The 70,430-nt window shown below is 52.8% G+C and overlaps 1 protein-coding gene and 2 long non-coding RNA genes across 10 annotated transcripts; all 3 read right to left on the reverse strand.

Annotated features, from left to right (window-relative positions):
* Positions 1 to 5,197: 5,197 nt before the first annotated feature.
* MAEA (macrophage erythroblast attacher, E3 ubiquitin ligase) lies at positions 5,198 to 36,391 on the reverse strand. Of its 4 annotated transcripts, none has more exons than XM_004265189.4 (10): positions 36,253 to 36,390; positions 20,702 to 20,884; positions 18,639 to 18,842; positions 14,542 to 14,664; positions 13,699 to 13,812; positions 11,118 to 11,194; positions 10,067 to 10,175; positions 6,789 to 6,922; positions 6,296 to 6,491; positions 5,198 to 6,069 (listed from the first exon to the last, which is right to left on the reverse strand). In XM_004265189.4, exons 1-10 carry the CDS (start codon positions 36,319 to 36,321, stop codon positions 5,974 to 5,976), a joined length of 1,305 nt encoding a protein of 434 aa, XP_004265237.1. In that variant the 5' UTR covers positions 36,322 to 36,390; the 3' UTR covers positions 5,198 to 5,973. The 4 variants fall into 4 exon arrangements, with proteins under 4 accessions (XP_004265237.1, XP_033275529.1, XP_033275528.1 ...); XM_033419638.2 differs by lacking the exon at positions 36,253 to 36,390 and adding an exon at positions 35,311 to 35,972; XM_033419637.2 differs by lacking the exon at positions 13,699 to 13,812.
* Positions 36,392 to 47,785: 11,394 nt separating this feature from the next.
* Positions 47,786 to 49,765, reverse strand: LOC125964301 (uncharacterized). Its single transcript, XR_007477195.1, has 3 exons — positions 49,347 to 49,765; positions 48,735 to 48,785; positions 47,786 to 47,969 (listed from the first exon to the last, which is right to left on the reverse strand). It is a non-coding gene; the product is annotated as an uncharacterized LOC125964301 (long non-coding RNA).
* A 4,655-nt stretch (positions 49,766 to 54,420) lies between these two features.
* Positions 54,421 to 61,662, reverse strand: LOC117199583 (uncharacterized). Of its 5 annotated transcripts, none has more exons than XR_007477015.1 (4): positions 59,032 to 61,662; positions 56,312 to 56,460; positions 54,778 to 56,002; positions 54,421 to 54,747 (listed from the first exon to the last, which is right to left on the reverse strand). It is a non-coding gene; the product is annotated as an uncharacterized LOC117199583 (long non-coding RNA). The 5 variants fall into 5 exon arrangements; XR_007477014.1 differs by having other exon boundaries at positions 54,778 to 55,719; positions 55,889 to 56,460; XR_007477012.1 differs by having other exon boundaries at positions 54,778 to 56,460; positions 59,615 to 61,662.
* Between the last annotated feature and the right edge of the window lie 8,768 nt (positions 61,663 to 70,430).

Consider the following 70,430-nt stretch of genomic DNA (forward strand, 5'->3'; position numbering starts at 1 on the left):
GAAAACAGAGATCTTTGTCTTGTACCACGATGCCAGGCACACAGTAGGTGTTCCACACTCGTTGAATGTTGAATCAGTAAATAAAATTAGCCAAGCTGAATTGTGGTGAGAACTAAAAAGATACTGTAAAACAACCAAAGGGGATTTTTTAGGATGCTAAACCCCAAGCAGCATGAACGTGAAGAAGACCACTCAAGGCACGTCATAATCAAATAGTGGAAAACCAGTGACAAAGACGCACCTTAAAAGCAGTCTGAGAGAAAAGGCGTGTTGCAAAGATAAGAGAGCCGCAGATTTCTCGCCTGAAACAACACAAGCTCCAAGACAATGGAATAGAACCCTTGCAGCAGTAAAAAAAAAAAGACACTGTTAACCTTGAATTGTATGTACAGTGAAATGTCCCCCCAAAACTAAACTAAGGTGAAATAAAATCATTTTCAGACAAATAGAAGCTGAGGGAATTCATCACCAGCAGATCTGTGGTGGAAGAAATGTTACAGGAAGGTCTTCAGAATTAAATCAGAATTTAATGACAAAAATATCTGGAAAATCTCCACGTATTTGGAAATTAGCCAACAGACACCGAAATAGTCCGTGGGTCACAGAAAAAATCACAAGGGAAACTAAAATGTTTTGAACTGCATGAAAATGAAAACAACATTAAAACGTATGGGATGTTTATGTTAGAAATGAAAGGCCCCAAATCAGTCATCTAATCTTCCCCTCAAGAAGCTGGAAAAAGAACACTTAAACCCAGAATCAGTGGAAGGAAGAAAACGAAAAGAGCAGAAATCAGTTACACAGAAAACAGTCAAACAACAGGGAAAATAATCCAAAAGGTGCTTCTTTGTAATAATCTATAAAATTGATAGAAAACTGACTCTAGCGAGACTGATCAAGGAAAAAATAAGGAGAAGCCAATGACCAACAACGGGCATGAGAGGGTACATCACTACATGTCCTACAGACATTACAAAATAATAGAGTACGTTATAGATCATGTGCTTAGCAAAGGCCTAGCAGAACAGATCCAGGATACATTAAGAATATAACATACCAACTGGGATTTATCTCAGGAATGCAAGGTGTGTTTAACCACTCAAAATCGAAAAATGTATTTCTCCATGACAACAGAATAAAGAAGAAATATCATATGGTAATTTCCTTAGACAAACTAAAGAACATTTGACAAAATTCAACATCAGGTTATGGTAATAATTTTCAGGAGATCTCAACCAGATAAAGAACACCCAGGAAAACCTACAGCAAGCATCACCCTTAACAGTGAAAGAGAATGCTTTCCACCCGAGATTGGAAACAAGGCAACGATGTCCACCCTCCTGTTTAGCCCTGAGCTGGCGGCTCTGGCTGGTACAAGAAGGGAAGAAAAAGAGAAGCAAGGCATGCGATTAGGAAGAAAGAAGTAAACTGTCTTTATTTACATATGATACAGTTGTGTACATAGAAAATTCCTTAAATTTACCAAAAAGCTACTAAGATTAATGAGGGAGTTTAGCAAGGTCACAGGATACAAGGTCAATATACAAAATCACTCTATGTCTGTCTGTTACCATATTGGGAATGTTGGAAAAGTAAATTTAAAGATTAAGTTTACAATAGCGTTAAAGATCATGAGATAGGGCTTCCCTGGTGGCGCAGTGGTTGAGAGTCCACCTGCCGATGCAGGGGACACGGGTTCGTGCCCCGGTCCGGGAAGATCCCACATGCCACGGAGCGGCTGCGCCTGTGAGCCATGGCTGCTGAGCCTGCGCGTCCGGAGCCTCTGCTCCACAACAGGAGAGGCCACAACAGTGAGAGGCCCACGTACCACAAAAAAAATAAAATAGAAAGATCATGAGATAATTAGGGTTAAAGTAACAAAATATGTGCAAGGTATGTACACTGAAAACTATAAAATGTAAATGAGAGAAATGAAGGTAGATCTGAATAAACATGTGGAGAGACAGCCTGTGTTCACGGGTTAGAAGACTCAGGACTGCCGATTTTCAAGTCCCTGTTACAGACTGAATCGGCACCCCCTCCCCCAAACTCATATCTCCGTGTGACTGTTTGGAGGCAATTAAGGTTAAGTGAGGTCACAAGGGCGGGGCCCTGATGCAGCAGGACTGGTGCCCTCCTGGGAGGACACAGGGAGAACGCGCCGGATGGGGTCTCGCTAGGACCCAACTACCAGCACCGTAGTCCTGGACCTCTGGCCTCCAGGACCGCCCAGCTTGAGCAGACTAAGACTGTCCTCAAATCGATCTTGAGATTCTACGCAATTCCAGTTTAAATCCCAGCGGACTGTTTTTTTTTCCCGGTAGAATTTTAAGAGCTGATTTTAAAATTTACATGTGGGTGCAAGGGATGTAGAGCAGCTGACACAATCTTGAAAACCTAGAAAATAAGTAGAACAAAAGGGACTCGCACTCCCTGGTTTCAAGAATTCCACTGAAGTTCCTGTGACTGAGGTGGAGTGTGGTGTGAGGACATCCAGAAGGGGACCCAGACAGAGAGTCAGGGGATGGTTTTCCCAACAAAGGAGCCGCCATCATTCAATGGGGAGAAAGTCTTCTGATGTCGGGACAACAAGGTAAACACACTGGGGAGAAATGATCCTCAACCTCTCCCTCAGACCACACACACGGGTTAATTTGTGATGTATCACAGACCTAAACATAAAAGCTAACACTAAACCTTCTAGAAGATATAAGAGAATATCATTCTGATGTTGAGATAGGCAAATATTTCGCAGAATACGAAAAGGCATTCACCATAAAAGAAGAAATTGATAAATTGAACTTCACTAAAATTGAAACCTCGGCTGATCAAATGACAGTGTCGATAAAGTGTATATACATATTTCTGACAAAGGGTCGGTAGCCAGACTATGTAATGAATCCCTACTAACGAAGATAACCGGTAATCCAACGATGAAGGGGCAGAAGGCTTGACAGAGTTATGACTAACCTATCAGCGGGTAGTGAGGCAGACCCAGCCCAGGAAACGCAGAGCACAAACACACATAGCAAAGAATGAGGTGGGGCGAGCGGAGGGGTGTGGACCGTGTGGCCACTCCAGGAAGTCCTCGGTGGCTGCGACGATAAACCCGTGACGACACCAGGACACAGGGACTCTACTTCCAGGTTTTTACCCAGGAGAGAAGAAGGAATGTCCAGAGACGGGGGTGCCAACGTCCCGGGAAACGCCTGTGTGTCCATGGCCGGGTGGACAACCAGGCCGGGTGTGCATAGGGAAGCAGCGGCCCACAGAGACCACGGGAGTTTCTGGGTGAGACAAGTCAGGGACCAAGAGCTCAGTCCGTGATTTGATTTTAGTGAAGGCGAAACTCACCTGAGTTATGAAAACTGGCGTGATGGCTGTGTGCAGGGCAGGCAGACAGTCTGGAGGGGCCGGGAGCGCTGGCCACCCGGGCCCGCTGGCTAATGTGTGTGAACATTTATTTAGCAAAACTCATCCAGCTGTTGACTTATGATCTGTGTTTCCACACATACCATTTTCACAACTAAACAAGCCCACAGGGAGCGGGTGCTCACAGCCGACAGCACGTGCAGTCCATGTGGAACGCCGGGCACCGGCGGCAGTGTGAGCGGGGGGGCCCATGCCGGCCAACCGTCTATCTAGCAAAGGTAACACAAGACCGGCACTCCTCCCACAAAACACGTGTGTGTGTTCAGCAAAAGCCACGCACAAGAGCGCTCCGGGCAGGTTTATCTGGAAACAACCAAGTGTCCACCAGTGTGTGGACGGGAAGTCACCCTCCACACGTCCAGTGGGACGCTGCACACGGTGGAAAGGATGAGCTGCCCCTGCCCGTGGGCGAGCCACCCAGGGAGCCGACGGTAGGGTTCTGCTTTCACCAAGTCTGAGAACCGTTGAGCCACTCTCACCAAGAACCACCGCTGCTGGAACACTGGCCTGGGAAGGACCCGGGGGCAGCCCTGAGGGCCCGCTGGCCCTCGGGCCACACGCACGAGCACGCGTGCAGAAATTCATCCTTGTGCGTGTGCTCAGTTAAGACCTACTTCTACAGAAAGGAAAGGGCAGGAAGGCAGGCAGAGAGGATGGGGATGGGGCCAGCAGAGACCCCGCTGCTCCCTCCCTCGGTGCAGGTGGCGGCAAGGAGCCCATCGCTCCGCGGACAGCTCTGCCCCGCACCCCTGCGGAGCCGGGAGCCCACGTGTGCGCTGGGGCCTGACTGGTGGCAGATGGGCACGGGGAGACCCACTCGGACGGCGCTGCCATCCTCGGCCCCCACTAAGCAGAGCACACAGCGACGACCTGGAGACCGTGGTCTCTGGGATGTGGACCCCGGGCACAGGGGTCGGCGTGGGCGCCTGGCAGAGGAGCAGAGAGCTGGGACCAAGGCCGGGAGCCACAGCGGCCAGCACCCAGCAAGCAGCCCGGCGGGTCAAGGGTCGGGGAAGCACAGCAGTTAGGTCAGGAAGGAGGCGAAGGAGCCCAGAAGGCTCGGCCAACATGGCAGGAACAGGCGTGAGGGAGTGGTTAGCAGGGGCCGCAGAACCCAGCGCCGGTCCCAGCAGGAAACGTCTGCAGGAACGACGGGGACAGAGATTCGCAGCACAGAGCACGCCGGGGGCCAGGTGCTGGGGACCTGGTGGAGCTGGTGGCCCTGCCCTGACCAAGCCGGAGTGGCCTCCAGCTGCTTCTGAGCCCCATTTGGCCACCGTGACAGAAGCTGTGTGAACTAAGAAGAGGAACTCGCCAAAGGGAACTGGGCAGCTTCTGGACTGCAGGGGGCCGAAGCAGCGGGCAGGGGAGGGCCCTCCACCGAGGCACGACCTGCTAGGCAGAGGGGCTCATGCGGTCGCCCGCATCCTAACCCTGAGCCCCCTTGCCGCACCATCCCTGCCGAAGTTCAGCGGGGAGATCTGAGCAGCGGCCCCTCCTCCCAGCCTGGCACCTTCTCAGCAGGAGACACGCTCTGCTTCAGGTGCCTCAAATGACCCCAGAGGGACCCCCAGTTACCAGGTGCTGCCCGGGGGGGCAGCGGTGAGGCTGAAGGGGCCCTGGGGCAGGACTCTGGGACGCAGCTCACGTGGGAGCAGCTCTCCGCCAACCCAGGCCCCACCCCGGACCAGCGGCCAGGTGGCAGACACCACCGGCGGGGTGGGATGTGCACGCGGAACAAGAAGTAGAAACCCTTTCATTCCCGTGTCTTACATTTACATTTTATTAGCTAATCAACATCAACATGCAAAAATAAGCGCTGAATACAAACCTCTACGATATGGTTTCGTGTAAACTACGATGGTTCATCTGATTTGGAAAGTCATCGGTGCTTACTTCAACTGAACTATTATTGGCTTCTGCAATGAATAGTGTTTAGAGCTAAAGTTACGGAGCCGTCGGCAAGGCCTCTGCAGACCCCGGTCCAGTGGATTTCCACGGATACATTCTCAGGCGGGAGATAAGGCGGCACGAGTGACATGACACCCAGCCTACACACATCCTAACAGCCCCGTGGGCGCGGCTGCAGGCAGGCGGCGGTCCTGGAGGCCGGCCCCTCCCGCGGTGCTGGCGTTTTGGCAGCAGCTCTACAGAGAAGTGACAGGGTCCCTCGTGGCACCGAGTGGCCGCAGGGCAGTCTGGCATGGCCACCAACGCTCCCGGGCCACGGCCGAGGACTAGCCTGTCCCCCGGGGTTCCTCGTTAGCAAAAGGGAGGGAACTGGAACACGGGGAAGGGATCAGTTCCTATGGTGAAAGGTTCTAGCCTCCCTCCGCGTGGTCAGTCTTTAAAGAAGTTTCTCTGAAAGGGGAAAGCGCTTCAGAAGCGTCGAAGAGCTGACTTGTTACAAAATCAAGTGCGAGCTTGTTAAATCTTACTTCTCTTCCCAAGAGTGTTTGTCGTTGCTCACTGATCTTTGGTCGCAAGAAACAGAAAGGCAGGCAGGCAGGGGCCCGCAGCCGCCCGGGTGCGGCGACCCGCCTACATGATGTACACCTTCTCGGCCTGGGAGAAGTGGAAGACCTCTTTGGTTCTCGGGCAGACGACTTTATCATCCTGCCGGATAGACAGCAGGGACTGAAAAGAAAGACCAAGCGCATTAAGACGGGCCAATATGGTTTAAATCAACGTTTCTATGAGAAACCCACAGAACCAAGGCTCGGGAAATAAGTCACTGCATTTCGGAGAAGTTACTTCCGGCAGGTACCCGTGCCCTAGGCCTTCAGGGCCCAGCCCTGCTCGCCCCGCCCGCTCTCCCTACAGGCCTCGCCCCTCCCTCCCGCAGCCCAGGCCCCGCCCTCACGTTGTAGCCGTAGACGTAGCCGTTGGGCAGCATCATGGGCGGGTTGTTCTCGTTCATGACGTCCCCCGAGATCTTGCAGACCAGACGCGAGTTGGCGCAGTGCGCCATGGGCAGGGGTTGCGCCAGCTTGTTCAGGGAGCGGCTGCACACTGGGCAGTCGGGGCTCCGCGAGCTGCCGTCCTCCTTGTAGCACTGCCTGCGCGCGGGTTAAGGAGGGCGGGGGCCGGCCGAGGTTCTAGGGGGTCCCCCGGGCACCACGGGGGAGGCTGTTCCGAATGGCTCGATCCGTGGAGTTTGGGCAGGTTTCCACTGGGCACCCCCTCCCCCAGTCTCAACACCGTGGGGCTGCAGCCCAGTTAAGGCACGGGCCTGAAGCCGGGGGATGCAGCGCCCGTTTCAAGGTGGAGAACGAGGGCGCTAAGAAGCGGGGTCTTGGGCCCCAGCCCCACACTAAGAGGGGCACACGGGGAGCCACTCCCAGCGCAAAGGATACGGTGTCTTTATGGCCGAGAGGCCGGCCTGCAGGGTGAGGGTGAACACGGAGTTGTTCCCCAGCTGGTGCAGCCGGTAGTTGTCGTACCGGAACTGCTGGATCAGCATCCGCCACCGGGCCGGGTCCAGCAGGTCCTGGAAGAAGCGGGGCAGAGTTGGGGTGACAACAGCAAACAAACGCGACTCTTCATCCCTGCAGATGAAAGGTGACGGGAGGAAGAGTCACCCCACTAACACGCAGGCGGCCCGCGGCGAGCCCGCTGCTGACTCGCTTTCTGGGACACCGACTCGCTGGGCGGGGACTCGGCTGCCCTAGAGCACGTGTCCTGCGGCCTCGAGGCAAGTCAAGGACTTGGGGCTGCAAGGCCAGCTCAGCACGGAGCGAGCAAGAGCCTCTTGCTAAGAGCATTAAGGTCTGAAAGGAGAAGCCTTATTCCTGGAAACCACTTACTAGAAGAGAAGATTAAATCACGTCCATGCCTAAAACCACCCAGGTTTAGACTCAAGAAGAGAGCGCAGGGAGGGAGGGGGAGACACACACACAAAAGCACAGCCAGAGGTTCTGTGTGAGCTCCTCAAGAGTCCTGGCGTACGGTACACATCACACTCCAACGTTCAAGAAACGCTTTTAATATTTCTTCTATCCAAGTCCACGGAGAATGAGGTCCACACCCGGGGCTGGCACTGCCCAGTGCCGACTCCGAGGCCCTGCGCAGCCTCTGCTACAGCCGCCTCTCAAAACAAAACACTTCGGCCCGTTCCCGCCGTGAGCCGTCGGGACACGCCTGTGACTTCCCACCACGAGGGACGAGGGTTTCGCTCCCTTAACCAGGCTGCTCCAGCACGTTTCAGGAGTATCTGCCCCCCTGCTCCTGCTTCCAGGACACTCCACTGTCCCAGCTCTGTTTCTGCGTTTCCCGCACCCTAGATCCCCCGCTTGCTCTGGGCCGAAGTTCTCCTGTGTCATCTTGGTCTTCTCTTTTGTGCTGCTCAATCTGTCTGACCAATCTTCATGGGTGGGAGGCTGTGTGGAGAGCTCTGCCCCGGGGAGGGGTGGCCTGCCCTGGCGGCTGTGGCTCCCGCCCTGGCCCGGAGCCCATTCTGAGGCTCGGCCCCTCCTGGCCACAAAGCCATGATGGCAGCACTCGCCTGGCTCTTTACAGCCCCTGCAAGGCCACATCGGGGAGGGAAGGGACACGCTCCGTGCCCTCCTGAGCTGGCCATCTCGCCCCCAAGGGCAGGCAGGCCTTTCCTGCACTTCTAACAACTCTCCAGAGCAGGAAGACCCAACGCTGTGAGTTGAAACCTGAGTTTAGACCTGAAGACCTCTGTGACCTGCTGACTTATATTCCCAAACACTGCAGAAGGCGTGAGTTCAGTCCGGGCGACACGCTTCCAGCCACCTCCCGAAGGCCTGCGCCACACGCTCTGGGCGGCAGGGGCCGGGTCTGCCAGGGGCCCCACAGAACTCTGCGGGCAGGCGGGGCTGCAGGGCAAACACTCAGGGCCTTGGACAGAGACCAGCTTCAAGGCCTGGAGCACAGGGCTGGTTCACCACACAAAGAAGGGGCTTTACCCTCTCCCTGCACACGCTGAAATGCTGAGGCCCAAGGCGATGGTCAGGGAGGCCCTCTGGGAGGGAATGGGGTCACGAGGGTGGAGCCTCATGAAAGGGATCAGTGCCCCTCTAAGAGCTTCCAGAGCGCTCCCGACCCTTCCGCCACGGGAGGACATAGCAGAAGGCTGCAACTCGGATGAGGGCCTCACCGGACCCCACTGGCACCTGATCTCGGACTTCTAGCCTCCAGAACCATCAGCAATACATTCTGCTGTTCACAAGCCCCCAGCTGTGGTGTGTTGTTGCAGACGCCAGAAGGGACTAAGACAGAAACCTGCTACCGGAAGTGGATGCTTTAGGAAACAAATACCTAAACACGGGGGTGTGGCTTTGGAACTGGGCAATGAGCAGCAGCTAGAAGCTTGGAGGTGATGCCACACAAAATGGACCATTAAAAGGTGGGCCCAGGAGGAGGAGGGGAGAGCGGCAGGGAGCGTCCCAGGCTCCGCAGAGAAACCTAGGAGCTGTGGACTGTCAAGGCCACTGTGATGAGGCCTCAGATGGAAGAGGATCATGTTACTGGGAACTGGGGGGAGGGCTCCTTGTTACGAGGTGTGCGGAGCCTGGCCGAACTGTGTTCGTGGACGGGGGAGCTGTGGGTGATGAGCTGTCTCTGAGCAAAGTGCTGAAGGTGCGGCTCGGCTTCTCTTGAGTGTTTATAACAAAAACCAAGAAGAGAAGAATGACTTAAAGATAGAATCGTTCGTCAAGAGGAAGCACAACTTCAGGATTTGGGAAACCCTGTTCACACTGTAAACACTGAGAAAGGCTGTTGAGGAGAGGAGACCAGTGGTGGGCGGCACCCAGGACTCAATGGGCCACCCCAGAGAAAACAGCCAGTTTGAACCTCAGGGGAAGGAGAAGGCAAGGAATGAAGGGGGGCCGTCAAACTTCTTAGGTTTTACAGGACGGGACTTGGGGTGTTTTTCCAAGAGAAGGTTCAAAGGTCATTAGGGCGGCCCCCAGGTTTCAAAAGGACCACAGCTGTGGGGGGTATGCCCCTGCCCAGACCCACATGGAACCTCAAGGTCAAGGAGAGCCACCCAAGGGGGAGGGACCGAGGACAGATGTGCCCAGTGATCCTGGCGCAGGGAAGAGAAAGCGGATCAGGAGCAAGCGAGGTCAGGAGAGACACTGGCAGAGCCGTGCAGAGGCCCCGGTCTGTCCAGCCCTGACCAGGCACTCCAGAGAGCGGCGCCCCCGGGGAGGGAAAGGGAGCGGTCAGGCACTCGGAGCTGCGCTTTGCAGCTGACGTGCTTCGGGAGGTTTTCTGATATAAGTTGTTTTTTTTTTTTGCAGTACGCGGGTCTCTCACTGCTGTGGCCTCTCCCGTTGCAGAGCACAGTCTCCGGACGCGCAGGCTCAGCGGCCATGGCTCACGGGCCCAGCCGCTCCGCGGCATGTGGGATCTTCCCGGACCGGGGCACGAACCCGCGTCCCCTGCATCGGCAGGCGGACTCTCAGCCACTGCGCCACCAGGGAAGCCCTGATATAAGTTTCTTTTACCAGCATAATGGGAACAAGACGGGAAATGTGACCCTGGGTCCCACGAACCAGGCCCAAGACGGGAAACGAACAAGTCGTGCGTGGGCCACGCTCGACTGTGGCAGTGACTACAGACCAGACCTTACGAGCGCCCGGGGCCCCCAGGCGCACCCTACCTTGTAGGGGGAGATGTGCGTGTCCGGCGGGAATGCCAGCATGCCCATGACCTGGCGGACCTCGTCCAGCTGGCTCCCTTCGGCCTGACTGAAGTGCTTTCTCGCGTGTCTGGAAAAGGACAGCGCGGCCTGTTGAAGTCTGTGCTCCCAGCGCCGGGAAGCTGAGCTCGGCTCCACGGTAGCTGCGGGATCCTGGGCCCCGCCCCCACCCAGACACGCGGAAAGCCTCGGTACTCAGGCACTCCCTCCTCTAGGGGACGGGGACGGGCTGCGAGGCACCAAGTACAGAATCCCACCTAGAGAACACCCAGAGGCAGTGCCTGAACGAAACGGTACCTGCCCGAGCCCTTCCAGGTGACCCTGGGTGCCACGAACCGGGCCCAACGACATCCATGGCACCCGGATCTGACTCGACCCGCCCCTCCTCCTGCACAGCCCCTGGGGCCCCAGAGAGGGTCCAGCCTCCCGCCTCTGCAGTGACCCCCAGAACAGCCTCACTCGCGTTCACCGATCAGACCCCGGGCACTGAGCCCTGTCTGTGCAGGTGGAAACAGCAGGAGCGGGCGGGGACCCCTGCCGCCACGCCTGCACTCCAGCCTCCTTCCCTGAGGCTCCCCGTGGAGAGCAAAACGGGCCCCGCCCACCCTCTAACCACCACATCCTGGGCTGGGAGCCCCCCAGCCCGGCGCCCCATGCCTCCAGGAGACAGAGCTCAGGGCGCCAGGCTGAAGCTGCAGCAGCGGGAGGACCGACACAGCTGCCCAGGGCTCTCTTGCCCTGGGGACACTGTGCTCCCCGCTGCCCACAGCCTGACCTGGGACGGCCATTTGCTCCAGGAACCACGACGGGAAGAGTGCGGTGGAGGCCTGGCCCTGTCGGGGGCGCCCGTGGCCTCACCCCCGCTCAGCAATGGGAGAGAAGCAGGGCAGTGCGTCCCTGGGCAGGGCCCAGCCAGCCAGAGAAGACCTGCCAGACACCCGCCCTGCCTGCCCCAAACCAGACCGGGAGGGGACCCGAAACGCCCGCCCCGAGAGTCAGGAGAAAGGCCTACCTCACAGCATCCAGCCTCTTGTTCTGCCGGATGAGCTCAATGAACTCCTGGATCCTGAGGCTGAACTCCAGGCAGCTCTGAGGGTGAAGACAAGACAACGGGCAGCTTACACGGGGTCACCGGAGCCACGTGCCAGCTTGAGGCCACGCGCACAGCGACAGCCGCTCCGAGTCGCCAGGGAGGCAGGGCTGCCACTGAAACCGCGATCTCAATCACAGTCGTGGCTTTCTGGGCCCGGCCCCTCCCAGCGCAGCCTCGGCCAAGCGTGACCCCGAGTGCGTCCCTCGGGCCAGGCCGGGGAGGGCAGGGAGGGCCGGCAGGCGGTGCCGGGGGCGAGAAGCAGCGTGGGCCGTCGGCAGCGCAGAGGGCGGTGGGTAACCGCACAGACAAGCGGCCCAGTTCCTGTAAGTCAGCGAGCGTGCGCCCTCCTCTACCTCCAGCCTCGCCGGCCGGCAGCCCTCAGCCACACGGGGCGCCTTCCACCGCCAGGCGGCTCCGGAGCCGGGCAGCGTTGAGGCCTGGGCACCCGGTAGGTGGGAGGGAGGGAGCGCTGGGCGCGGACCCTCAAGGTGGGGGCCGTGAGAACTCCGAGAGAATGCTCCAGGCAGAGGGATGAGCCAGTTCAGAGGCCCGGGGCGGGGGGGTGGGGGGCCTGGGGCACTTGGCCAGGACCAGGTGAAGGAGGCAGAGGTAGCGAGAGCCAGTCAGGGGCTGGTTCCTGGAAGGGGCAGGAGCCCCAGGATTTGCCGAGGGTGCGGGGGGGCTGGGGCTGCTGTGCCAGGAGGTGGCCATCTCCCAAAGGCGTCACCTGGGAGGCGTAAGTCGCAAAGCTCCACGGGAGACTCTGCGGGCGGCTAATGGGGCCCCAACGAGGGGGGTCGCTTGTATGGAAGCCCAAATTAACTTTGAAATCTTGGCGATATCAATCCAATTGGGGCTAAAACCCCTGCGGTTGGGGGTAGAGGGCAAGCAGGCAAAGTGATCTTTCATGACCTAAGGTGAAAAACCTGGATTATTTTACAAGAGAAGTAATTTAGATGATCACATCTTGAACATGGTTTCCATCAGAGACAGAATACCTGGAATTAACAGAACAGGACGCAAACCTCACTGTCACTGCCACAGCGCCCAGGTCGCAAGGTGGCGTGAACGGTGCTCTATGCCTGACGCTTCAACTCAGGTTTGCCAACCCCGCGACTCCCCACCCAAGCCCCGGCGTGCACACTGCATTCTGGGGAAGCGCCTGGGCCGGACCCTGGGAGGACACCCTACACAAAGCCCCCAGCCCCGCCCCAGGGACACGGGGTGAGGCCGGGCTGACTTGACCACCAGACTGTACTGCCCAGGGCATCCGAGGCACGGCAGAGATGCAGAGAGCCACTTACCTGGTGCCCACACATCCACCCCACAGGTGCTCAGGGAAGGCGGTCTCCCAGCCCGAGCCCCACTCCCTGCCCTCTGCACGGGGGACTAAACCCTGGGCAGCAGTCTGTCCTGACCCCCGACTGGGTGGGAAGGGCGCAGGCCGCCTGGGCGGTGCCGCACAAACCAGTGAAGAGGACACGTCCCCTTCAGAGGCCAGACCAGCAGGGCCGAGAGGGGGAGCATTGGGGAGAGGCCCCGTCTGCCTCCGGGGACCGGTGACTGCTTCCGCTTGGGGCCGCCGGTGGATGTGCAGCCGAGGAGCGTCACGGGTAAACGCTGGGCCACAGCTTTACACAACTGACACGTGGAAATGTGTTGCGTTATTTACGGTGGCTCTTTGCTCTCCAGGTTAACCTTCAAACAGTCCGCTGAGAGGGAAGCAGGCGGTCACACTCCACGTGGACGGCTACGATCTGGGTGACGTCATGTGCTGCTGGCTGAACACGCCCCGTGCTGTCTGACAAAGGCGTGGCGTTCTCCCACTTATGACCCCTTCTGAGTTTGCAGACACGCAGCACACACGCTGCTGCCTCTGTTAGCCTGACGTGTCCAGAGACCCAGGTCAACTCCGGAGACTTTCCTTGCTGCGCCTACCCTTGGATGTATTTCTCAACTGCGGGAAACGTGGGTCTCAGAGTTTCTTTTCTCGTCTAGAATCTCATCACTGCTCTGAGGGATCCCTGGCATCTGGCACGGGCACCCCTGACCCCCCGCCCCAGCTCCCTCCCCTCCCCGGCCTGCGAGTGTGATCTAGTGCAGGAGCTCACGTGTGCCCACACATGTACGAACTGTACAGTGCCTGCGCACTGACTTGTGTTCAGACGCTATCTTGTACTGAGCACGTTCCGGTGGCGTCAGGTTGTTCTCCAAGTGCGCTTCTGGACGACTACTTATGCTCCTTCAAGTTATATGGCGAGGTCACAGGAATGTACCATCCGTGGATTCGGCCCCTGCCAGCCCGCCCCTGGTAGCTGCAAGGCCCCCGCTTTGACCCGGCCCACGTGGTGTGCCCTGGCCAAGCAGTGGTGTTCTCTGGGAGGGAACAGGGCTTGCAGAAACCGCCTTTCGCGACCGGAGGCCTATTTTCCTTCTGCCCTGGCCCCCACCGAGCGCACGGCCGTGGGGTGGAGCAGGAGAGCGGGCGCGTGTTACATACCAACTCTGGCCTTCCTTTTATGGTCTCCATACCAAGGTCCTCACTCTCTTTAGGGGGGCCACTGGCCACTCTACTTTTCCGTCCCGTCTTCGCGTCGTGCTCGCTTTGGCGGCCCTGAGTGGCAGAGAGTGTCACCCTTGGCTGGTGACTATGTGCACACGACAAGCTCAACGGGGCGGGGTTAGAGGCACTCAGTTTAGAACACAGAAGACAAAGTTTTTCTGACAGAGGCAGGAAAGGTTAATACAATCAAGCATTTCTGCAAGCCCTAAGGCAAATGACACCTTTCAGTAAGCATGTTTAAATTCTGCAATTTACGTTTAAGTGCCTATTTTTAAAGCTGCTTGTGGGTCTCAAGAAAGGCTGTATTGGAGAATATCCCAGCCTAGAACTCTGCACCCTGGCAGGCGGGTACCCGCTCCCACCGGCTTCCCCACGTGTGTGTGGGCCGACCCGGCGCCAACCCCCCCGCAGCGGCCACGCGCAGCGCAAGCCCGGTCAACACCTCGTGCTCAGAACTTCTGGCCAAACCGTAATGCAGAGGGGGTACACTTTTCTGGGATTTTACCTAAAACCCAAACGCCACCCCCAATAAAACCCCAAAACCCATACCAAACCCAATAATCCTCCACTATGAATCAGAACCCCAGAACTCTGAACCAACAGGTGAAAGCACTTCGGCTCTACTGCAGGTGGCGAAGCTGCCTCCCCACCCTGCAAGCTCTGCCCAGGCGCGCCCTGTCCCCTCCAAGAACCCTGTCAAGTGCAGCCCCGCCCCTCCAGAAGCCCCGCCCAGGCGCAGCCCCGCCCCCAGGAGCCCCGCCCAGGCGCAGCCCCGCACACCTTCATCTTGCGCAGCCGGGACTTGTTGTCGTGGCACCAGGCCAGGCAGGTGGCTGTTTCTCGCCTCTCCAGGGACTCCTCCACCTCTTTGGCTGTCAGGAACATCTCGATGTTCACTAAGTCCTGCAGGGAAGGAAGTACTGGCTCAGAGCACGGGACCCCGGACCCGCCGAAGGCCGGCCAGACACAGACCCGGTGCCCAGCAGTCTCATCTTATAGGAGCACCCCCGCCCCCTGCCGGGGCAGCCCCTCCGCGGGCCAGGTCTGCACAGCAGACAGGCCTGCGCCCCAGTTAGATGCTGGCTCCCAGGCCCCCTGAGAGCCCAGGCCCTGCCAGAACCTGGGGCCCTGAAGGGCAGAGGTCTGCCCCCCTTCACCTCTCAGGGCAGCCGCGGAGACCCCAGCAGTTCCTACTCTCATTTTCTGTGTTTTGCTCTGCAGATTGATTTAAAGTTTAGATTTCTGAGAAGGGGCAGCAGGGTGGTTAGGGGCTGCAACTCTCTGCCCTCCGCCGTCTGCTCCCCTCTCTCCGTCCCCGAAGCCCGGCAATCTGGGAGGGCAGGCCAAGTGCAGCTGCATCTGCGGGGCAGGAGGATCCCAGCAGGGCCAGGGACCCGCAGTAACGAACCCACCAACTCAAGTGCACACCTGCTGCAGTCAAGGGGGCTCTGTGTGGTGCCGGGAAGTGCAAGGCCCCCAGCAAGAGGTTGGGTTACAGCCAGCGAGAAGGACCTCCCTGGTCGCACACGGCAAGGTGATGAATGCTCAGACATCACAAAAGGAGGGGGGTCATTAGAAGAAAACGAAAATTTCAAAAGGTAAATTTCTCTTCCATCTGGAACAGACTCGAGCAGAAAACGTTAGTGAAGGTCGTTTTCTCAGTTACCAGGTAGAACACCCAACCCAAACATCCCTGGAACCCCGTGTCTCCAGGGTCCCCGCTCAGGCCTCATGGGCTGTTGGGCACTGCAGAGCACAGGACAAGAGAGCTTTCTTGCCCACACTCTCTCGACCAAGGTCTGCCACGGCAAAGCAAGCCAGGAGCTCGCCACCGAACTGCCGTACCCAGGCACCAGGGCCATGTCAAGCTCCCTGCGGGAGCTGTGCTGCAAAAGGACACAGAGTCCTACTGGTGGATGCAGCGTTAAGGTGCAAGCTTTTAAGTAAGAGACACCTTTTTTTTTTTTTTTTGTGGTACGTGGGCCTCTCACTGCTGTGGCCTCTCCCGCTGCGGAGCACAGGCTCCGGACGCGCAGGCTCAGCGGCCATGGCTCACAGGCCCAGCCGCTCCGCGGCACGCGGGACCCTCCCAGACCGGGGCACGAACCCACGCCCCCTGCATCGGCAGGTGGACTCTCAACCACTGCGCCATCAGGGAAGCCCCAGAGACACCTATTCTATTTCAAGAGAAAGTCACTGAATGCATATAGCTATTGATGCTGCAGTGAAAACCAGGCACTTACAGCAAAATTAACAAGAAGAAATAATCGAGTACAGTTACTTGGCAACAAGGCGGCGCCCATGGACCAGCTAGCTCCTGAAGCATCTCCTGCGGAACCAAGTGGGTCAAGGGCAGAAGAGCAGCTGACCAGAGGGCCCGGGGTGTGCTCCTGTTGCGGGGTGTGTGGGGGGGAACACTGGAGATGCCCTGTCAGCTTTCCAGCTCCTGCATGGCCGCTCCAGACAGCGGGCAGGTCAGGGTGGCCACACAAGGACAGCTCTACCCACGTCCTCAGTAGGGACGGCGGCTGGGCCCGCAAGAGGCACCCCCAACCTCCCCGTCCTGACCGACGATTACAGAACGGGACCCAGTCAGACAGGGCTGGGAGTGTGGCGGGCCGAGCGCCACGGCCGCTGCTCCTCCGGGCTGCTACCTGGCGTTGCCCTCCCGAGGGGAGCTCTGACGACGAGGTACCCCGGGGCTGCCGCAACCAGGACTCACTAATCCAGTTCTCTGCTCGCCGCCCTCACTGCAGAGGTGGGCTTTCTCATGTCGCTTCCTTGGCCGTCTCTCCACTGTCTTCTTTCTCCTGAACCCTTCCCACTGGGCAAGGCCAGGCGCCCAGACGACATTCTAGTCTTTCTTCTCTCCCATTTCCCACCTTTTCCAGTTCTGCTCTAAATTCCAAGAGGTGGCCTCTCCTGCCTGCAACCCCCGGCATCCCGGGTCTTTCCAGGTCTTTCCTTTCCTGCTGACGGTCCTCTGACATCCTCGGACCCTCAGTTATGGGAGCCACAGTGAAGATGTTAAACCAGCCGGCGAGAGGCGGGCCAGAGCGAGCGCCAACCACAGTCCGCTCCCGGGAGGCGCAATGGAAGCTGCTAACACAGGGACTGCAGTGGACTCCAGCGGGCATCCCTCCCTTCTTGGCCGTCTGCGTAGCCCGCACTCCCCCTCTTCGTGGTGTCTTTTGATGAAAAGAAGTCCTTGACATTAAGGAGCCCCAGCTGCAGCCTCTTCCTGGGAGGCCTCGCCCAACCCCAAGGCCAAGAGGATGTCCTCCTGCATCTGCTTCTGAAAGAGACTTGGCTTTCTGCGCCCTGTGTGAAGCTGGGGGCTCCTGTGGAAACCCCCTTCCAGGACTGTCTCCTCGACGAGGTGCACGCCGATCTCCTGGGGCTGCGCCCTTCTGCTGAGGACCGCCAGCCCCTCCCCCGCCGCCCTCCCGTCCCTCTTGGCACTTCTGCAGACACGTCACCTTCAGCAAATCTCGTCTGACTTCGTGCTTCTCCCCTCTACAAGGTGCACGTTTGGGGGCCAGGAGGCGTGGGGAGCTCGTGCCTCACCAACCACCGCAGGTGTGCGTGGCCACGCCCTCGCAGGTGTGCGGGGGGAGGGGGGCACGGGAGTGAAGCCTGACGCCCACCGCAGGTGGACAGGCTGTGCCAGGAATGTGAAGCTAGGAGAGCCGTCGGTCAGAAGCTGGCTGTGCTGGGCAGTGGAGGGAGGGGTGAGGAGAGCAGGCACCAGGGACCACTGGGCACCGAGCTGAGACTTGTGGCCCTGCCGCCCACAGCAGGAGCCTGGGCACGCGGCACATGCAGCTCCGGGGAGCCGCCCGGGGCTGGGGTGCAAGAGTGAGGAGCCCCCCGTCCCCAGCCCCACTGCACGAGTGTGTCAGCCACATTGAAGGAAAGGCTGGAACTAGACAGGGACATGGACACAGCAGGAAGTGGGGCCAGGGCGCACAGTGAGGACCTGCGGATGCCAGTGTGGGGGCGACAGCACGATGCTGTCAGGGACCCAAGGCCACCTGCCGGGACAGGGGGCAGGGTCTCATGCTGGGGTTTCGAGCGGCTAGGGCTGAGCCCCTCGACCCAGGGTGGGAGCCACACACACACGGGTGACATTTAAGCCATGCCAGGGGATGGGACTGGCGGGGGGGGGGCAGGTAGGCCCCAGGCGGCCAGCAGTGCTCAGACTGAGAACTTAAGAGTGAGGAGGGGCGGAACCAGTGGGTCCCGAGCGTGTGGCAGAGGAGCAGGCTGAGACGGGACCCCACGTGGAGACGAGGGAGACACTGCCGTCCACACGGCTTCTGCTGCCAGAGGCTCTGGTCGACACAGGACGTGGACAGGGTCGGCTGGCCACACACTCTGGTCTGAGCAGCCCGAGCAACTGTTCCTTGCCCCCCCGCCCCCCCAGTGAAGGCTGCCCTCGGGACACCAGGGTACCACTGCCCCCAGCCACACAGCCCCAAAGGCCAGAGAAAGGTGCGGGCCGACCTGCAGAGGCCCGGCGGGGGGTGATGACAGCCCCCTTCGCCACCGGCCAGCAGCCTAGGGTATCGAGTACTTCCACACCTGCACCCCCGGGGTCACCACACACGGACAGATGGAAAACGTGCCTGACCCCAGAGAAAGGCGTCACCCCAGGGGGACAGTCACGGGACGCGCCTGGCGGCAGGAAAGCGGGCAGCGGTGCGGGGAGGGATCCCTGTCCACACTCTAGCTCCTCGGAACACGTGCAAACCATGCGGCAGGTGCGACGCACCCCTAGAGCCGTCACGGGCGGGAGGGGACCTCCCGGCTCAGGACGCACGAGTGGCCGAGTGCTGCCTCCACGAAGGGCTGGGAAGCCGCGGTCCCGCGCCCACCTCGATGCCACTCTGGCGCGCCAGCTTCACGGCCGTGTTGTAGTAGCCACAGCGCAGCAGGTGCTCCACCATCATGCGGTCCATGCGCTTCCTCTTCCACACGCTGGCCGCTGCCGGCTGGTCGCTGCTGTGCTCCTTGAGGTGCTCGATCCTGCGCTTGCATAGCTTGGCACTCTCACCCTCCGCCTGGATGGACTCCACCGCCTGTGGCACGCGAACAGAGGGGGCGCTCAGGGTGGGTGGAGACCGGGCACCCCACCCCCATCGCCGAGGACCAGGAGGCAAGGAGGTCAGAGGGGAGCTGGGGCCCAGGGCCACAGACAGCAAGAGTGTGCGGGGCTGCTGCCACCGAGCGGACGGCAGGGTCTGTCCACCTCCTCGGGGATGTTACTGCTTTACATACGCTGGGGCTATGCTGCCAGAGGCGTAGAACTTAAACTTTGTCATAGCTTCCTGGTTAATGAAACTACTTGTCATTATAACACGACTTTCTATCTTATAATACTTTCCCTTAAAGGCAATTTTGCTCAAAATTAAGACAGCCAGGTGGAAGTGCTCTACGCCTGCGCGCCACATAGCAGCCACTGTCAACCATCTGAAGTGTAGCTCGTGCAACCCCAGCAGGGAATTCTTGATTTTATTCCATTTAAATGTTAGTGGGCACAGGTGGCTGGTGGCTACGCACTGGACAGCAGGTCCAGAATTCTGGTCGGCCCTTGTTTCCCTCCAGCACATTCCACCAAGGTTTGGCTTCCAACTGGCATCAAGAAGTCAGCTGTCAGGATACGTGCTGCTCCTTGACAAGCGGATTTTCCTCTACCTGCTTTGAAGATTCTTCTGTCTCTCTTTTCTTCAGTCTCACTGTGAAAGTCCTAGTTACGTTTACTTTTATTTAACCTGTTTAGGTCTCCCCGTCATTCTCCCGCCCACCTCTCCTGGACTCTGGCCCACTGCACAGTCCCTGCTCTGTTCCCTAATCTCTCACCCTCTCATGTGCTCTCATCTCTTCATCCCTGTGCTGTATTCTAGGTAATTTCCTCAGACCCACCTTCCAGCTCACTAACTCTCTCTTCAGCTTGGTCTGATTGTTAAGTGTTAAAATGTTTGTTGTAAGCAAACATTTGAGTTTTTCATTTGCTACTTTTCACTTCTTGTATTTTTACTTGGTTCTTTTTAACTTTAAATGACATACTTTCTACTCCCTGCAGATATTTTCAAGCTATTTTTTCATTCTTTAAGCACACTAAAGTATGGTACTTGATAGTTTCTGTACCCGAAGTCTGTGCAGATCTCTTTCTATTCCTGCTGTGTGGCAGTCGTGGTGTCTTGTGTACCTGTCCTGGTTACTGTAGTTGAACCATCTGATGCTCAGATGGAAGGCATCCTCCACTCAAGAGAACTGCATTTACTCTACCTGGAGCCTGGAGGCAGCACCTGCTGGGACCACTCAGACCAGGCTGAAGGAGGGGGTGGGCGGCAGTGCTTCTCCCAGCGAGTTCACTTCTGGGCACCCTCACCTGAGGTGTAGTGCTGCTGGGTCCTGCCATCAGGCCCCCAACTCTAATGGCCCTGAGTCACTGGCCAGTGAGGCCCTTGCTGGGGGCTCTCTCTAGGCAGCAGGGGTCCCTCGCCTTCTAGCCCCCCTGACCCCCTGCTCTCCAATTCTGGTGAATAAAATGTTTTCAAATATCTTATCTCACTTTTTAGGGCTTATCAGTGGGCATACCTACCATTCCCAGAAACAAGATACCCTATGTGCTGTTCTGAGGTGAAATTGTGAAAATAATAAATCAATCTACTACCCATCCTGGCCTCCCCGACCTGGGCTCCCTGGGACATCTGGAGTCAGGATAACCTGGCCCTACAGGAACAGGAATGTGGGTCGGGAAGCCGGCCTTACAGCTGACAGACTCCAGAGCGCGGACAGCAGGGGAGGGGGGCCCCTCCACCGCAGCTCCCCCAGGAGGCGGCCCCTTCTCAGGACAACTGGGTGAAGGGTGCGCCCGTGGGGTGCGCGCAGCCTGGGGGCAGGGCGGGCAGCATGGCCCGGAAGCAGCACTGACCTTCCTCTTGAGCACACTGAGCTTCTCCACCACACCATCCAGGAGGCTGACCACAGAGTCCACGGCTGGACAGCTGCTCAGGGTCTTCTCTAGCTCAGCCACTACCATGGTGACGTGGCTTGTCTCCCGGTCAATGTTCTTCTGTGCGGCACGGAAGCGCTTGTTCAGTGTTTCGTAGGGCACCTGCAGAAGACAGAAGGCCACTAACTCCACACGGTCGGCGGGTGGGCACCACCCATCGTCCACGCAGGATGTGCGGGCCTCCTTCGTGGCACTTTTTGAGGCAAGAGGCTTCGGCTTCTCATTCTCTAAAAATGTATCTCCTCTAAAACCTGCCCGAGCCCCACAAAAGGCCCATGTGAGCGAGGGTCACCTGTGCTCCTAGACAAGGACACAAAGGCTGAGATGCACCCTGACCCACATCTAAGATGTAATGCAGCCTCCACTCTTCCCAGAAACCTCCACAAGCCAGCAGACAGAAAGATCACCAAGTTCATCTAGAATAACACAGCTAGGGAAATGAGCAAAAAGGAGAGAAGTACTGGGGGCTTTAATCCATGGACATGAAAGCCCACGATGTGCAGCAGAGATGCCGATGAGCCTGGCGGGCACCAGGCTGAGGCCGGACAGAAATCAGCAGCTCAGGTGCACCTCAGGGTTAGGAAGGTGACGGCATCAGCACCCATGGGAGATCATAGGCACACATTTAACTGATCTCAACGAGAGGACGCCCATTGCCCTGAGTTATTAAAAACCACCCATTCCGTCCAGAGCATGGGAAGATAGAAAACCCACGATGCATCACTGAGAAGTCTGGAGAACTGCTGTTCACACCTCGTCGGCCCCCAGGGTCATCACAGCACAGCAGGCAGGGTCCAGCACCGCACCCCGGGGACCCCTAGGAAACCCACCGAAGACAGGGACTCCCTGCCAGCACTCCCTGCTCACACGGCAGGTCTCCATGGGATTCTGCGACGGCTGCCGCAAACCGCCCCTGTGAGCGCTTCGTCTTCAGGCCCGCCCAGCAGGGAAGCACCCACTCCCGGGGCACTGCTGGCTCCACCGACACTTGCTAGGCACCAGCCGTGTGCCAGGTACTGTGCCTGGCAGGGAGGAGACCCAGGCCTGGCTCAGAGCCTGGGCTTCCCAGCAGCAGAGACCCTGGGGTGATGGCAGAGCCAGGCTCCAGCCACGGAAGGACCACCACAGCAGGACTCTTGGCCGGAGACCCAGCAAGGCCAGCACCGTCCTTGCCCTCAGCTAGCGCTCCCATTCGGCAGTGCATAATCATGCCTGTCCACACCTTGGGTTTCGCCAGTAGTCTGAGGGGCAGGATGCCACGAGCTGAGCCGCATCTGCCACGGGTGGCGGGGCGGGCTCGGCACCGGGTGGCCCCCGCTGGGGCGCGGGCTCGCTGGTGGCTGCCGTGGTGGCTATCAAAGCCAACCGAGCTGAGAGGCCAAGCCCAGCAGGACACGGGACACGGCCTCACACGGACGTTCGGGCCGCCTGCTGCTGCTGGGCGGCGTGGGTCCCCCTGCATGGGCCACCGGCCTGGGCTCTGTGGTCCACCCCCCACACTGGCCGCATCCTCTGGACTCAGTACTTCCTGTAAGAAAACACGGAGGGGCTCCTTCGGTGTCCGCTTGGTCAGAAGGTGACCACTGCGTACAGCACCCAACACGGCGCCAGGCTCGCGGCAGACAGCAAACCGCACGTGGTGAAGGATCCCCTCCAGCTCCTGTGGAGGGTGTGTCCTGCCACACGATGGGATTCTGGAGGGTGGAGGCACGACCCAGCCTTCAACCACCACCCGTGGTCTCCACGACCAGGACTGGGGGGGATGGGTCTCTGCAATGGGAGCGGCACGTAGAGCAACCCCAAGATTGTGTGACGCCGGCACCGGGGAAGATGCCCCAGGGTCCTCAGCTGCCTTCGGTTTGCCCCCCAACGCCACCGTCCTGACCCGACGACCCCCCCAGGCAGCCTCCATGGTGCGCAGACAGGGAGAGACGCCCGCGGGGGGCTGAGGTCAGGGCTGGTGGGGTCACTGATGACTGCACACGCCCTTCCAGGCTGCTTGTTAAACCCAAATGAGCGCAGGCGTTAATGTTACTGCTTGAAAAAGTGAGCACTCAGTTCCAGAACGACTGGGAAGTGGGTCACCGGCTGTGCCCTCAGGACCGGGGGCCAGGAGCGGAGGCAGCCTGCCCGGGTCCCGCAGGCCGTCTGCGTGAACACACTGTGTATTTGCAATCTGAGCTGGACCGATGCATTCATAAAAGAAAACAGAGTGGAATTACTAGAAAACAAGCTGAACAAATCCCACGATGCACAGTGAACAAAGCCCCTAAGGTGTTTTTTATCATCACATCCAGACGTTAAAATTCTCTTCCAACAAATATAATCAAAACCACCAAGACACAGGAGAAAAGAGTCACATGCCTGCACAGGCACGGGGGCGACCACGGGCCAGAGAGCCTGCACGGGCCGCGCACACACCGGTACACCCGTGCGCGCCACCGAGGCAGGGGGATTCCAAAGAAAGCTCCGTGGGCTGGGATCCGACTTTCAACTCTTATCCAGAAAAGCTGCCGGCGACGCTCTCACATTCATCCGCAGTCCATCGTCAGGATCCAGTCCCAACAATTCACACTGTAAGGTAACAGTCAAGCTTACCTACTTCTCTTCTGAGGCAAGAAGCCGACTCAGGGTCTGGCATACGTCCACTGTGCGGGGATGGAACCATGGCACAGCCCGGCCAGTGGTGGGGGTGGTGGCAGCGAGGGTGCCACCCCCGCACGTGGCCCACACCCCGCCCCACCCAAGCTCCTGACGGCTCCGGACACTCCCGTCCCCCAGAGGCCTCCCCTGCACCTGCACCAGCCCCACGCCTCTCCTGGCCCTGGCCATCCTCCCACGCCCCAGGCCACTGGCCCACATGCTCGGGGGCCACGCCAGCTGGGCCATGCGCTCTGCAGGGCTGAGCTTTCGGGTCCCACCCTCTGCTGCCCATGCGCCCCTCTGAGCTCGGCCACCCACCCCCTGCACGAGCACCTGGAATCAACGTCCCTCCCGGGGACACCAGGCCACCCAGGCCTTGCCTCTCCCGCCTTTCCCCAACTGTCCCCTGCTGTTCTGTCACCAACAGCTCCACAGGTTCCTTCCCAAGGGGCTTTTGCCAAAAGAAGGGGTGGAATTTCAGAAATGCTGAAGACTCTAAACCATGCCAAAGTATCACTGAGAACGAGGCACAATTGCGATGCCTGCAGATAGGCAAGGCTCCACACCCCTTAGCAGCCAAGCCCCTTCTGGGAGGAAAACTACTGAGACGGTCCTCGGTGAGACAACAAAATCACAGAGACATGAGAAGTGCAGTGAGGTGGGAAAGCAACAAAGAGCCAGACTGAGAGAAAAACTCTGTGTTCTTCAATACATTCCTAAAGCACAGGCAATGAAAGCAAGGGTAACAAATGGGACTACATTAGACCTTAAGACGTCTGAAAGCAAAGGAAACAATCGTCAGAGCGCAACGGCAAACCGGGGACGGGAAGAGATGTTTGCAGACCACAGGCCTGGTAAGGGTTACTATCCAGGCTTCATAAGGAACCCTGACAGCTCCACGACGGAGACAAATAACCCAACTGAGAAATGGGCCACGGACTTGAACTGACATTTCTCCGAAGAAGAGACACGGCCCCGACACGTGTGGGGAGGCGCTCAGCACCACTAACACGCGGGGAAACGCCAGTCACAACCACGAGGAGAGCAGCGCACACTTCGGGACGCTCCCAGCGGGAACAGGGAGCAGCCGTGCTGGGGGGTGCCGGCCCCTACTCTGGGACTCCACCTCCAGGACCGGAAGGAACAGTGTGTGCTGTGGGGCGTTCTGTCAGAGTGGCCCGAGCTGACTTAAGAGAGTCCTAGAGATCTGAGTGCGATACAGCACTGCTAGACACTTAGAAATGATGGAGCTGGTTCATTTGTTTTTTACCTGGATAAAAAAATATCCTGAATGATTTTGGTAACATACGGGCAATGGTGCCTGATTCAAAGCACTGGTCCAGGAAGGCATGGAGACCAAGGAGGGTGGGAGACCTGGGGGGTGGACCCACGTGCATGGTCCATGTGGCCAACCAAAGAGACAGGGCAATTCAGGGCAGAGAAGACCGGCTGTCTCCGCAACAGAGGTGCCGGGACTGGACCCCACGTGGGAAAAGGACAAACCTCAACCTGTGCCTCATACAATCTGCACAGATTCCCTTGAAATGGACCACAGACCTAAACATAAAAGCTGAAACTGCAAAAATCCTCGACGTAAACATAGGAGAAAATCTTCACAACCTTGAAATAGGCGAAGATTTCTTGCAGGTATACAGAATGCACTAACTGTAAAAGAGGAATCAGTAAATTAGTCTTTATCAAAACTAAAACTTTCGCCCTTTGAAAGATAATTTAAGGTAAGCTGCACCACTTTTTTTTTTTTAAACCACCCCCCCCCCTGCTTTTTGTAATTTATTTTTGGCTGCGTTGGGTCTTCGTTTCTTGCATGTGGGCTTTCTCTAGTTGCAGCGAGCGGGGGCTACTCTTCGTGGCGGTGCGCAGGCTTCTCACTGCAGTGGCTTCTCTTGTTGCGGAGCATGGGCTCTAGGCACATGGGCTTCAGTAGCTGTGGTTTGCAGGCTCTGGAGTGCAGGCTCAGTAGTTGTGGCACACAAGCTTAGTTGCTCCGTGGCATGTGGGATCTTCCCGGACCAGGGCTCGAACCCGTGTCCCCTGCATTGACAGGCAGATTCTTAACCACTGTGCCACCAGGGAAGTCCCCCTGCATCACTTTTTATTTTACCAATTTCTAATTGAGATATAATTCAGATACTATAAAATTCACCCTTTTAATTCAAGTATACAACTTAGTGGTGTTTAGTATAACCACAGGCTGTGCAACCATCAGCATCATCTACTTCCAGAACATTTTCATCACCCCAAAAAGAAACCTGCTGCCTACAGAAGCACTCCCCAGAGCCGGGCAACCAGCCACTGACCTACTGTCTACCTGAATGGACCTGCCTATGCTGGACATTTCATATCAACGGAATCATACACTCTGTGGCCTTCTGTGTCTGGCTTTTTTTTTAATTTAGCGTAATGTTTCCAAGACTCATCCATGATGTAGCATGTACTTCATTCCTTTTTGTGGCTGAATAGTATTCCATTATGCGAATACCACACTTGTTTATGCACTCATAAGTTGATGGACATTTTAGTTGCTTCCACTTTGGAGCTATTATGAATAATAAGGCTATAAATTCCTGCACAGGTTTTTGTATGGGCACGTTTTCACTTCTCCTGGGTAGATTATCTAGGAGTGGAACTGCTAGGTCATATGGTAACTCTGTGTAGCTTTTTGAAGAACTACCAGACTGCTTTCCACTGTGGCTGCACCATTTTACATTCCTCAGAGTCTATCAGGATTTTAGTCTCTCCACACCCTCATCCAACGCTCGTTACTGTCCATCTTTCTGATTACAGTCATTCCCATGGGTATAAAGCAGTGCCTCATCATGGTTTCGTTATTTCACCAATGATGAATATGTCGTGCATCTCCTCTTATGCTCATTAGCCATTTGTATCTCTTCTTCAGAGGCGTCTCCTCAAACCATTTGCTCGTTTTTACATCGGGTTATTTGTCTTTATATTATTGAACTGTAAGAGTTCTTTACATATTCTGGATACTAGATCCTTATCAAAAATGATCTGCAGGGCTTCCCTGGTGGCGCAGCGGTTCAGAGTCCGCCTGCCGATGCAGGGGACACGGGTTCGTGCCCCGGTCCGGGAAGATCCCACATGCCGCGGAGCGGCTGGGCCCGTGAGCCATGGCCGCTGAGCCTGCGTGTCCGGAGCCTGTGCTCCGCAACGGGAGAGGCCACAACAGCGAGAGGCCCGCATAACGCCAAAAAAAAAAAAAAAAGATCTGCAAATATTTTCTCTCTGTTCTGTGAGTAGTCCTTTCACTTTCTTAACAGAATACCTTTGAAACACAAGCTTCTTCCCTTTAATGAAATCCAATTTATCAGTGTTATTGTAAATAAAACTCTTTTCTTCATTTCCCTTTTCACTGTTCATTTCTAGGATACAGAAATACAAATTATTTCTATTATATAAACTGATCTTGTATCCTGCAACCTTGCTGAACCAGATTATTAGTTCTAACAGGTTTGTGTGTGTGTTGTGTACGTGTGTATTCCTTAGGACTTTCCATACACAAGATGATTTCATCTGCAAATTGAGTTTACTTATTCCTTTCCAATTTGAATGCCTGCTATTTATTTTTCTTGCCCAACTGCCCCAATTGGAACCTCCAGGACAATGCTGAATGGAAATGGTGAGTGGACATCCTTGTCTTTTTGCTGATCTTAGGGGAAAGGTTTGGTGTTTCACCACTAAGCATGATGTCGGCTGTGGTTTTCTCAGAGATGCCCTTTATCAGGTAGAGGAAGTTCTCTCCTATTCCTAGTTCGTTGAGTGTTTTTATCATGAAAGGGTGATGGATTTTGTCAAGTGTTTTTATCTGTGTCTATTGAGGTGATCGTGGGGTTTTTGTCCTTTATACTATTAGTATGGCATTACGTTGACTTTTACATGTTGGACCAACCTTGCATTCCTGGGGTAAAGCCCACTTAGTCACGGTACATAATCCTTTTCATATGTTGTCAGATCCAGTTTGCTGGCACGCTGCTGAGGATTTTAGCACCTACATCCATCCATAAGGACTGGTGTGTAGTTTTCTTGTGGTATTGTCTGTCTGGTTTTGGTATCAGGGTAAAACTGACCTCACAGAACAAGCTGGGAAACTTCCTTCCGCTTCCATTTTCTGGCTGTTTGTGAGGCAGCAATGTTAACTCTTTTTAAAACATTTAATAGAATTCACCAGTGAAGCCATCATGTCCTGGGGTTTTTCTTTATGGGAAGTTGTTTTTTTTTTAATCTTTTTACATGGTATAGGCTATTCAGCCATCATTTTTACAAAAGGGTGATTTTATGCGGTTCAACTCAACACATTCTTCCTTCTACATATTTTCTGTTTGTATTCCTCACCCAACACTCAACAAGGAAGAGGGCATTGGAGCTTTCTCATCAATTTGAACCAGGTTTTTATGGTTCACATTTGGCGGATTTTTTTAAGGTTTGTTACTTGCTTTTAAATTCTGGTTTTATCTTATCTGGTTATACCAAAAAATTAAATTTGTATTAGTCAAATCTACTTAATGTTTCCTTGGTAATTTGTTTCACTACAGCTTTTAAGATCATAGAATTTCTCCATTTAATTAGTTGAATGTTAAATTATATTTCCTCCAGTACCTCTTTCCCCTTCAGTGACTCGCAAAAAGTAATCCTTCCTGTTTTCATAACTGAAGCAGAATCCGGCAAACACCCTCATCGAGACCCGTATGAAACACCTGTACTCTCATCCAGCTCCACAGCAGCCCTCCCACACCGCGCCACTTGCTTTGGTACGTGTTTCTTCAAACCTTCTCCAGTGTTTGCTGTGGGTTTTCTCACAGTATTTGCTGACAAAGAGATGCACCTTAGTTTGTTCTCATAATGTTTTCAGCCATTTTTACCAGCACAGGAAGGAAGTATTTCCCCAATGGCAGGAGGCCTTTTATCTTTCACAATTAAGAAACCTCAGAAGAGGTTTCTAAATATTTATCACAAAGCTAACAACATCCTGTAAAGTGTTGCACTGAGCCCTGAATGGCAGCAGACAGCCCTGCCTGGCCTGGAGAGCTGTGCCTCGTGTTCCGGCGTGTGGCACGGAAGTCTCACGAATCACACGCGCTCCTGGGCTGACCTCCCCGGGCACAGCACACACCTGAGGGAGGCTCACGAAGGGCAGGAGTGCTTCAAACCCCCTCTTTCAAATAGGCTTCTTGAAAACTGACATGTTGCTGGCCCACCTCTAGGGGTATGTGATGAGATGGACTTTTCACTCCGTGAAGTGCTGACAAAGCTGGAGGCGGGAAGGGCACCGTCAGCACCTCCATATTCTCCCTCCTGGGGGCAGGGTCCTCTCATCCGCGACTGCTGGTTACTCACAGGCATCTTTTCATGCCACTGGTCCACCTCAGCAAGGGCAGTACGGGTAAAACAGAACACGCTGCAAGTGCTGAGTTAGCCGGCGTGCACACAAGGCAGCCTGGCACCAGCCCTCCACGTGAGCGTCTCCAGGCCCGGGGCGGCTCAATGACCAAACACGACACACAGAGCCCGAGCAGGCACCGGTGCCGACTGTATGCATAACACCAGGGGAACACTGGCTCACCTTTTCCATACGACATATAACCAAAGCCAGCAACTTTGCAACAAGGCTGTTACTTTCGCAGTTTCATAGCAGACCCTGGTGTCCAGCAGAGACACCCTTCTTGGAGCTTCCCTCATGATAAAGAAGAAAGGTCTGATCAAGCACACAGAGAAGTCAGATGGTATCTTTACAGCTACTGTTAGCATCTTCAAACAGAAACCCAGCACCCTCTGCTGCTGCCAGCCATGGCGCCTCCACTGGCGCCCACTGCTGGTGTGCTGCAGTCACCCTAACGCTTTACTCTTCCTGGCATTTTCCCAGGAGATGTTCTACTGGTTATTGCTGGGATGCAGAAAAGTGAGGACTTTTGTCTGCTTTTCATGTACCCAGTTACTGTGTTGACCTTTCTAATTAATTGCAATCATTTTCTGGTTAGTTTGCTTGTGTTTCTGGGTACATAAACATATTCTGTCTCATTCGTTCTAACAGTTACATTTACTTGTTTCAATCTTACTTCTTTGGATAGAATTGCCAAAATAATATTTAATAATTCATCTGTTATTTGAAGAGTTATTTCTTCTACGCCCTCCAAAGAGCTTATAATCCCAGTGGTTAGAAACAAAGAAGCAAAACACAGTTAAGTCAAATGGCAGCGGCAGCTAAGGAGAAAAACAGAGCAGAAGAGGGGATGGTGGGACTCCCAGTCTCAATAAGGTGCTCGCACTGAGAAGGTGATACCTGAGCAGAGACAGGGGAAGGTGAGGGAATAAGCCAGACTGACATCTGGGGGAAAGGATTCTGGACAAAGTAAACAAGAGCAAAGACTCTGAGGCCCCCCATGCTGGCACATCCTGTAGCAGCGGGGAGGCCACTGTGGCTCAGTGTCCAAAGGAGTGGAGGTGGGGGAGGAGGTGGCGGGGAGGAGGGAGAGGCGAGGAGGTGGGGGAGGGGGAGGAGGACGACGTCAGGGAGGAGGTCGGGGGTGAGGGGGAGAGGTGAGGAGGTGGGGGAGGAGGACGATGTGGGGGAGGAGGTCGTGGGGAGGAGGTGGGGGGGAGGGGGAGAGGTGAGGAGGTGGGGGAGGAGGACGACCTGGGGGAGGAGGTCGTGGGGAGGAGGGGAGGGAGGTGGGGGAGAAGGTCGTGGGGGAGGATGTGGAGAGGAGGGGAAGGGGGAGGCGAGGAGGAGGGGGAGGGGGAGGGGAGGAGGACGACGTGGGGGAGGAGGAAGAGGGGGCCAAGTCATGTGGCTCTGGAGGGCCACTCTAACAACCTTGGACTTTACCCCGAGTAAGACGGGAGGCTGCCAGGAAGAAGCACGGGCAGTGCTGGGGACAGCTGGGGGCTCCTTCAACAACCCGGAGAGGGCCTGGTTTAGGCCACGGTGGCAGAGTGAAAAGGATGTGAGGACAGGCTGGATGTGAGCTCTGAGAACGAAGGGGTCGAGGCTGGCTCCAAGGTTCCAGCGTGAGCCAAACGGGATGGGAGCGCTGTCCGCCACTGAGACGGGGGAGCGGGTTTGCGGAGGAGTTGGGTAAGACAACGAGTTCAGACTTCCACATGCTGAGACACCTTACAGACCCAAGAGGGGACGTCTGACAGGCTCCCGGGTCCAAGGCTCTGGGGCTGGCGAGGGGATCCAGCTGGGAGTCATCGGTACACACGGGGGTCCTCAAACAAGGTCACCAAGTCAGCGAGCAGTCCCAACAAGGAGGATGAGGGGCGGCTGTGAGCCTGGGAGGAGCCAGGCGTGCGTGGTGTCACGGGAGCCGCCTGGGGCCCTACGCCGGGAAGGAAGGGCAGCCTGTGGCACACGTGGTGAGAGGTGGGGGCGAGCACCAGACGCTGTCAGGGGCTCAGGCAGCCCCATGGGGTCACCTGGAGACCCTGGCCAGAAGCTTGCCAGGGATTGCTGGGGCAAAACCAGCCCGGAGGCCGCTCGTGAGACCGGGAGGTGGCCATCTCGAAGGGGGTGCCCGAGGGTGCTGTCCAGCTGTCACCTAGAAGGTCATGGCATGCACACCGTGAGTGGACAGAGGGGCAGGGCGCAGACACTCCTCCCCGGCAGCTGAGCCCTGAAGGAAGGAGAGAGGGGTGCGGGCCGGGGTGGGGGGGTGAGAAAAGAAACTCCGAAGGCTGCCACACCCGGAATGCCGCTCGTGGACAAGAGTGAGATGTGAATGTTTACGGGATTTCCGCCCAGACAGAAGAGATGCTCGCTCGGCCAACAGCTACCGCCGGTGCCCCCCACGGGCCAGGAGCTCTTCCAGGCGCTGGGAGGGCAACAACCGCCCCGACACGGCCCCTCACTGAGGACCAGCGTCCCAAGGGGGCATCTGACAGAAAAAGCGCCAGAGGGTGACCGAAGCCAGAAAGAAAACCCCAGGGTGAGGGCCAGAGCGCAGGGGCCGCAGGGCTGGATCCGGCTCAGGGCGGTGGCCTGGGGCCACGTGGGCAACGACACGTCGGCAGTGCCCTGCCCAGCCGGCTGGTGGAGCGCTAGGAGGCCGGCTCCCATGTGCAGAGACCTGGGAGGGACACAGGATGGGGCGGGGAGCCGGGGGAGGTCTGGCTCAGATGGGGCAGGGCAGGGGGGCCCACTGTCATGATGGGAAAGGGGACAAGGCCAGGCCCCAGGGGCTGCGTGTGGTGGCAGGGGAAGGCTGGCTCTGTGGACAGTGAGACCATCGACCCAGCTGGGGGTTTTCTCCCCTCGGCCACATTCTGCGCGATAGTCCAGTTATCAAACTACTCAGCAATATTTAGTTGTTAACTATTGGTTAGTAGTGATTGAAACAGTGAATAATTCTGGTTTTCAAAAGGTTGTAAAAAACGTACACCTGAAAATAACCAACTGTTACCCCGGTGGAAACTGCTTGGCCAGGTTCAGGTCAGCATCAAACATCCCACCTCAGCCTGCCCGAGGCCTCTTCCCGGCCCGTCATCCCACCCTGCCCCCCGGCCCGTGTCGCCAGCCAGGCACTCAGTGGCCCCTGCCCCCTTTGCAGGGCTCAGGGGACGTCCGAGCTGCCTTGCTGCAGTGGGACCGTGAGCCTTCCGTGTCAGGGTTGCCAAGACTTAAACTCAACCCACATGGCTCCTCCCCGAAACACGCCTCCCCGGCCACCCCCAAACAAGTGCGCTGAAACCCTGTGTCCCTCGTTTAATGCCTCCTGCCACCAAGCGTGTGACCAGGACGGGGCCTCACCCGTCTCTCGGGGACCCCCTCTCCAGGGTTTGTTCCGAGAGTTCCAAGAGCGCAGATGTCACGTGCTCAGTGATCATGGTGGTTACAGACCCGGCGGAAGCCAGGGGCCCGAGACGTGTGTGGTGGCCACACGGCTCCCCCACCAGCTCTGCCACCACCTGCCCAGGGCTGAGGGTCAGCGCTGGCTCCAACAGCCCACCCCTTACAGAGAAATGGAGATTAGAAAGCCCTTTCCTCTCCAGACTTGAAATCTGCTTAAAACACTAACCATACTTAAAAACACAAGCAGCGAGCAGGGACCCCTCACGTCAACCCACGTCTCTCCGGGAGGGCCCGGCACGGAGGACGCAAGGACAGGACATGCCACCAGGTCGCCTTCGTTTGGTCAAACGTCCCTCCGGCGACAGTGAGAGAGAGGGGAGCACGAAGCCAGGAGGACGCGTGGCACACACTTCAGAGAGGGGCACGCAGCCGAGCTCTGGGTGTGTGGGGCTCTGGAAGCCAAGGCCACGTGTGGGCTCCTTCAGCTGAGAACAAGCACTGCCCTGAAGGTGTGATGAGGCTGCAGCCTGAGAAGAAGGCAATCATGACGCAAGCAGCTGCGGACCAGAGACGGCCAGCGTCTGAGGGAGGGACTGGCTCACTCGGGAAATCACAAAACCTAAAGTAGAAAGAGGTTAGGCCCCAGCCATGGCCACCACCTGGGACACAGCATAATCAGATACTTGTCTCAAAAGTCCAAACACTTTATGCTACCAGCGTCTCTCAAATTTGAGAACACGTGATTCCCCCAAGCCAGGCTGAGGCCAAGTTTGTAAAACCGCACTGAAAGTTATAACTTTAGCATGTCGCTGGCGCACAAACTTTCTACAAGCACAAAGCCAGGATTTGAAATTGCAGGGCAGTACTTGGTCAACAACACTGTCACCACATTAAAAGCAGCAGATTTTTTCAAAGACACAGGAGAATCTGCCTCCAGGCCCAGCTGGGAGCAACGGCCACACTCCCAGCCTGTCACATGTGGCGAGGAGGGGACGGCTGGGAGAGGGGCTGGGGAGCCAGGATGAGGCTCCAGGTGAGCCCAGAGATGGGTCCAGGTGAGCTCAAGGGGAGGAATCAGGGTCCAAAGCAGGTTTCCAGCGACAATGCCAGGTCCCTCCCCTGGGCTGAGCGAACTCCCACCTGACCTGGACGGTGACAAAGAAGGCCTCTAAAATATGATTTTCCTTCAGCTATCCAAATGAAAAAACAGAAATAAAAACTCCAAAAACGAATGGGATAACTAGCAAAGTCATTTGGAGAATAAACACAAATTGCTTTTATACTCAGAAAAAACTTCTAAAAACATAATTAGAACAGGGTTTCCAGTTGACGAGGGTGGATCACGCACTCGAGCTTCCACTTCTCCTTCCCTGAGGCCTGAGGGGCACGGCCCACAACCCCACACACTGCAGGGAAAGGTGCCAGCCAGGGCCAGAGCACCAGGTGCCCGGACACGCCCGCTGCAGTAAGAACAAGTTCCCCACAGCAAGGTGCAGACCAGTGGTTCTCATGGGGACCACCTGCGCCCCCAGCCCAGGACAAGCGGCAAAGCTAGAGGCACCCAGAGGCGTGCTCCCGCCGCCAAGACGCATCCATACGTCCACAGGCCCCGGGGGGAGCAGGGGCTCCGGGGGAGAGGGCCCGGGTCAGGGCGAGCCGGGAGCCGCCACCAAGGGCCGCTCCACCCTCTGGCCACTCTGCCAGGAGAGAAGAGCAGAAGAGCTTACCAGCCCTGAGGCTATGACGAGGCTGCCCAGCCCTCCAACAGGGAGGAGTCCCCATCCTGTGTGAAGGGGACTTGCCGGCTGCACGCTCATCCCTGCTACCCTGCAGGAGGAGCTGCCTTCAGACTAGAGAAGCACAACCTATGCCTTCCAGAATGCCCACCCTCAGCCCTCACCCCCTGCCCCCCTGCCCTGTCCCCCTGCGCCCCCTGCCTCTTGACTCTCTCCAGACCATGAACAGCACAGCTCCCGAGCCAACAGCTCTTCCCATGTTCCTGGTGAAACTTCCTCATTATCCAGTAGGAATTACTCCTGATAAAAATGTTAACTCAGCAGTGACACACATGTCAAGAGAACAGAGGAATTATCCTGTGGGATCTAAATAATCTGTCAGGGAAAACGGAGATAGTACCTTGCAAAAATTCTACTTTTGAAAATCATTCCAGAAAAGAAGTAAAATTTCTTTATTTGGCAAGCTCACTTGAAATGATACTATAATATTTCTTGGGACTTCCCTGGTGGTGCAGTGGTTAAGAATCCGCCTGCCAATGCAGGGGACACGGGTTCGAGCCCTGGTCCAGGAAGATCCCACATGCCGCGGAGCAACTAAGTCCATGAGCCACAACTACTGAGCCCGCGTGCCTGGAGCCCGTGCTCTGCAACGAGAGAAGCCACCGCAATAAAGAGTAGCCCCCACTCGCCGCAACTAGAGAAAGCCCACGCGCAGCAACGAAGACCCAATGCAGCCAAAAAACAAAAACAAAATCCTTTACCTCTAGAAGTATCTGCCTAACTACATTAATCAAAGCCTGTCTGATAAGTCTGCAACTCAGACTCCGTTCACGGTTATGAAACGCGAGAGCACGACTCGGAGGAGGGATCCTGCCTGTCCGGTGTTCCCCACATTCACCACCACAGTTTTCATCCCTGAACCTTCTTGTCTGTCTGTCAAGCGGCAGGCCTGGCAGGGGCTGAGTGAGACCAAAGCTCACAGTCAGCGGTTCCCACTCACACCCCTTTGTTTTGGTCGGTGCCTCGGGCAGCAGAGAATCGTGGCCTATGAGCCGCAGGGTCTTGGGGAGTGGAGTGTCAAAACAGCACGCCCTACACCTGCGGTCCAGCAAACAGGCATCTGGCTCAGGCCAGCAGCGCTTCCCTTCCTTCCCTTCAGCTACCTTCCCACAGCCAGAGCCCTCTCTTCACCCTGAGCCGACCCAGGCGCCAGGAGTAAACAACCTCAGAGGCGTTGAGGACCCTCCCGAGGTCTCCCAGGAAGTGAACGCAGAGCTCACAGCAACCTGGCCACACCGCACCCCCCCTCTGTCACCACTGACGTGGACAGGGATGCTGGGTCCTCCGGGAGGAGAGATGCGACGTGGCCCCCGGGAAAGGAATTCAGACGCACGTAGGATCGGCCGCAGCTCTCCTGGGAATGTTATAACCTTGAGCGTTGAAGGAATTTACTCCCAGGTGCTTCGCTGTAGTCAATCACCATCGAATCCTCTACTAACTAGGGAAGAACTAGCACCGACCCCTCTCCCGGGAACACCGATTTCATCCCAGCGTTAAAGTCGACTTGCCTCAGCGACCATCCAAGGTCACCCAACTGGCGACCGAGTGGCAAGGGCTGTACTTCAGGTTTGGTGACGCCCTGCAAATGGGTTCCCATTGGGTCGTGAGGTCTCTCCTCACAGGTTCCCTAATTAGAGGCTGGAAGCCATCCATCAACACCGTCTGACACGAGCTTCCGGGAGGATAGCTGGACACCAACCGCCCTTCACGGTGGGCACTCTGGCTGGGCGCCCGCGACCCCACAGCCCTGAGACCCCAGCCTCCAAAGTCGCCAGCCTGTCTACGACCAGGACTGTCGCTGATGCAGTTCACGGTATTATAGGACGAAGGGGCCACAATCGGGCTCCGGAGGGAGAAGCGGGGCGCCAGGCAGACGCGCTCCCCGCCCTGTCACGAAGGCAGGAGGGAGCATGGATGGCCAGACGCCACACCCGCCCGGCCCTCAGGTCCCCTGCCCCCGGGGAGCCCGGCCGCCAGCCCAGGACCCCAGAGAGACGGGCCCCCAGCCCCTGGGGAGCCAGGCCCCCAGAGTCCGGCACCCGGGGAGCCCAGCCCCCAGATCCCCGGCCCCGGGGAAGTCCGGCCCCCAGAGCCCCGGCCTCCGCCCGGCGCCCCATGCCGCGCCCCGGCCTTCGCCCCGCCCCTCCCCCTCCCCTCAGAGACCGTCCGGCCAGGCGCGGGCGCCCCCCGGCCGCAGACCCCACCTTGAGGGTCGGATACTCCTGCACCTTCAGGGTCATGGAGAGCTGAGCCGCGGACTCCTGCACCGCCATCTTGGACCGGCCAAAACATTAGCGGGCGGAGCGGAAGCGCGGCGCGCGGCACGCCGGGTAGCGACGTCGCGGGGCGGGGCGGGCCGATGCCTGCACCAATCACGCCCGCCCCCGCCCCGTGGCGGAGGATGGGCGCCGAGAGGCGTCCACTCCACCCAATCATCGCCGGTCTTTCTCTCGTTCAGCCAATCAGAGGGAAGCATGGCTGGGCGTGGTCTCTCCTTGAACTTGAGGCGGGGCGGGGCGGGGCGGGGCGGGGCGGCTTCTCTCCACCCGTCGCTTGCTTGCTGCCCCAGCCCCAGTGCTACCTTCCCAGAGCGCCCCCGGGGGTTGAGGGCCGGGGTCCTGCTAGGAGCGCGGCTATGGGGGTGACTGGGCTCGCGTGGGGCGGCCCCTGGAGGCAATGACCCCTCCCTCCTGATTAGGAGCCCTCCTTGCAGTGACCCCGCGTGGTAGTCGTGGCCAGAATGTCTGCAGGCCACGGGTGCCTGTCAGCCGGCTACTTTCCATGGGCCCCTCTCCGCAGAGGAATGCGTCTGGAGCTTGACACGGAGCCGCAGGTTCCCGCTGAGGAAGAGGAGAACTGAACTGGTTAAGGAAAGAGGCTCCCACAGTGTAACAAGGACCCGGTGCGGGGAGAGCATCCAGCATCCCTGGCGTCCACACAGATTCTAGTTTCCTTTCAACCACTTCACATTCTTATTCCCTTTTATTCCTTTTAAAAATAGAAATTAAATTAGGTTTCACTAGTTAAGAGAAGACTTTCAAATTAAGCCACATCTCACACTCATTTCTGAAACGATTTTTTAAAAAGAAATATTAAGTTTAGCATTGAAAAAACACCTAAGGCGACACAAGAAAGCCACTGTCGCAATGGGAGCCACTCAGACTCTCTACCCTCACCCCCACCAGCCCCCACGCCCTGCAGCATTCTAGCAGAATCATGGCAATAACCGAACCACGGGAGGATGAGAAGCTTCCTGTCCTGGATAAAACCAAGTTCCTGGAACCTGATGACATCAACCAGAGTAACAGCATCAAGGCAATCAGAGCCTGTGCAGCTCAAGGCTAAGCTCAAGCCTCTGTCAACTGTAATAATATGACAGCCAGTTATTTCACCAACAAAAGGGAGTTTACTCAGGAATAGTGGAGGAACTTCGATTCGGAATATGCAAACAAGGACAGACCACAGGCAAACCCAGGGAACAAGAAATGGGGACTTGCTTTTATAGGGAAAAGGAGGAGTTGGGAGGGGCTGTGATAACGGAAGAGTCCATTGGAAGAGCTGGGGGGGGGGGAGCATGGAGGCTTCCCATTGGCTGAGCTGCTGCAGTCTCTGATTGGCTGGGCTCTGGGGGGTGGGGTTGGAGGGAAGTTTTCTTATTCCTGCTGGGTAGTAGGTAGAGGCATCTTCCTGTTTGGGATAATTGACATGCATGGTGGGTGTGAGGGCACCCACTGCGGGCCTGTCCTGACTCCAAAGGTTAGTGGAATGCTCCTTAATTAATTCTACATTTTCCCCTTTTGCTCAAGATCTTTCCTTGAAAGCATCACTGATCAAGAGTCAGGATCTCCTCACCTAGTGGTTTGCCCCAGTTAACTTAAAACCAGTAATTAGGGTCAGCATTTGGATCTTCAGAGGCTCTCATTTTAAAGAGGCAGGTTTTCATGGAGGAGGAGAGAGGAAGGTGGTGTTGGGGGCAGGGCCTGAGCACAAGATGGTTTCTAGGGGCAGAGTCTGAGGCAAAGGGAGTGGGAAGACACATAAGACCCTACCTGAGACAAAGAAATTGGGGGCAGGGGGGGACACAAGAAGCACAAGGCTTTGGAAGCCATTTTGTTCTCCTTTTTTTCTTTGCTTTTTTTTTTTTTTTTTTTGGTTGTTTCAGCCAATTTAGAAATGGTATCTTGCAAAGAAGCAATTTTACAGTTTTGTGCATGTTTGGAAGCTTCCGGTTACCAGTGAAAACAAATATGCCATTCATTTTGTTTAATTTTAGAACCACGGTCCTCCAATTTAATCTTAAGAAAAACAAGTTTAGGGAGATTGAACCTTCCCCATAATGGCCACTGTAATTCCAGATTACTTTTGGTTTGTTCAGCCCACTTAGCTAAAAATGGGCATGTGGGGAATCCATAGTTTTTTAAAAATTATTAATTAATTAATTAATTAATTTTTGGCTGCATTGGGTCTTTGTTGCTGCATGCGGGCTTTCTCTAGTTGCAGGGAGCAGGGGCTACTCTTCGTTGTGGTGCACGGGCTTCTCGTGGCGGCTTCTCTTGTTGCGGAGCACGGGCTCTAGGGCACGTGGGCTTCACTGGTTGTGACATGTGGGCTCAGTGGTTGTGGCTCACTGGCTGTAGAGCGCAGGCTCAGTAGTTGTGATGCATGGGCTTAGTTGCTCCATGGCATGTGGGATCTTCCTAGACCAGGGCTCGAACCCATGTCCCCTGCATTGGCAGGTGAATTCTTAACCACTGTGCCACGAGGGAAGCCTGGATCCATAGTTTTTAAACATGAAACTGGCTGGAGTCCCTGAAGGAGGGCTGCCCTCAAAACATTTAGGTGACTGGGATCCCATTTCCCTTAGTTCTCCTGGAAACCCAATAAAGTTGCTAAAGTCCTAGCCCAGATTCCAAAAGGAATAAAACGAATTCCTAGAACACAGCTCAATCCCCCCAAAAGAATCTTGTCACTCCATGCCCCAGACAACAACTGAGTACTCACTAAAGGTAAAGTCTTGAACTGGAATGGACAAAACTTTCCCCCTGAAACAACAAAGACTTTCCAGATCCCAAATAAAATTGGAGAGCTCAAAATGCAAAAAGAGCAAAACTTGAAGTCTAAGAAGAGATTCACCAAAACGAAAGCAGGTGGCAATTCATAGAAGTGATGAGCACAAGGGGCTCAGTGTGAGTACCTTGCTCAATTCTGGGGGCCATTGCCTCTCGGGATTTGATGCCTTCAGATCCCACTTCTGACACCCTGTTCCTGCTGGTGAACAGACACAGAATGGTGAGCTTGTCCATGCTAATTTCTGGAGTGTGTGAAAGTGAGAAGGATAGAGATGGATTCCTGTGTATGGTACATGCCCCTCAGGAGACATTTGGAATGCAATTGTTGGTGTAAGCCTAGAAAAATGCATCTGTTCTAGAATTTGTTAAACACTTGCCAAGGGAAAAAAGGGATGTTACCAACTGAAATTGATCAGTTCATCTAATCACAGATCATAAGAACAGTAGTGTTCCCACTTAGGAGCTTTAGGAAATTGTTTTTGTACTTCAAGCAGAAAAACTCTTCACTTCAACAGTATGAAATGAGCACATGCAGCTTTGGAAAACTGTATTGTTTAACCTAGGCTGTCTTGTTTACAAATTTCAGAAGTATAAAAATAAAATACTCTGGGGACTTCCCTGGTGGCACTGTGGTTAAGAATCTGTCTGCCAATGAAGGGGACACAGGTTCGATCCCTGGTCTGGGAAGATCCCACATGCCGCAGAGCAACTAAGCCCATGAACCACAACTACTGAGCCTGTGCTCTAGAGCCCGCGTGCCACAACTACAGAAGCCCACGCCCCTAGAGCCCATGCTCTGCAACAAGAGAAGCCACTGCAATGAGAAGCCCACACACCACAACAAAGAGCAGCGCCTGCTCGATGCAACTAGAGAAAGTCTGTTGCACAAGGTTTCCCTTTTCTCCACATCCTCACCAACACTTGTGATCTTTTATCTTTTTCATAAGAGCCATTCTAACAGGTGTGAGGTGATATCTAATTGTGCTTTTGATTTGCATTTCCATGATAATAAGTGATGTTGAGCATCTTTTCATGTATCTGTTGGTCATTTGGGTGTCTTCCTTGCAAAAATGCCTGTTTAATGTTTCTGCCCATTTTAAATGGGTTTTTTGTTTTGTTATTGAGTGGTATTAATTTTTTAATAGATTTTGAATATTAACCCCTTATCTATGTTTTGCAAATATTTCCTCCCAGTCCATAGGTTGCCTTTTCATTTTGTTGATGGTTCCTTTGCTGTGCAGAAACTTTAAGTTTGATATAGTCCCACCTGTTGGTTTTTTCCTCTGTTGTCTCTGGTTCTGGTGCGATACCAAAAAAAAAAAATCATTGCCAAAACCAATGTCAAGGAGCTTCTTCCCTATGCTTTCTACTAAGAATTTTAGGGTTTTGGGTCTTACATTTACATCTGATTCATTTTGAGTTAACTTTTTTGAGTGGTGTAAGACAGGAGTCCAATATCATGGTCTGCATGTGGTTTTCCAGTTTTCCCAGCACTGTTTGTTGAGGAGACTGTCCTTTCCCCACTGGATGTTCCTGGCTCCTTATCAAATATTAGTTGACTGTATATGCAGGGGTTTAATTCTGGGCTCTCTATTCTGTTCCATTGGTCTATGTGTCTATTTTTATGCCAGGACCATGTTGTTTTAATTACTATAGCTTTATAGTATAGCTCCAAATCACGGCCAACTCTTTCTAGAAGGGTTTCTACTCAGCCAGAGAAGGTCTTTAAGCCTAATTTGTTGAACATGCCTGCCCCCCAAACACATTGGCCGTAATAGTTGGCAAAAAAGCAGGGTGAATGGGAGTGTATGAGAACACTCTGAACTGCTGTTCAAGATTCCTGATTCCTAATGAGTGAAGGCCGGGTCAACACTGTCACAACATTAAGGAGTTCTTTGGGGTTCTTTCTCTAGACAGTTACACACAGAAAAACGCCACTGCTCAACGGGAACCTTGAATAATTTATAAATTGGCCTACTTTCTTAAAAGGCCCAGAGAAAAAATTGAGTGACATTTCTTCTGTTTTGGATTTTCTCTGATCTAAGAGTTCAAACTAGTTCCTGCTTTGATAAAGTTGTCTTAGTTTCATTCCTTAGGACAATGGTAGGAACTACAGAACACTGAACCTAAAAGCACTGATGTTCAGATGCACTCCCTCTACCTTTTGATCTAAAGCTATAGATGGTCCACGTTTTATGTTAACTGGGTGACTAAAATATGTTATTAAAATTCTTATGTTTTTAGGAGTATTTCAGTTATCACCTTTAGGTCAAACAACCATCAACTGGTTGTCAATTGTGCATGTCAATAGTGAAAAAGACAGAGCAAAAGGAGAAATAGACTCTTTACAAATATTAATGTTCAGTTAAACACCCTCCAAGTCCAACCTGGGATAAATGATTGATGCTTCCTACTACCTGCATGGGGTTCACTATTTACTATTTTTGTGGGAGTATAACAGAGACAGCATAGTGAGAACACTTTGCACATGTGGCAGGTCATACTTTACTCCTGTGTATTCAGATGTTTGTGGAATATCTATGTGTTAATGGAAGGTATTTACTATGATGGAGGGGAAGCAATCTTACTGCACATGGTCCTTCAACCCTAACCTCCCGTCACCTACTCTTGCTGCAGGCATCTGTCTACACACGTGGCTAAGTTTCAATATGTATATTTTCCCACTATGGAAAATTTTAATCGGTCTGTCTTGTTTAGATTGCATAAGTCATTATGTCTGACATTCTTGTAACTACCGTGTGATCAATAAGAAATAATGCTTTTAGATATACACACACACACAGAGGTGTGACACATCCCACATTTTAGTGGGTGTTCATGTTATTTATAGGGTCCTTGTAACAAGTACTTTTTAAAGAGAGGATTTAGGGAAGATGGCAGAGTAGGAAGCACCTGCGAGGTGAGACTCCATCTCCCACCTGGACAATAAATGCAGGGGCAGAATCTTCCCCGTAACCATCTGGGTACTCTGGAGTCTGTTGAAGGCTTGAAATATCCAGGAAAAGCCTTGGATGGTAAATTGTGGTTAATCTTGGTCAATTTTAGTTCTTAACGCAGTAGCAGCTACCTACACTGGACCCCCTATGCTCATGGAAGACAGCTGTGCATGTGTTTCTGGAGCAGCCTACACACAGCTTGGGGAAACCAGGGTGGGGAAAAAAGACCCTGTGCAGATATTGGGGATCTGTGCTCTGATCACTGATTGCTGTTTCTGATCACAGAGGTGCAGATGAACAGGCTGGTGGCCCTTGTTGCACCTCTCTCATTGTTGCAAGACTCTCCCCCTCCAGCTGAAGTGACTTCCAGGGGCTTTAAAAGGCTGGCAGCCTTCATCCCTGTTCACTTTTTTCTTTTTCCTCTTTTGGGAGCCAGACATTCAAAAATAAATGCATATATGGGGAAAATCAGAAAATGACCATGCATGCCCAGGGAAAGGCTCAGAAATGATCTGAGAAGACCTTAAGTTTGTACCTTAGGCTTATCCTCAGCACAGAGACAGCCTATAACGATGAACAACAATAACACGAAGTAGCAAACCCAAGGGAAGGGGGATAATCTGATTTCCAGAGGTATCACATTATTAGATTCAAACGTCCAGTGTTAAGTGTTCAAAAACAACAACAAATCACAAGGCACACAGAGAAACAGGAAAGTATTGCTTATTCAAAGGAAAAAATAAATCAACATAAACTACCAATGAAAAGACCTGATGGTAGATCTTCTAGACGAAGACTTTAAAACAACCACCTTAAAGATCCTCAAAGAACTGAAAGAAGCTGTGGAGAAAGTCAAGAAAGCAATGTACAAATAAAATAGAAATATGAATAAAGACATAGAAAACCTGAAAAAGAAACCAAAAAGATATTTTGGAGCTGAAAAATACAATAACTAAAATAAAAATTCAACACATGGATTCAAAGGCAGATTTGAGCTGGTAGAAGAAAGAATCAGTGAACTTGAAGATAAGACAATGGAAATTAGTGAGTCTGTGGGACAGAAAGGAAAAGATTGAAGAAAAGTGAACAGAGCCTAAGGGACATGTGGGACACTATCAAGCAGAGCAACATTCACACTGTGGGAGTCCCAGGAGGAGAAGAGAGAGAAAAAAGGGCAGGGAGAATATTTGAAGAAATAATGGCCGAACACTTCCCAAATTTGATGAAATACATGAATATAAATATCCAAGAAGCTCAACAAAATCCAAGTAGGATGAACTCAAAGAAACCCACACTGAGACACACTATAATCAAACTTTCAAAAGACAAAGACCTTCCAAGACAAAATCTTGGAAGCACCAAGCGAGAAGCAAATCATCATACACAATCCTGAATGAGATTATCAACAGATTTCTTATCAGAAATTTTAGATGCCAGAAAACATTCTCTAACATAAATCAGAGAATTTATGTTTTCTTAGGTCACTCTCCCAAGGCAATAGAAATAAAAGCAAAAATAACAAATGGGACCTAATCAAACCTAGAAGCATTTGCACAGCAAAGGAAACCATAAACAAACTGAAAAGGCAACTTACAGAATGGGAGAAAATATTTGCAAAGGATGCAACAAATAAGGGCTTAATTTCCAAAATATACAAACAGCTCATACAACTCAATAACAAAAAGCCAAACAACCCAATCAAAAAATGGGCATAAGACCTAAATAGACATTTCTCCAAAAAAGATATACAGATGGCCAACAGGCACATGAAATGATGCTCAACACTTCTAATTATCAGAGAAATTCAAATCAAAACTACCATGAGGTATCACCTCACACCTCACTCTGGTCAGAATGGCCATCCTCAAAAAGTCTACAAATAATAAATGCTGGAGAGGGTGTGGAGAAAAAGGAACCCTCCTCCACTGTTTGTGGGAAAGTAAATTGGTGCAGTCACTACGGAAAACAGTATGGAAGTTCCTTAAAAGCTAAAAGTAGAGTTGCCATATGATCCAGCAATCCCACTCCTGGGCATGTATCCAGACAAAACTATAACTTGAAAAGATACATGGACCCCAGTGTTCATAGCAGTGCTATTTACAGTAGCCACGATATGGAAACAACCTAAATGTCTATCTACAGATGAATGGATAAAGAAGATGTGGTGTGTATATACACAATGGACTACCACTCAGTGATAAAAAAAAGAATGAAATAATGCCATTTGCAGCAACATGGTTGGACTCAGATTATCATACTAAGTGAAGTAAGTTGGAAAGAGAAAGACAAATGCCATATGATATCACTTATATGTGGAATCTAAAATATGACACAAATGAACTTACTTAGGAAACAGAAACAGACTCACAGATATAGAAAACAAACTTATGGTTACGAAATAGGAAAGGCAGTGAGGGAGGGATAAATTAGGAGTTTAGGATTAGCAGATACAAACTACTATATATAAAATAGGTAAACAACAAGGACCTACTGTATAGCGTAGGGAACTATATTCAATATCCTGTAATAAACTATAATGAAAATGAATATGAAAAGGAGTATGTATATACGTATAACTGACTCACTTTGCTGTACACCAGAAACTAACACAACATTGTAAATCAACTATACTTCAATTTTAAAAAGGTAAATGTGGAGAAATAAACATTTGTGTGTAAATTGAAAAAAAAGAAAGAAATTAGAGGCCAGAAAGCAGTGGGCTGACATGTTAAAAGTGCTAAAGGGGGCTTCCCTGGTGGCGCAGTGGTTGAGAGTCCACCTGCTGATGCAGGGGATGCGGGTTCGTGCCCTGGTCCGGGAAGATCCCACATGCCGCGGAGCGGCTGGGCCCGTGACCCATGGCCGCTGAGCCTGCGCGTCTGGAGCCTGTGCTCCGCAATGGGAGAGGCCACAACAGTGAGAGGCCTATGTACCACACACACACAAAAAAAGTGCTAAAGGCAAAAAAAAAAAAAAAAGCCAACCAAGAACACTATACCTGCCAAAACTCCTTCAAAAGTGAGGGAGAAATAAGACCTTCCCAGATGAGCAAGCTGTGGAAGGTCATGACCACTAGAAATGCTCAATGGAGTCATGCAAGTGAAATGAAAGGACACTAGACAAAAAACATATGGAGAAATAAAGATCTCAAGAAAGGTAAATACATGGGCAATTATAAAAGCTAGTGTTATTGAAACAATGGCTTGTTATTGCACTTTTTGTTTTCTATTTTATTTAAGACATGAATACATTTTAAAAATTATTAGTTTAAAGGCTAGTATTATTGTAATTTTGACTTATAATTCCAAATCTTGTTTTCTACATAATTTAAGAGAATGATGCACTTAAAAGAATGTATAATTTATGTTTTGTGCACACGATGTGCAAAGATGTCATTTTGTGACATCAACAACCAAAAGGGGTGGATATGGAGCTGTAAAGGAGCAGAGGTCTCGTTGTCCTTGAAGTTAACCTGGTAGAAATTCAAATTAGAGTGTTATAACTTTAGGGTATTAAATGTAACCCCCATGGGAACCACAAATAAAACAGCTATAGAATATATACAAAAGGAAATGAGAAAGGAATTTAAACATTTCACTACAAAAAAATCAACTAAACACAAAGAAAGACAGTGATGCAGGAAATGAGGAGGGAAAGCTATAAGAAAACAAATAGCACAATGACAGATGTAAGTCCCTCCCTATCAGTAATTACCTTATATGTAAATGGATTAATTTTTCTAATAAAAAGACAGATTGGCAGAATGGATAAAAACACATGCTCCAACTATACACTGTCTGCAAGAGACTTGCTTTAAATCCAAAGACTCAAATAGATTGAAATTGAAAGGATAGAAAAGATATTCCTTGCAAACAGTAACCAAAAGAGAGCTGGGATGGCTATGTTAATATCAGAGAAAAATAGACTTTAAATCAAAAAGACATTAAATATTAATAAAAGGATCAATACAGCAAGAACTTATAACAAATATAAACATTTACACACCTAATGACAGAACATCAAAATATATGAGGCAAAAACTGGACAACTACATGTAAAAGAATGAAATTAGAACACTACCTAACACCATACACAAAAATAAACTCAAAATGGATTAAGGACCTAAATGTAAGACTGGACACTATAAAATTCTTAGAGGTAAACATAGGAAAAACACTCTTTGACATAAACCACAGCAAGACCTTTTTTGACCCACCTCCTAGAGTAATGAAAATAAAAACAAAAATAAACAAATGTGACCTAATTAAACAAAAAGCTTTTGCACAACAAAGGAAACCATAAACAAGACAAAAAGGCAACCCTCAGAATGGGAGAAAATATTTGCAAATGAAGCAACTGACAAAGGATTAAATCTCCAAAATATATAAACAGCTCATGGAGCTCAATATCAAAAAAGCAAACAAACCAATTAAAAAAATGGGAGGAAGACCTAAATAGACATTTCACCAAAGAAGACATACAGACTGTCAAGAGGCACATGAAAAGATGCTCAACGTCACTAATTATTACAGAAAAGCAAATCAAAACTATAATAAGGCGTCACCTCACACCAGAGTGGCCATCATCAAAAAATCTACAAACAATAAATGCTGGAGAGGGTGTGGAGAGAAGGGAACCCTTCTGCACAGTTGGTAGGAATGTAAACTGATATAGTCACTGTAGAGAACAGTATGGAGGTTCCTTACCAAACTAAAAATAGAGCTACCATATGACCCAGCAATCCCACTACTGGGCATATACCTTGAGAAAACCATAATTCAAAATTACATATGTACCCCAATGTTCATTGCAGCACTATTTACAATAGCCAGGACATGGAAACAACCTAAATGTCCAACAACAGAAGAATGGATAAAGAAGATGTGGTACGTATATACAATGGAATATTACTCAGCCATAGAAATGAATGAAATTGGTCATTTGTAGAGATGTGGATGGGATTAAAGTCTGTCATACAGAGTGAAGTAAGCCAGAAAGAGAAAAACAAATATCATATATTAACGCATATATGTGGCATCTAGAAAAATGGTACAGATGAACTTATTTGCAGGGCAGGAATAGGGATGTAGAGAATGGGCATGTGGACATGGGGGGAAGGGGAGGGTGGGATGAACTGGGAGATTAGGACTGACATATATACACTACCATGCATAAAGTAGATAGCTAGCAAGAACATGCTATAAAGCACAGGAAGTGCAGCTCGGTGCTCTGTGACAACCTAGATGCGTGGGATGGGGGGTGGGAGGGAGGGGATATAGGTATACATATAGCTGATTCACTTCTTTGTACAGCAGAAACGAACACAACATTGTAAAGCAATTATACTCCAATAAAAAATATATGAGGCAAAAACTGACAAAATTGAAGGGAGAAATAGAGAGTTCTGAAACAGTAGTTGTAGAACCCCACTCGTAATATTGGATAGAACAACCAGACAGAAGATACATAAGGAAACAGAGGACATAAGCAATACAGTAAACCAACCAGATCTAACAGATGTGCACAGAACACTCCACCCAACGACAACAACATACACATCCTTCTCAAGTGCACATGAGACACTTTCCAGGATAGATCATATGTTAAGCCACAAATTAAGTCTCAATACATTTAAAAAGCCAGATACCATAAAAAAGTATCTCCTCCAACCACAACAGGCTGATGTTAGAAATCAATAGCACAAGGAAAATTGGAATATTCCTAAATTTGTGGAAATTAAAGAACCAATGGATCAAAGAATAAATCAAAAGGGAAATTAGAAAATAATTCGAAATGAGTAAAAAAGAAAACACAACTTACCAAAAGTAATAGACCCACCAACAGTGGTGTTTAGGGGAAATGTACAGCTATAAACACATTAAAAACAAGGAAAACCTCGAATCCGGGGAAATGTACAGCTATAAACACATTAACAACAAGGAAAACCTCAAATCCGGGGAAATGTACAGCTATAAACACATTAACAACAAGGAAAACCTCAAATCCGGGGAAGTGTACAGCTATAAACACATTAACAACAAGGAAAACCTCAAATCCGGGGAAGTGTATAGCTATAAACACATTAAAAACAAGAGAAATCTCAAATCCGGGGAATTGTATAGCTATAAACACATTAAAAACAAGGAAAACCTCAAATCCGGGGAAATGTACAGCTATAAACACATTAAAAACAAGGAAAACCTCGAATCCGGGGAAATGTACAGCTATAGACACATTAACAGCAAGGAAAACCTCGAATCCGGGGAAATGTACAGCTATAGACACATTAACAACAAGGAAAACCTCGAATCCGGGGAAATGTACAGCTATAGACACATTAACAACAAGGAAAACCTCGAATCCGGGGAAATGTACAGCTATAGACACATTAACAACAAGGAAAACCTCGAATCCGGGGAAGTGTACAGCTATAGACACATTAACAACAAGGAAAACCTCGAATCCGGGGAAGTGTACAGCTATAGACACATTAACAACAAGGAAAACCTCGAATCCGGGGAAGTGTACAGCTATAGACACATTAACAACAAGGAAAACCTCGAATCCGGGGAAGTGTACAGCTATAGACACATTAACAACAAGGAAAACCTCGAATCCGGGGAATTGTACAGCTATAGACACATTAACAACAAGGAAAACCTCGAATCCGGGGAAATGTACAGCTATAGACACATTAAAAACAAGGAAAACCTCGAATCCGGGGAAATGTACAGCTATAGACACATTAACAACAAGGAAAACCTCGAATCCGGGGAAATGTACAGCTATAGACACATTAACAACAAGGAAAACCTCGAATCCGGGGAAATGTACAGCTATAGACACATTAACAACAAGGAAAATCTCGAATCCGGGGAAATGTACAGCTATAGACACATTAACAACAAGGAAAACCTCGAATCCGGGGAAATGTACAGCTATAGACACATTAACAACAAGGAAAACCTCGAATCCGGGGAAATGTACAGCTATAGACACATTAACAACAAGGAAAACCTCGAATCCGGGGAATTGTACAGCTATAGACACATTAACAACAAGGAAAACCTCGAATCCGGGGAAATGTACAGCTATAGACACATTAACAACAAGGAAAACCTCGAATCCGGAGAAATGTACAGCTATAGACACATTAACAACAAGGAAAACCTCGAATCCGGGGAAATGTACAGCTATAGACACATTAAAAACAAGGAAAACCTCGAATCCGGGGAAATGTATAGCTATAGACACATTAACAACAAGGAAAACCTCAAATCCGGGGAAATGTATAGCTATAGACACATTAACAACAAGGGAAATCTCAAATCCGGGGAAATGTATAGCTATAGACACATTAAAAACAAGAGAAATCTCAAATCCGGGGAAATGTATAGCTATAAACACATTAAAAACAAGGAAAATCTCAAATCCGGGAAAATGTATAGCTATAAACACATTAAAAACAAGAGAAATCTCAAATCCGCACACTACCTTAAGGAACTAGAGAAAGAACAAACTAGACCAAAGCTAGCAGAAGGGAAGGAAAAAATAAAGATTAGGGCTTCCCTGGTGGCGCAGTGGTTAAGAATCCGCCTGCCAGTCCTGGGGACATAGGTTCGAGCCCTGGTCCGGGAAGATCCCACATGCCGTGGAGCAACTAAGCCTGTGCGCCACAACTACTGAGCCTGCGCTCTAGAGCCCGCGAGCCACAACTGCTGAAGCTCAGATGCCTAGAGCCTGTGCTCTGCAATAAGAGAAGCCACCGCAATGAGAAGCCCGCGCACTGCAACGGAGAGGGGCCCCCACTTGCCGCAACTAGAGAAAGGCCACGCCCAGCAACAAAAACCCAACACAGGCAAAAATAAATAATAAATAAATTTACATATAAAAAAAGATTAGAGCAGAAATAAATGAAATAAGGGATAGGAAAACAATAGAGAAAATCAGTAAAGCCAAAAGTTGGTTATTTGGAAAGGTCAACATAATTCATCTCATCTAGATGGACAAAGAAAAATAGCTCAAATGACTCAAATCAGAAATGAAAGTGGAAACATTAAAACGAATGCTACAGAAATAAAAAGGATTATAAGAGAGCACTGTGAACAATGTACACCAACAAATTAGATAATTTAGCTGAAATGGACAAATTCCTGGAAATACAACACCTACCAGGACTGGATCATGAAGAAATAGAAAATAAGAATAGAAATATGACTAGTAAGGAGATTGAATCGGTAATAACAACAATAATAAACGTCTCAACAAAGAAACTGGACCTGATGGCTGCACTGGTGAATTCTACCAAACATCTAAAGAGGAACTAATACGAATCCTTCTCAAACTTTTCAGAAAACTTTAAGAGGGGGGATCACTTCCTGACTCATTCTTTGAGGCCAGCGTTACCCTAAACCAAAGCCACACACACTAAGACACTACAAGGAAACTACAGACCAGTACCCTTTATGCGCTCACTGGGCACACACTGGGCACACAGGGAGTACTGGCTCCCTGCCCCTCCCTGTCTGCGCCCCCGAGGACTGCCCTCCCGACCCTTCACCCCATAAATCAGCTTCCTCAAGCTTCATGGAAGTGGACTTGCACAGACCTGACCTTACGTGTTGGCACGATAATGTGAATAGACTTCCTCCCATGCTCGTCCCCTCCTTTCTTTTTTTTTTCCAGCTTGTGGAATCTTAGTACCCCAAGCAGGCATTGAACCTGGGCCGCCTGCGGCGTCTTAGCCACTGGACCCCCAGGGAAGTCCCAACTTGCTCCCTCTTCTTGAGACAGCACTGGTCTGGTCTCAGGGGCGCTGCCCACAGCACCCAAGCCCTTCCCGGGGGCCCCACCTCCAGTTACCTCCAAATACAGGAGGTAGGATGTCAGCATAAGAGTTTGGGGACGCAAACACTCAGCCCAGAGTTTGCATGTCACAGAAGTGTGTAAACCCTCACAGTTCATGTGCGGCATGCATTCTCGGAATCCACTTATTTGAAGACAAAACTGCATTTGGATTACTTGGTTCTCTCTGAATGAGCTTCATTAGTATAAAAACCTTATTTACTTTGCGTCCCTCGCCGTAAAGGTGGATCACGCCCCACCCCCAGCTTCTGGAACCACGTTGGTCCCGTGGCCGTGTGGCTGGTGCGCTGGCCGGTCAGCTCCGTGGGAATGGCCACCGCTTCATCTCTGAGGGCCCCGGGGCTGCACAACCCCATTCTTTGAGGCAACCAAGTGACTGCCTCTTTTAAACGCTTTTCACTTATCGTCTGTTTTGTGACTGCCCTGGACCTGAGGGACGTTATTACCCCTTTCGCTTTAGCAGGATGTGTGGTGCTCATGCAACACAGACGTCAGGGCTGGGGGGCTGGGGGGAGCCTCCTCTGTACTTGTTGCCCTCGGATGCAGCTTCCCCGGTAGATCTTCCCTCTGGGACGCCGGCGGTGTCCGGCGCCTGGCGCCCGGGGAGCCCACAGCCCACAGCGTCCCGCCTGTGGTGCCCCTGACTCGGGGGCACAGCCATGCTTTTGGAAGTTGTTTCTGGAAGGTTTAGCCTCAACAGAAGTAGAATAAAAGGGGAAAGTCTGTGTCACAGGCGGTGTCTGGGTGAGGGGGACCCTTGTCTGCGGGCGAGCCTGGCTCACCCTGCAGGGTTGCACTGGGGTCCAGAGTGAGGAGGGTGCCTGATCTTGGCGGGATTAAGGTCAAGTTGAAAGGCCGCGCTTTTCCGCTAATCCAGATGCTATGAGCCAGCAAGACGCGGCATCTGGGCCCTGGACACAGAGGCGAGTGGGCTCCTGGCCGCCACTGCGCCCCGTCCTCCTGCCGGGTCCCCTCGTGGCCCTGGCGTCAAGTGAGCCGAGGGCCCAGCCACGTGGAGTCGCTCGGGCCTCCGGGATCACAGGTCACAGAACCGTCTCGGGGGAGGCGGCTTGTCTCTGGCCCATCTGTGACGCTCTCGGAGCGGAGCCTGTGGGAGCCCGTGGGCACGTGTGGCTGAAGAGGTTCTCGTACGACGTGTACCTTTCTGTATTTTACGCCTCTTATTAAAATCCATGTGTTTGTACACGTAACCTTTGTCCATGTGGGAGCAGCGTTCGCGCGCCCAGTTTTCTCTCTGACGCTTCGTTTCGGGCCATGCAAAGCCACTGCCCCCTCTGTGTTCCGGAAGCACATTTGGGACAAACCTTCGGGGGACGCCTGCCCGCTGTGGGAGGGCGGGGCTGGGGACAGGTCCTCCGGCTCCGGTGAGTCACACCTTCGCATCCTGGAAACGCCTCGAGCTGCTGGCCCAAGGGCCGCACCCAGGGTCCCTCCTGCCTGCGGGGTCTTCCTGCGGGTCCCCTCACTCTGCAGCTCCTGAGGGCACCGTCGGCAGGGCCCGGCACAGGACCGGGCATGGGGAGGGGGCTCTGGGGGCGGGGCAGGCTGGGGCCTGACCAGGCCGCGAAGCAAGACGCGCTCGAGCTCCAGAGCAGAGGGGTAAAAAGGACCCTAGTCTTGAGTAATGGGAGTTAATTCAAGCCCCCTGTGAAAGGGAGAGACAGGAGAGACACAGAGACACAGAGACACAGAGATAGAGATGGAAAGAGGCTGGGAGAGACACACAGAGAGGTGGAGACGGGGCGTGGAGGCTGCATCGCCTGAGGGAGACCAGGGGCTCCTGGAAGCCGGCTTCCCTCCCGGACCCCACCAGTCACATGCCCGCGCGTCCTCCACCATCTGGATGCCCCTCCCCCCGAGTCAGCGCCGCCCGCAGTAGGGCTGAGTCCCGCGGGGCTGCCCCCTCCAGCGCCACCTGTACGTGGGCCCCCACCACCACGTGGGACTTCTCCCTGGCGGTGACAACTTCGGTGGTTCCCACCCTTCCTCTGGTTCACCGATTCACTAGAACGATTCAGATCTCAGGAAAATGTATTTAATTGTTCATGATAAAGGACACAGCTCAGGACCAGTGGAAGAGCCCAGTATGGGGCGGGGGTTGCTGGGGTGGGGGCAGGATGGAGCCACTCACTCTCGGCCGTAAGCCTCCCAGCGTCCCCTCGCATTCACCAACCTGGTGCTCTCCAGTCTCACCATTGGAGAGCTCTGACCCTGTCTCCAGCCCCGTCCCCTCCCCGGAGGTCTGGGGGTGGGGGGGCTGAGGGTTCCCACCCTGGTCACTTGGCTTTTCTAGTGACCAACCCCTGTCCTGAAGCTCTCACAGGCCCCAGCGGCGTCGCCTCATTGACGTAAACTCAGCTGTGCTTGGAAGGAGATGGTTATGAACCACAGAAGACACTCATCACCCAGGAGATCCCGGGGGTCTGAGGGGCAAAGGCCAAGTCTGGCTTTGTTGTCACATAGCGCCCATGAGCTGCCAGGTCCTCTCCATTCAAACTTCCAGCATCTCAGGATCCGACTCATCAGCTGTGCTAGGGGTGCAGGTGGCTCATGCGCGAGTACCAACACCCCCTTCCCGGTGGGTCAGGGGGATCTAGAGAAGAGAGGCTGGCGGCTCCCGGACAGGTCTGTGGGAGGACGTCCCGGCGGGGCTGTGCAGATGAGGGTGGGAGGCTGTTTGTTACAGAATGGGGGCTTCCCTGTCCGGCCCTGGGGCCCCTTCTTTCATCTCAGCTGCCCACAGGACAGCCAGGGCGTCAATAACCCCCCAGGGCTCAGGGACACTGCCCAGTCCGCTGTCCAACCAGAACTGACCTCCGGTGATTTTGATCTCACAGGAGGCGGCTGACACCTGCCCATTCTGTTTAAAATACTGATTCTTGAATAAAACACGTGCCCCACACAGGATGATAAGATTTTACACGCAGTTAGCTGGCTTACTGGTAAAAAAATAACATTTTTTGGTTTTCCCCTGAAATCATTTAGTAAAACAACCTATAATTAGTTTCTGTGATCAGCCGTAGAGATAGAATCCACCCAGACTACGTGACTGTCATTTTCACAACACCCGCCGATAAACTCTCCAGGCGGCAGCCTCCAGGGCTGCGAGGCTGGAGGCCAGGGGAGCGGCCAGGCTGTGGGCCCTCCCTGGTCCTGAGTGGGGCTCAGACGTGTGCTCGGTGTTCAAGACCACTCCTGTCAGGGCCCAGCATTGTAAGCGTTCCTTCGGAAAGGTGCTATGAGCCTGAAAATAAGAAGGCTGGGACACAGGACAGAGTTAAGACCTAGCTGGTGTGTGTCGCTGCTAGAGGGGCAGCCCTGCAGGGACTCAAGAGCTGAGGAGGCTACAGGGAGCGGGGCCGGCCGCCTGGGTCCAGGTGTCCCTGTGACTCTCGCTAAAGAAATCAGGCACCCGTGTGCACGTACGTGTGTGCACGTGTGTGTGTGTGTGTACGGCCCCTCCTCCCCAACGTGCGGCCCCCTCCGAAAGGACGCAATCGGTGTCTTGGTAAATCTGCCTGGAGACACTCCTACCCCCATGGTTTAATTATGGAAACGGGTGCTGGGAAGGAGAAAACGGTAACCGGGGTGGAGAGTAGATCGTCTGTGGCATGAGGCCGCCCAGGCGGTGTAAAGAGTTTTCTTCTTACTCGGGGTCACGTTAGTGAAATGGCCCCACCCTGTCCCAAACTCTCAAGAACCGAGCCCAGAAGATAATCCAGGCACTCACAGGAGAGGCGCTGCTGAGACGGCCCACCCAGCAGGCTGCAAAGGAGACAGCGGGGCACTGCAGGGCAGAAAGGAGACAGTGGGGCACTGCAGAGCAGAAACAGGACGAGCGACTTTCTCGATCACGTCGCACCCAAGCTAGGAGAAAAGAGTGTTTCCGCCCAGAAACGGCAAAGCCTCTCTCTGGAGCCAAAGAGAAGCTAGGTACAGAGCACAGAATTTCTAGAGAACAGTAAAAATAGAAGAGTGCAGTAAAATTCACAGCTTCAGAAAGTTGCATTAAAATCAAAACCACAATGAGATATCACAGCACACCTGTCAGAACGGCTGCTATGAAAAAGAACACAGACATTGGAGAGGGTGTGGAGAAAAGGGAACCCTCGTGCACTGTTGGCGGGAATGTAAACTGGTGCAGCTACTGTGGAGAACAGTACGGAGGGTCCTTAAGAAACTAAAAATAGAGCTACCATGTGACCCAGCAATCCCACTCCTGAGTATATATCTGAAAAAAACAAACACACTAAGTCGAAAAGATACGTGCACCCCAATGTTCATAGCAGCACTATTCACAGTAGCCAAGGCGTGGAAGCAACCTAAGTGTCGATCAACAGATGAAGAGATAAAGAAGATGTGGTACGTATACACAATGGGATATTACTCAGCCATAAAACAGAATGAAATAATGCCTCTTGCAGCAACATGGTTGGACTTGGAGGGCATTATGCTGATAAGTCAGACAGAGAAAGACAAATACTATGATATCACTTATATGTGGAATCTAAAGAAATGGACAAAGCACTTGAACAGACTTTTCCCCATAGAACATACACGAACGGCGATGAGCTCGTGAAAGGATGCTCAGCATGGCTAGGGCAGGGGCTCAGGACGTGCCGCTCCGTGCTGCGCTGCTTTGGCACATTGGTTATCTTGTGTTAAAGGCGCTTGCAAAACAGCAGGTGCAGGAAGGGTGCTCTGACTCCCCTTTTCCTCCTGAAGGCAGAGGTGAGACTCGACGTGGAGGACATCCTCCCTGCACCGAGAAGACACACTCGTCACCAGAGGCGGGTTGCCAGGCGAGGACCCTGCGAGCAGACCTCGTTAAATCCCTCGTATTTTCCTTCCATCCCCCAGATACTCCCCCTTCTGTCCCACAGTTGCCACTCCTTGTTCAACCTACTTTATAAACACCTGGCCCTCACCACCTCTCAGGGCGTCATTGTCCTGTGAGGACTCCCACGTACACATAACATTTTATTAAATAAAATGTGTCTGCTTTTCTCCTGCTGCTCTGTCCTGTGTCAGTCCAGCGAAGGCTAAGGGGATAAAGGAGAAGTCTTACCTCCCACCTCAGTCACTAGGAAAACGCAAATCAAAACCACAGTGAGAAAAAAAACAAAACAAAACAAAACAAAACACCGACAGTGAGATGCCACTTCAAACAACAAAATAATCCCCAAACAGAAAATAGCGAGTGTTAGTGAGGGTGTGGAGAGGCGGGAACCCTCCCACTGCGCAAGTAGGGATGCAAATGGTGACGCTGCTGTGGACACCGTGCTGGTGGCTGCTCAGAAAGTGACACGCGGGACCCAGAGTTCCACTCCTAGGGAGAAGCCCCAGAGAACCTAGAGCAGACGTTCAGACGAACGCTTCCTGGAGAACACGCTTCGGCGCGGTCCCGGTGAGCTGTGTCATAGCAGATGAGACCTGGAGGGTTGCCAGGCCGGACGGTGGGGTAACCAGACCTCCCGGTCCCTTCTCGGCAAGTCGGAACCTGGGGCACAAAACGACAATTCAACACGTCAAGACGCTTTGCTGTTGCTGTCGAGATTGTCACAGTCATAACTCATGTGTTCTGGAAAACAAATGGAAGCCACAGGCACACAAGCCCTGTGCCACCCGCACAGAGACCCCTCGGTGGAGGGCGAGCCCCCAGGCCGAGAGCACCACACTCCTTCTCCACATGGAAGCCAGGCCTGGGGCTCGGCCCCACGGGCTCCTGGGCTCCTTCGAGCCCAGGCATGGAGGCTCCGGGCCGAGTGGACGGGTCAGCTGCTGCCACCACCCTCCATCTCCAAGTCTGCTCTGAGGGCCGGACACCCCCAGCTGCTGTGCCCGAGTCCCGGCCGCGCTGATGCGGAGGCCCTGGGGCGCCAGGGGTCCCACAGCTCTGCTCAGGGGCGGGAAGGTGGAGGGGCGCTGAGGGCCAGGGCAGCCGGGCCCTCGGCGTGTGAGCCTCTGACTCTGCTCTCGGCACCACCGAGAACCCGTCCTTCCAGCAGCTGGACAAGTAGGGGTGCAGAGGCAGCAGTGGGACCCCACGGCAGGGTGGTGGAAGAGGTCAGAGATCCCCCCGAACGCAGACACACACCGCAGTCAAGATGTCTCATCTCCCAGACTGATCTCCGGGCTTAACACATTCCTACAGAAATCCCAGAAAGGTTTATTTTATAGACACTGACAAAACTATTCTAAAGTTTATATGGAAATGCAAAGGAACTACGACACCCAGAACAACTTGAAAAGGGACAAAATGGAAGAATGAAGTCAGGACACTCCATCGCAAGACGGGTATGGGTGGAGGCAAAGACCCAGGACCAACGAGAAGAGCAGGGGACCCGGAAGTAGACCACACTCACTCACCACCCGGAAGTAGACCACACCCACGTGGCTGATCTTTGACAAAGGTGAAAAGTCGATTTAACGTAGAAGGATGGTCTTTGCAGAGCAACTAGACAGCCACAGGCCACGAAACAAGGACAAAACAAAGGAACAAAAATACCACGACCTAAGCTTCACCCCTCATACAAAAGTGGACACAAATTGATCACAGCCTAGATTTAAAAGTAAGATGTAGAGCTACAAGACTACCAGAAGGAAGCACAGGAGAAAATCTTCAGGACGCAGACGCGACACTAAAAGCACAATCCGTAAAATAAAGCACGTGCTAAATCGGACTTCAGCAAAATGAAAACTGATTTCTCTACTAAAGATCCTGTTCGGATGAAAAGACAAGCAAGCTACAGACTAGGAGGACACACCTGCAAACCGCACATCTGACAAAGGAGCTCTCAAACTCAGCGGTAAAAAACACAAGCCACCCGAATAGAAAATGCGCAAAAGACATGAACAGACATTCACCAAAGAGAATACACAGGGGGCAAATAAGCACATGAAACATTGTTCGGTATCACTAGCCCCAAGGGAGATGCAAAGGAAAACCTGAAGGACGCCACTGCCCACCTGCTAGAAGACAGCAGACCGGAAGGGACGCAGGGCTCACGCAGCTGGTGGGAATGTGCGTGTAAGACACACGGCTAAGACAGCTTGACGGGTTCTTAAAAAGCAACCTGAAGGACGCCACTGCCCACCTGCTAGAAGACAGCAGACCGGAAGGGACGCAGGGCTCACGCAGCTGGTGGGAATGTGCGTGTAAGACACACGGCTAAGACAGCTTGACGGGTTCTTAAAAAGCAACCTGAAGGACGCCACTGCCCACCTGCTAGAAGACAGCAGACTGGAAGGGACGCAGGGCTCACACGGCTGGTGGGAATGTGCGTGCGCTGCTAAGACAGCTTGACGGGTTCTTAAAAAGCTAAACACAAGCCCGACCAGTATCTCAAAAGGTCACGGCTGTATGACTCCATTCAGGCCACACTCTCGAGATGACAAAGCTCCCAAGATGGAGAGCGGATGGGTGGCTGCCGCGGGCAGGGCGACGGAAGGACAGGACCCTACACGCACACCACGCTGACCCCGGCTTCCTAGGGAGTGCTGTCTTACGGTGACGTAAGATGTCACCAACCGGGGCAAAATGGGTGAAGTGTGCCCGGGGCCTTTCGGCCCTATCTGCACCCTCCTGTGAACCTATACACATTTCAGAACATATACATATGTTCTAATGCCACATCTGTCAACACTCCCTCAAGCCAGCCGTCCCAGCCCGGCTCCCTGGAGCTCAAAGCTTCCCTGTGCACCCCGAGCCCCGAGGTGAGGGGCGGTGGCCAGCGGCATTGAGGAAGTAAGAGGGTTCTGGGCAGAGCAGGTGCTGGGCTGCAGCCTGTGGCCGAGTGGGGGAGAGAGGGAGCAAGAGCGCTGCCCTGCGCCCCGGCGCACCTGAGCTCCCCCCAGCCCCGGCATCCAACTCCTTCTCTGCTCTGCCTCGTGGAGGCGGCCACCTCCCTCATCCCCCAGATGCACCTGTTCCCACCTGCCCCCCATCCCGCAGGGCCGCCCTCCCGCGCACGCAGCCCGCCAGCCCAGCCCCCTCTCCGGTCTCCCACCTGCCGCCCTCACCCCACACCCCTCACCCGATGCCCCTGGCCTCTCTCCACCCTGGTCTCACCCCTCACATTTGCTCATCAGAGACCTGCATCAGACCGGCACCTGCTGCTGTAACGCCAAGGTCCAAACCCAAGTTTTGCCACAAACTGGCTGGGAGGCCTTGGGCCAGAAACGGTCTTTGTTGGAATCCCTGGGTCCGGGCCCTCTGCTTGGTTTGCTGCCCCTCAGAACAGCGCCCGGCTCGGCGCTGGCTTTGAGTGTTGGTGGGTCTGCAGTTCAGACCCAGTTGGGACCCAATCAGCTGGAGGCTGTGAGCACACGTGTCGGGGGGAGCGACCGCGACCCCTGGTGTCCCCATCACCGGGAACACTTCCGTCCCCTTCCAACGCGGTTTATTCAAAACTCCTATACGTGGTGAAGCACCTCTACCCCGCTTCTAGGCCCCCCTCCCAGGGTGGGGTGCACAGGGGTGCCAGGCCTTCGTACCGTGAAAACGGCCCTGGTGCAAAAGCTTCCAGGAAGCCCCACATCTTAAGGAAGAAGCTCTCCAGCTCTCGGACCTGGGCCTCCTTCCCACCCCAACGCTCGGCCTGTTCTTGTAATGCCTCCCCCTCCCCTTCCAGGCGGGGGAACCTGTCCTTGACCTGGAGGAGCTCTGCCAAGGACCCCTCTGCGCTCAGGGCCCACGGCTCCCCCTGGGACGTGCTCGCAGGCTCCCTCCTCTCCAGCCGCGTCCCGGGACGTCTGTTCTCTGGCGAGTTCTTTAAATGGTGTCCTTCCGTGACAAGTGGAATAGATTTTTCCTCCTTTGGTTTTCTTCAGACATTCCGAGCAAATCCTTCAGTTCAGACACTTTCTTGAATAGATTTTTATTAATTTCCCTCTTTCTGTGAAAAACTGTCTTCATAAATTTAAGCTTTCTGTCAAATTCCTCCAAAGTTTATCCACGAGTTTCCTGCCTGTGGACAGCTCTCCTGTCCTTGTCCTGTTCTAAGCCCTCCCCAGAAGACGAAGACTCCTCAGGTGATATACCACCAGAAGAGCAAAGGTCTCCAGGCCAGAGGCCCATCAGCACCTCGGCACGGTGACCCTCCCGGGGGACCACGCCACGCACGGCTCCAAGCACCGGCCATGAGGCGCTGCCGTTTCTGAGTCAGAGCCCCGACCATGGAAGGCCGAGTCCCGCCTGCGCTGGTGGCCTTGGATTTCCCCTGTCTGGGTCAGGAGGCCCCACTTCTTTGGGTCCAGGTCGCTCTCCCTGTCCCATTTCCTGCCTTCCGCCAGTCTCACAGAGCGATTGAACTGCTGTTGGGCGGGAGGGGCTGCCGGGGCTGGTCCTTCCCTTTCTGGTGGCTGGGGCCCAGAGTCAGGGAGCGGGTCAGGGCCATGGTCGCTCGGCAGCAATGGGAGGTGTCCAAGGTGGCTTGAGAGGGCCGTGCGGTGGTGGGGTGCACGGTGAGTGGGACGAGGCATTTCTCTTCTACCAGGTAGTAGCCCCTTCCAGCCAGAGGTGCCGAGGGCCACAGGCACAAGAGAACTCGGGGAACGTCAAGGGAAAGCTCAGGGCTGGATTCCCCATGCATACGTGGGTGGGGTCCTGTAGGAGGGGGAGTGGGGCTGGATTCCCCATGCACACGTGGGTGGGGTCCTGTGGGAGGGGGAGTGGGGCTGGATTCCCCATGCACACGTGGGTGGGGTCCTGTAGGAGGGGGAGTGGGGCTGGATTCCCCATGCACACGTGGGTGGGGTCCTGTAGGAGGGGGAGTGGGGCTGGATTCCCCATGCACACGTGGGTGGGGTCCTGTAGGAGGGGGAGTGGGGCTGGATTCCCCATGCACACGTGGGTGGGGTCCTGTAGGAGGGGGAGTGGGGCTGGATTCCCCATGCATACAGCTTGGGTGGTGGTGGGCGGAGGTCCAGGGCACGCTCAGTTGGATGTGAAGGTTGCCTTTTCTCCAGGGGGGAGACCAAACCAGAGACCTTGGGATCTGGTTCCCTAAGTCCAGGGGCACCCACGGGGCTCTGGGTGTTGGGGGGTGGGAGTCCCCTGCTCAGTGGGGCATCCAAGGTGGGGACCTGCTACTGCGTGGGTGACTCTGGGGCTGACTGTGGGGTGGTGCTTTGTCCTCTTATGGGAGTAGGTTCAAGTGCAGTTAAGATTAGATGTAAGGTCCCCAGGCTCAGGTAGGGCCACGGGAATGTCAGTGCGCATCAGTGGTTGGCCTCTGCCCGGCTTGGGGTCCAAGGAGACCTTGGTTTAAGGTTCCTAGGTGGGTCAGGGCAGGAGACCTTGGTTTAAGGTTCCTAGGTGGGTCAGGGCACACGGGCCTCTGACGGCTCTGCAGGGAGCCCACTGAGAGGTTGCATGGAGGTGGGCAGGGGTCCCAGGAACTCTCCCTGTGAGTCAGCGGCTGGCCTTTGTGGAGCAGGAAGTCCAAGGTGCAGGCCCTGGATCTGGGGTCCGGCGGTGGTCCAAGGCCGACCGGTGTCCCAGTAGGGGGTTGGCGGCCACCCTCCGACCAGCGCGGAGCTGGAGGCCCGGCCCGGCGTCTGTCGGGGGCGCTCCGCCGGCCTGTGCGGAGCCGGTTTGCGACGCTGGAGGTCTGGGAGGGGCAATCTCCGGCGGGGTGGGGGTCCGCTGTGCTGCGGTTCCCGGCGCCCGATCCCTCGCTGCTGGACGGGACCGCGAGGGCGAGGGTGCGTGAACTCGCCGGCCCGCAGAGAGGCGCGAAGGTGCACGCGAGCACCAACGTGGAGTGCACGGTGTGGGCGAGGGGCCCGGGGCAGGACGAGTGGGCGCGGGTCGCGCCGTGGGCTGGCTCGCGGAAGGCGGCGGCGGAGGACGCGGCGACGAGCTGCAGGAGTTGCAGCAGAAGCGCCACGTCCTCTGGGAGACCACGGCCGCGCCGGGCTCTTATAACAGCCCCGCGCGTCCCAATGCCTCCCTGTGATGTCCCGCCGCGCTTCCAAGCCTGCCTGGGTCCTGACGCTGCAAGTGCTCGCTTTTGTTCCTCAGCTTCTGCCATCTGATAGCTGGTTCAGAAGACAGGCCCTCAGAGAAAGGGAGATGGAGTACGGGCGGATGGGCTGCAGGCGGCATGGGGCAAGGACAGGGGAGGCGAGGCTCTAAGAAGAGGAAGGACCTTCATACCGCAGGGTCCAGGACAACAGAGGGAGTGGGCCACCCCTGTGGCAAGGTGGATGTATCCTTCCTAGATAGCACCTCATCACTCCTGTGCAGTCGTTACCAGACACAAGTCCGTGTGCCTGAGGCACCATGAGGCCAAACAACACCAGAACATCAGAGCTGGGAACAGAGAGAGGTTCATTGCAGGGCCACGCAAGGAGACGGGTGGCTCATGCCTTAAAAGCCCCCAACTCCCCGAAACCCTTCAGCGAAGCCTGTCATGGGAAAGGGGGGGGCGTGGTTAGCTGTTGCACACTCCTTGGTGTCAGAGCCTTTGTTTTTGAGGTCAGGTCATGGTCAGGTCACAATGTTCCTGTAAACCTCCACCAAACAAATGTTATTCTCTCTTCTGACAGGAAAGGGCAAGGTCCCAAGGCACAGCTGTCACCCTCTGAGGTCCAGGTCCTGGCTAAGAGGAAGGGGTCCCTGCTTGGGAGTGTTCATCAGCACCCGGTCTGGGTCCTCCCGCCGGTGCCCAGGCCCAGCTGAAGAGGCAGATCTCAGGCTGGTGGAACCAATTCCAGGGCTTGCATCTGGGCTGTGGTCCTAACAGCGCCCAGATAAGCGCCTTTTCATTGCAGCCAGGTCTTTGTTCTTGGCTAACAGAGAGAAGAAACAAGCAACCCTTGGGGCTTTCGGGCCCTGGTGGAGGGCCGTGGGGACGGTGGCTCTGGCTTCGCTCTGGCTTCTTTTCGGCACTGGCTGAGTCTGGCCCGGAGCTGTGTGACCCTTTGTGGGGACAAGATGACTAAGGAGCTGCATCAGACGGCACCCCTTCTCCCCTCCCTCACTGTGCCCCCGGCTCCGGGAGGACCCCGTGGCCCAGGCACTTGGCTGACGGCACCCCTTCTCCCCTCCCTCACTGTGCCCCCACCTCCGGGAGGACCCCGTGGCCCAGGCACTTGGCTGACTTGGACCCTCAGGACCCAGGCAGGGTGTCAGGTTAGGGGGCAGCTGGGTTACCTGAGGCCGGCTGTCTCCTTGCACAAGGGCCACGGCCTCTGTCCAGAGGGACTCTCCAGGCAGCTCCTCATGCAGCCACAGGGACTGCCTCCTTCACCCTTCAGCTCTCCCATCACTAGCCCCACACTATCTTCAAGTGCACAGTGTCCTTTATCATTTTCCAATAATAATTAGGCTGGGGCTTCCCTGGGGGTCCAGTGGTTAAGAATCCGCCTGCCAATGCAGGGGACACAGGTTCGATCCTGGTCCGGGAAGATCCCACATGCCTCGGTGCAACTAGGCCTGTGCACCACAACTACTGAACCTGCGCTCTAGAGCCCACGAGCCACAACTACTGAAGCCTGCGTGCCTAGAGCCCGTGCTCTGCAACAAGAGAAGCCACAGCAATGAGAAAGAAGCCCACGCACCGCAACAAAGAGTAGCCCCCGCTCGCCACAACTACAGAAAGCCCACGTGCAGCAACGAGGACCCAATGCAGCCAAAAATAAATAAATACATTTAAAAAGAAAAAAAAAAGAACACTCACTTTGTTGTGTAACCATTGCCACACCATCGCTTACAGTGCTTGCGGTTGACTTGTGGTTAATACTCTTTATCAAGTCAAGGAATTTCCCAGCTACTCATAGTTTTCTCACAGGGTTTCATCAGCAATGTTTGTTAAGGAGTGACATCAGTGAATATGGTGCAGTAAGGGACTCCAAAAGCTAGCAGATACTCTCGCAGAAACCCTCAGAATAAACTTTATCAAAACTCTGGACTACAGTCAAAGATGTAAAGAAACAAGGTGAATGAATAATAAGGGGAAAGGCAGCTCACGCTCAGCATGAGGGCTTTGGGTCACTTTTCTCACCCTTGCCCTCCCGCCCCCATCCCTGGCCTGGCCTGGCTTGGCAGTCTTGACAATGGCAGCCCATGTGCCAGGTGTGGGTGTCTGGTGCCAGAGACAGCAGAGTGGACCTCCTTCCCAAGGAGCTGTGGTTCTTTGTTTTGACCTTCTGGTGACTCCCTGAAGGACTGTTGCAACGGGCTTGCCTTTATTTTACCGAACTAGGAACTCTCTCAGCATGGAGAAGTAGCTACCTAAGGGGCTGATTTTTGTCAAAACATTTATCGAAAACATTTAAAGGCAAATGTATTAGCTATTGCTACTGGGGCAAACAACAGACACATTAAAAAGCTTGGGAGGAAAAGCTGGGCAGTGAGGTACTTTGGGGAATAAGGTTTTGAAAACCTCCCACATATCCTTGGGAATCTAGAGGTGCATGTGCATAGCCAGGGCTGGGCACATCCTCAGAAAAGAATTGAGAGGCCCTAATCTCTCACCTCTGTGTGACCTTTGGGCTCCATGTAAATGGAAGTGAAGGCTAAGGCAGAGCTGTCAGCTCCTTGGGTGAGAGGTGAAGGCACTGAGCTCACACACAGCCCCTCTGCAAAGACTCGGAGGGTTTTTGGTGTTTCTGTTACTTATCTGTTTTTTTTTTGTTCCAGGCTTTTAAGAAAGTCTTTGTCAAATCACTAACTAACCATGAAGCTAACTGACCAGAGATTTCAGTGGGCACATGACAAAGGACACAGACTTTACAAATTTAGTTCAGAAAAATCACTAAAGAAAACAATAGTAACCACAAGACATGACAACAAGTCCTGGAGAAGGAGGAGAATCTGATTTCCAAAGTTGCCACATTATAATATTCAAAATGTCCAGTTTCCAACAGCAAAAATTTTTACAAGGCATGCAAAGAAATGAGAGAGTATGGTTCATACAAAATAAGTATACAGAAGCTGTCCCTGAGAAAGCTTAGACATTAGACTTATTATACAAAGGCTTTAAATATACTATTTAAATATGCTCAAAGAGCTAAATATATATGTACAAATAACCAAAGGAAACCATGAGAACAATGTCAAACCAAATGGAGACTATCAATAAAAATATAGAAATGATCAGAATGAACCAAATAGTAATTCTGGTGTTGAGCAGTACAGTAACTGAAAGGAAAAATTCACTAGAGGTGTTTCAACAGAAGATTTGAGCAGACAAAAGACTCAGTATACTTGAAAATAAGTCAATAGGCATTAGACCATCCGAGAAGCAGAAAGAAAAAGGAATAATGAAAAGAGCCTGAGACTTGTGGAATATCACCAAGTGAACCAACATATGCATAACAGGAGTCACAGAAGGAGGAGATAGAGGAAAAGGGGCAGAAAGAATATTTGAAGAAACAATGGCCAAAATCTTTCCAAATATGATGAAAATAATGAATGTACTCATCCCAGAAGCTTAACAAATTCCAAGTAGGATAAACTCAAAGAGATCCACACTAAGACACATAACAATCAGGCTGCTGAAAACCAAATACAAAGTGAGAATACTGACTTGTAGGAGGGAACCTCTGTAATAGTAACAGCTGATTTCTCGTCAGAGATCATGGAGGCCAGGAGGCAGTGGGATGATAAACACATTGAAGTAGCTATCAACCAAGAATTCGACACCCACAGAACTATCCTTCGAAATTTAAGAAGAAATTAAGACATTCTCAGATAAACAAAAACTGAGAGAATCTGTCACTAGTAGACCGGCCCTGCAAGAAATGCTAAAGAGACTCCTTCAGGTTGAAATGAAAGGACACTAGACAGTAACTCAAATCCATACAAAGAAGTAAAGAGCACAGGTAAATATAAAAGCCAGTATCACTGTGCTTTGGTTTCTAAGTCCACTTTTATTTCCTATTGATTTAAAAGACGTTTACATAAAACAATAATTATAAATGATATCGATGGACGTACAATGTATAAAAGTGTGATTTGTGATGAAAACAACAGAAGGGGGTGGGGATGGAACTAAATAGGAGCAAAGTTTTTAAACTACTGAACATAAGTGTGTATTAATTCAGACGAGATTATTATAAATTAAGATATTACTTGTAATCCACAGAACCACCGCTAAGAAATTAACAAATATATGTATATATATATTTCCGGGAACAAAATATATGTAAGATAAATAGAAAACAAGTAGCAAAATGGCAGAAGTAAGTCCCTCTTCATCAGTAATTACACTAAATATAAGTGGATTGAACTCTCTGATAAAAAGGCAGGCAAAAAAGTGGAAAACACTCAAATGTCTATCAACTGATGAATGGACTAACAAAATGTATAACTATACAATGCAATTGTATCCAGCCATAAAAAGGAATGATGTACTGATACGTGCTACAACATGGATGAACCTTGAAAACATTACACTAAGTGAAAGAAATCAGACACAACAGTCTACATATTGCGTGATTCAATTTAAATGTAATTATAGGCAAATTCATGGGGACATTAATCTGCAGCTTAATGGTTGTCAGGGTCTGAGGGGAGGGGGAAATAGGGAGTGACTGCTAAATGGACACAGGGTTTCTTTGGGGGTTGATGAAAATGGTCTGGAATTATATAGTGGTGATGGTTGTGTAACACTGTGAATATACTAGAAGCTACTGAATTGTCCAGTTTAAAATAATTGAATTTTATGTTATGTCAATTTCACCTTGATGAAAAAATAATTTTTACCAGATTTTACCAAATATTTTTCTTGTATTTATTGCGATGATTCAATGAAAAAGTTCTACTGATTTTTTAAAAAATGTATTTATTTTTGGCTGCATTGGGTCTTTGTTGCTGTGCGCAGGCCTTCTCTAGTTGTGGTGAGCGGGGGTTACTCTTCGTTGTGGTGTGCGGGCTTCTCTTTGCGGTGGCTTCTCTTGTTGCAGAGCATGGGCTCTAGGCACGCAGGCTTCAGTAGTTGTGGCTCGCGGGCTCTAGAGCGCAGGCTCAGTAGTTGTGGCGCACAGGCTTAGTTGCTCCGCGGTATGTGGGATCTTCTCGGACCAGGGCTTGAACCTGTGTCCCCGGCATTGGCAGGTGGATTCTTAACCACTGCACCACCAGGGAAGCCCCTCCATTGATTTTTAGTGTGTTAAATGTTAATATATTTTCTAATGATAAATCATCTTTACATGCCTGAAATTAACCTAATTTGGTGTAATTATTTTTATACATATTGATGGGTTTGGTTTGCTGGTATTTTATTTGATAATCTTGTATTTCTGTTTCTAAATATGACTAGTCTATATCTTAAAATTTTTCATTGTAACATCTGAGTTTGATGTCTCAAGATTATTTGGGTAGCTTTCCTACTTCTTCTTTTTTTTGTGGTTCGCGGGCCTCTCACTGTTGTGGCCTCTCCCGTTGCGGAGCACAGGCTCCAGACGCGCAGGCTCAGCGGCCATGGCTCACGGGCCCAGCCGCTCCGCGGCATGTGGGATCTTCCCGGACCGGGGCACGAACCCGGTCCCCTGCATTGCAGGCGGACTCTCAACCACTGCGCCACCAGGGAAGCCCTTTCCTACTTCTTAATTACCTGAAACACTTTAATAAGATTTGTATTACCTGCTCTTTAAATATTTGACAGAACTTTCCTTTAAACCATCTGCATTTTTGCAGGGGGTCCACCTTTAAACGAGTGATCCATTTTCTCTGTGGTTACTGGGTTATTTGGGTATTCTATTGTTTCTTGAGTGAGTTTTGGTTAGCTTAATTTTTAACAGAATATTGTTTATTTTATTTAAGCTTTGAATTTCTTGGCAAAATTGGTTATATCTTCTTTTGATTTTAAAATCTCTGTTTTATCTGTGGTTATATCTCACTGTTCATTGCTAATATTGTTTAGTAAAGCCATCCTTCCTCCTTTCTTTTTCAATCTTGCCACATTGTGACTTTTGTAGTTTGTATTAGTTATTGATTGCTGTGTAACAGGTTACATCGAAACTCAGTGATTGAAAACCACAAACATGTATCACCTCACAGTTTCCCAGTGTTAGGAACCAGACGTGATGAGCTTGGGGCTTCTTCCTCAGGGTCTCACAAGTCTGCCATCAATGTGTCAACTGGGGCTGCAGTCATCTGAGGGCTCAACTGGGGTCACAGCCACTTCCCAGCTCACTCACAGGGCCATTGACTGGAGACCTCAGTGTCTCCACATGGGGCCCCTCCACGGGACAGCTCACAACAGAGCAACCACTTTTCCCAGAGCAAGGAGCAGGAGAGAGATAGAGAGAAGGAGATGGAGATAGAGATAAAGATGCAGATGGAGAGGGAGAGGGAGAGGGAGATGGGGATGGGGATGGAGATAGGGCTGGAGAAGGAGGGAGAGAGAAACAGGAGCCACAGCCTTCTTGTAGCTTCACCTTGGAGGTGACATCCCATTGCTTCTGCTGTATTCTAGTCTGTGGAACCATCAGGTAGTCCAGGCGGGTTCTGGCTTTGCTCATCCTGCCTAATGTTTACTTTCCTTCTGATCTTTAGTCCTGTGAATCGCTTCTCTAGACCTGACTGTTTTCCTCCTTCTTCTCTCCATGGCTGTGCTCTGCTATCCACGTCTAACCTCCTGAGTCGGACACTTAGGTCCCTGCTTCTCCACTTCTCTTCTTTTCCCACATGTGCAGTTTCAGAACAGTTTCCCTTCCAAGTGTGTGTTTAGCTGCATCCTAAGCATTTTCTTTATCGCCAAGTTCTACATGGTTTAAGTTCCATTCTGATTCTTCAGTATCTCACCTCCTCTCTGCCTTTCTTCCCCAAAGTACCGTCATTATCACCTTGTGTGAGTAGCTCGCAGTTGCTTCTTTTGCTCACGCCCTTTCCTTCTCAGCCCCACTCCTTTCTTCCTGAAGTGCTTCCTCTAGCAGTGTCTTCGGCAAGGACCTGTCACTGATAAACTCCTTAGTCACGCATGTTGGAAGATGTTTTGGTTTAAGCCCTCTCTCTCAAGTGACAATCTGACTATTGAGTTAGACGGACTTCTGACGAGACCTTTACGATCCTCCGCTCCTTGTGGAATTCCCCCCCCCCACACACACACTGTTACCTAGTAACAGCGTTAACATAGTAACCTGGTAACTGGTAACCAACAGAATGTGGCAAACGGGCTTCACACCCACGATTTGGTTACAAACGCCTGTGACCTCCACCTTGCTGGAAGACTCCTGTCACCAAGATGCCATTTGGGAGAAGCCCGTGAGGCCAGCAAGTGAGGTGCCTCAGCCCAACAGCCAGGGGCAGCCAAGCACTGAGTGAGCCCGGCAGCAGACCCTTCCCCAGGGGCGCCTTTGGGCGGGACCCCGACCCGGGCCAGCGCCTTGACTGCGGCCTCGTGAGACCATCAGGCCAACCCCGGCCACTCCTGTGCTCCTGACCGGCAGAAGCTGAGATACTAGATGCGTTCTGTTCTAACTTGTTTAGTTTGGGGTAATTTTTTTATACCACAGCAGATAACCACGCTGTGTGTAAAATCCCGTCAGTAGTTATTTTATCTCGAGACTTTGACAAAATAGGTATAGAATTATTGTTTGCTTTTATCATCTTAACAAGTCTGCTGTCGTCATCGCTACTTTGGAGGTATCTGGGGTGCTTTCGTCTCCTGCACTGTTTGGCTTTTGTGCTCTGTGGTTTCTCTCCCACACGTACAAGCGCAGGTTCCTTTTTCCAGCTCTAGACTCAGGTGCTCCGGAGTCCGAGGACTGCATCTCTCAGCCGGGGGAAAGTTCCCAGGCGTTATCGTTCCTTCCTCACCCTCTCAGTCTCCCTGAATGGCAGCCCCTGGACACTCTGCCTGCCCCTCTGCGTCCCCCGCACTCCACGCCGCGTCCTGGGTGGCGTGCACACACCTGGCAAACTCAACGTCCAGGGGCTTCCCGGCCGCTCACCCAGCGGCCGGTTCCTTGCAGTGAGTGTGGCTTCCTGCTGGAGGTTCCATTCTCCCCACCGGGGGTCTCGTCCCTGCTGGCTCGCCTGTCCTCTTATTCCCTTAGCCCTGGCAGTGCCTCACCGTGTTGACCGGCCGGCCGTGTGGAGACTGCGCCTGCTGCCCCGGGCCTCCCTCTCCCGCTTCCCATTGTGAGTTCACCTTCGCTGGTCAGAATCCAACGGTGCTGGAAGGAGAGCTTCTCCCCGCAGTGATGGTATGTTTGCCTCTGTCCTGGGCCCCGCGGGTGTCGTTGGCCGAGGCCCGGCTCCGTGTCAGTTTATCTGCTGCAGGGGTGACGGGGCCTGTACTGTGAGACCCGTGAAGATCCAGTGTCTCAGCTCCAGGGAGGCTCCGAGCCCTGTGTCTGAGCAGCCCAGGCACACAGGCCTCCTACTTCGTGTTCCTCCCTGCAAGGGCCCTCGTCTCATGAGGGCTGATGCGGGTGTCAAGACGGACACCCTGAGACTCTGAGACCAGCTCTCCTGGGTGCCACCCGTCTGCCCTCACTCTGTTTGTGTCCGGC

Source organism: Orcinus orca, chromosome 4 (assembly GCF_937001465.1).
Source record: "Orcinus orca chromosome 4, mOrcOrc1.1, whole genome shotgun sequence".
In the NCBI taxonomy this organism is placed as follows: Eukaryota; Metazoa; Chordata; class Mammalia; order Artiodactyla; family Delphinidae; genus Orcinus; species Orcinus orca.

Coding starts and splice junctions, on each gene's coding strand:
- MAEA (XM_004265189.4), bottom strand. CDS start 36,321: ATGGCGGTGCAGGAGTCCGCGGCTCAGCTCTCCATGACCCTGAAGGTG. Junction 14,665..18,638: donor CGCGCCAGAGTGGCATCGAG/GTGGGCGCGGGA, acceptor CCTTCCCTGCAG/GACTTAGTGAACATCGAGAT. Junction 10,176..11,117: donor AAGAGGCTGGATGCTGTGAG/GTAGGCCTTTCT, acceptor GTCCTTTTCCAG/ACACGCGAGAAAGCACTTCA.